The 72089-nt window shown below is 34.3% G+C and overlaps 2 protein-coding genes across 2 annotated transcripts; both read right to left on the reverse strand.

The window, feature by feature from the left end:
• Positions 1-626: 626 nt before the first annotated feature.
• On the reverse strand, positions 627-19930 carry LOC129220313 (programmed cell death protein 10-like). Its single transcript, XM_054854711.1, has 7 exons — positions 19715-19930; positions 19561-19614; positions 16702-16825; positions 11582-11708; positions 6461-6542; positions 2816-2898; positions 627-1742 (listed from the first exon to the last, which is right to left on the reverse strand). Exons 1-7 carry the CDS (start codon positions 19784-19786, stop codon positions 1658-1660), a joined length of 627 nt encoding a protein of 208 aa, XP_054710686.1. The 5' UTR covers positions 19787-19930; the 3' UTR covers positions 627-1657.
• A 5434-nt stretch (positions 19931-25364) lies between these two features.
• LOC129221471 (serine/threonine-protein kinase RIO2-like) lies at positions 25365-50944 on the reverse strand. The gene is made up of 10 exons (XM_054855951.1): positions 50797-50944; positions 50506-50647; positions 44584-44697; positions 42546-42600; positions 42350-42470; positions 39372-39460; positions 39099-39290; positions 31600-31692; positions 31446-31518; positions 25365-26095 (listed from the first exon to the last, which is right to left on the reverse strand). The coding sequence occupies exons 1-10, from the start codon at positions 50860-50862 to the stop codon at positions 25568-25570; spliced, it is 1473 nt and encodes a 490-aa protein (XP_054711926.1). The 5' UTR covers positions 50863-50944; the 3' UTR covers positions 25365-25567.
• Positions 50945-72089: the final 21145 nt, after the last annotated feature.

Here is a 72089-nt window from a genome sequence, read left to right on the forward strand (position 1 = left end):
CTTTTTTACTTGTATTTAAGGTTAATAATTATCACTTATATGAATTTTGATCCTAAGATTAAGGTGTGTCCAATTTCTCAAAAAAGTGCACTGGACTTAAAGTTTTAGACAGGTGGTCAACTTCATAGGTTTTACTGTAACTCATAAAATCAGACATGAACTTTCAAAGTATAGTTTATTTTATCACAGGTTGCCCCATACATTATGGTACATTAAAAAAAAACACCAGCACCTTGTACTGACATCTATGAACAGTGGCAGGAAAAACAAAGAGATTTTTCTCTATATGGATTTCTATATAGATAATATATATATACAGTGAAACCCCTCCTAACGGACACCCCTCAAAGGCGGACACCCCTCTTATGCGGACAATTTTTAATTCCCCAGTTCCAATGCAAATAACATTATTAAACCCCTGTTCTGCGGACACCTCTCTACTGCGGACAAAAAAATTTGTCCCGATAGTGTCCGTATTAGAGGGATTTTACTGTATATTGATATATATTTTTATGTACAAAGAACTTTAAAAATAGTTTCTTGCTTTGAAAAGTACTCATGCACTTATATTTTAACACGTTTGGAATGATTAATATTTGGGAGTCAAAAATGCATCTTTCCACTGATGCAGATTGATTACTCCTTCGTATTTTAACAGAATGCAGTGGAGGACAGTTGGAAATAAAAATTATATATACACAGTATCTTCAAGAAATAGTAAACAGTTAAAAAACTAAATCCCCTTCCATGCATTTTTATATTTGCTAAAAAAAAACATGATTAACAATGATGCCCATGAAAATTGCATTTGATTGACATGCACTTTCAGGCTCATAATCACAGGAATCAAAAACTTTAAAAATCATAAAAGCAAAGTTTCATGCATTAAATTGTCCAACTAAAAAACTTATGTTACAAAAAAAAAAAAAAATCATATATTTTTTAATTCTTACTTATAGGTATTAAATAATACAATCGAATATATGAATACTACTTTAACTTACTTTAGATCAAAACAAAATTTTACAAATGGCACACTGACATATAAAAAGGTTCTGATTTAATTATTTTTACAAAAATTAATATGACGTCAACTAATGCTAATTCTAAATAATATGCATGAAACAATCTTTTTTCACCTCAAAATAGTTGGAAGTGATTTTCAAAAAATAACATAGTACATGAGCTCCTTATCAGACTAACAACATAAAAGTAACAAATAGATGGATAAATGTAGTACAACTTAAGTCGGAGAAAAGTGAAAATAACAAGCACCGTTGTATTTCAAAGTAACAGCATTAAATTTTTTTCAGGAAAATTTGTACAATACATATTACACATAAATTCAATGGAATACAAACTATCTGAATGAATTAATAATGATTTTAAGCCAAATTCTCAAAATTCATGACAAAAAATTCTAAGCTCAAATGTAATGCTTACAACTTTTCATTTTAAATTTATGCGTAAGGTTTGGCTATTTTAAAATATAATACTCTTTTTTTTATGAAACCAACATTCAAATCATGATATTAAGTAGAGTTTACAAATCCTATAATTGAGAAACGAATCCCAAAATGCTCTGACGAATGAGGATATGCTTCTTTCATTATTCTAAAATATGTTATGCATTAATTTTAGAAAAGATCTCAGAATATCAGTCACATTTATGTTTAACAGTAATCATTATCAAATTTGTTTGATGAATTAGACAGATGGCACTGAGGAACACAGCCTGGGATCTAGAAATAGGAAGAAAAGATTTTAAATAACTTTTTTCCCTCAAATTAAAAGAACAATTACAATATGAAATGCATGAAACAATATTATGAAACTTAGAAATTATTTCTCATTTCAAAAACATAATGTTGCAGAGATCAAAGTGACATCTCAGAAAAATAGGGCATTTTTTGAAAAAAAAAAAAAAAAAAAAAAAAAAAAAAAAATATATATATATATATATATATATATATATATATATATATATATATATATATATATATATATATATATATATATATATTATATACATATACACAACATGAGATACATTTTAAGAACATATTTTAATCATAAATTCAAAGACATTGAAAAAATGAAAGAATAAATACTAAAGTGTACTGTAATGCCAGCGCAAAGCTGCTAGAAACAAAAACAGTACAAACATATTCATGAATAAACAATCTAAATAAAACTGAAGATGCAAAATGCAAGAACATAAAAATGAAAAAAGGTGAACCAGGGACCAATACTTTCTCAAGGGGAGGACCAGTCCCCAAGTTCACAAGGTCCTTTCTGTTTAGCAACTTAGGGACCAGTCCTCCCCTTGAGAAAGTGTCGGTCCCTGGTTCACCTTTTTTCATTTTTATGTTCTTGCGTTTTGCATCTTCAATTTTATTTAGATTGTTTATTCATGAATATATATATTTTAATGTAAACAGCCATCAATATTAATGCATATACAATGTTAAAAAAATTACCTTTTAATGTTACTTAAAATCCCAGAATCCTTTAATTTTTTGCCATTAAAATAAAATAAATTGAAGCATGTTTTACCAAATAAGAAAATATATATATCTCAGAGATGAATGCATAAATTTTACAGTACTCAGAATGCCAATTGATTCCCCGAGAAATAATCAATTTAATGTGAAAAGAAATTTTATTTTTTTAGAAAAGCAGTACTAGAACAGCATTCCAGCACCGAAGCACTCCCGTTTCATTTGTATCCTTTTATATCAGTCATTTGTGACACACATAAACAATGTTTTACAGCATTTAAAAAAATCATTTATAAATAAGTAATGTTACTTACTGTCCTTCTCTGAAGAAGTCTTTCAAAGTGTTGCTAAAACGTTTTGAATATTTGACAAACTCTCTTTTTCGCTGGTCTAATGCCTGAAACAAAATAAAATTATTCATGTAAATATAATGTGTTTAATTAATTATTATTTATGCATGTTTTAACCCAAATATAAATGCATGAATATAAAGTATGTTTACTGCAGAAACCAAATAATTTTGAATCCATGCTGTAAAAAAACCGATATGGAATCAATAGGTAATCAATCTGGTGATTAAAAATCTGACTACATTTTCCGTACATCATTTTAAAAATTTCCAATATCCCAATATTTTTTCATGAGAAAATGAAAAACAAAACATTAATTAATGCGGTTTATTGATAAAACGGAAACTTTTTGTTTACATACAGTGGCTCCCAAAAGTGTTCGTATCCTTTGAAATTTTTTACTAAAACGAAATTAACGCGAAACTGAATTTGAAAATGAAGTGCAATATTTTTTCACATCATTCCTATGTCATTCTAAATAAAACCCTGTAGTTTTTTCAAAATATTGACAGATCTTCTTTTTGAAATAGGTCAAAAAACGAAGAGACAGAGAAATAATACGCCACAAAAGTCATTGTACACTCAAATATTTTCAAATAAATTCCCGATTAAAATTATCATATGTCGTTTTTTTATTATTTCTGCATTGTGTTGACCCTTAAAAGTCATTTGGCTTTAATTTTTTGTTTATTTATTCCTTAATATTGTGCTTATTACTTTAAAATGGCTGGTACTCGTAAAAAACCACAAACATCATTCGAAAATTTGAATTTTTTCCTCACAGTTGTGGTAAATTGGTTTGAAATGTCTCTAAATCAGTTAATTTAATTAATTCTAAAGTAAAGTGCTTGATAAAATGCTTTAAAAAAAAGAATCAGACCGAAAACAAGGTAAGAAAAGGTCAACCGGCAAAGTTGACAAAGCGTGATCGGAGATTTACAGTTAAAAAAATTATGAAAAATACACATTTGAGTGCTGTAAGAGTTTCTTTAGAGTTAAATGAAAGTTTTTGCATTTAATTTTCACCAAAAATTGTGCGTAAAGTAGTCTGATTAGCTGGAATAAATGAGACCTCTTCCCGCAGAAATTTTCTTGGCCGTGCAAAAAACAGAAAGCTTATGCTTTTCGTCGCAAAACCAATGATAAATAAGCTCAAAACGCTTTGGAATTACGTCTTACTTAAAGATAAAAATGAATTCAACATTTTTGGTTAAATTGTTGTATAATAGTGAATAGAAGAAAAAAGTAGGAACTTAACCTTAAGAACTTAGTTGGACCAGTTAATCAGGACGGTGAAAGTGTTCTTGTGTGAGGGTGTATATCAGCACCACAACTTGATAGTTTGGAATTTTTTGATGAAATAATGAATCATGCTGTTCATTTAAATATTTTAAAAACTAATTTTAAACTCTTAACCAAAAATTTCGCTATCGGAAACAACTTTGTTTTTTTATCAAGATAACGAACGGCAAGAGGCTCAGTTTTCAACGTTTGCGTTTAGTGCCTCAAAAATTGTCCTAAAGTTTAGAAAATACCCCTTTAGTCTCCAGATTTGAACTTAATATAACATATTTAGAGATATCTAGAGGCTAGATTACGAAAATACGGCTTTGAAACGAAATTAGAGCTAGGAACAGTAAGACTCGAAGTGTGGTTAAACACTTACTCAAAAATTACGCAAAAAAAAAAAGAAAAAAAAGAATTAAAGCTATTCCCAGATGTTTAAAAGGTGTTGTTGATACTGCATGATATTATACTAAATAATAACTTAATAAAAAGTTAGATTATTCAATAATATATAGACATTTTTTAAAGTGTACAAAGACTTTTGTGAGATAAAATTTCCGTCACTTTTTGGTTTTTGATTTTTAAAAAATTAAGTTTTAATATTTTTTTTTAAATCATGTAGTTTTGTTGAAAATTCATCATAGATCTTATAATTAAATACCTATTCAGAAATATTAATTCTATCCAGTGGATGGGGTCCTATTTCATTGAAAAGTCGTAGATGTACAAACACTTTTGGGAGCCACTGTATATGCTTTCAGTTCAACCAATACTATACAGTGAATTTTATTCCTTAGTTCTGGACCTACTACCACTGGAAAAAAAATGCAGGCTTTGTTAACAGCTTTTTTAAATTGGGATAATTAGTAGTTTCTTTAAAAAGGAATTTTTTTTTACTGTGGGGGCTTGAAAGAATCTGAGGATTGGTCAAACTTTACCATGGATGCCTGTCTATCGGACCAGCAAATGAGAATTCCTTGACAACAGTATATTTTGCCGCTCAGTTTACAACAATGTTACACATTGTTTAAAATTTTTATATTTTCCCACATGCAATAATAATAATAATAAAAATAAAATAAAAACATTTCCTGCAGTTAAAGGGTTTTTTTAGTACCAGAGAACGTAATTGTTTAAAGTAACGTTTGACAGAAAAACTCTAAGTTAAAAGCCAAAAACCTTCAAATAAAATTTGTATTTTTGAAAGAAATGCTTATATCTCTGTGGGTATAAGAGATACTGTTACAAAAGTATAAAAATAAATTATACATAGTTCATTAATTTATTTCTGAAACTTTCACTTATTCTCAGCTATTTACAATGAAAGATGATCAACAACCTTTTGTTTTCTCAATTTCTTTCTGGTCCCCTACGTTTTGTATTTACTTATTTGTAAGGTTCCCCCCCCCCCCTTGAGTTCCTATTTGCATCATCAAACTTGACCAACAAATTTCCTTCATAACGTCTACTTAAAATTATTTTTCATTTATTCTTTAAAATTATTGAAAATATTCATTTTAACAATTCTATGTTAAAAGGTTTTTAACTACATTAGTAAAGATTTCAATATTCTATAGAGTTTTATCTTCAAACACACTGTAAAAATGGCATTGAAATCAAACGATGTATGATTGCTTATTCTTTTCCAGACAAGATAATTTTCTTTAGAATTTATTTCTTGTTAGAATTTAACAAAATATCAAGCATAGCTCCGAAAAGTACCTATACAATAAATTTTCCAAACAACCTTTTCTATAAAGCAATACATAAAAATTCTAACTTTTTTTTCTGTAGCATTTACTTTTATTAATGTCAAAACTCGTGAAACATTGAAGGCTTTAAATTTTTTACTTTTTGATAGTTTCTGTTAGTGTATATATAAAAAGAAAAAAAATTAGCACAACTAAACACTATCTGCTGGTATGAAGCTCAAAACAAAGTGTACAAGCAAATTTTTTCAGTAAGATGCCTTTTGCTTTCAATTATGTATCCATGAAAGCAAAACTCTTTTCACAATCTGTATATTTTGAAAATAATTATTGCTTGACATTAAGAAATATCAATTAAATGCACATATATTTTCAGCAATTGTAGTATAGTTGGAGCAAACCTAACCTGGCAGTATTGTGAAGGTTATGCAGATCCTAACAGCAACATTTCAACAGTGCCCACTCAGTTGCTACAATATTCACTGATTGTCACAACCAGTATAAAATAAAAGGTGGCAAAGCTTCTATATAATAGTTCCTGAAAAAAATTAAAAGCTAGCTCCCCTTTCAAATTTTTAATATTCAATCCAATTTTTGTTCAAAAATGACATACCTGCTTTGCAGTAGGTGAAGGAATATATCCTGAAACTTCATTGACAGCATCTAAAAGCTTCTTTATGGCACTTGCTATTTCTCTATTAGTAAGAAACAAAAATAAAACTATTAAAATAATTGTACATTTAACACATGAATGGGAAAAAAAAAATTTTTTTTTTGAAGATATTTCTTTACACAGATTATATATTATTCATAATTTTCAGGGAAACTTTCCATGGAAGATACATTCCACAACAAATTGGATATTTTGTCCAACCCGTGACAGCTAATTTATTCCATTAAGATTAAATTTAATAATTTAACACGAAATGAACAAAATATCATTCCTTAAGAAGTCAAAAGGGTATGCAGTTTCTTTAGCAAAAAATTTTGTTAATTACCTTATAGAATTGCTTTTTTTAATAAAATATATTAGCTGTCACATGCAGGAAAAAACGACAACTTTGTGAAATAAATCAATGCATTATTTCAACAATATATTTAACAACTACTTTTGATTACTTAGCAACTTCAGGGTTTTAACTCACTATCTGACCTAAAAATTCAACATTTGCATTTTTTAATTTTATGATTTAAGCAGTTCGTAAAACAGTTGACCTCAGTTAATTTTTTTATTGCAAATTTTAAGTAATACATTTCAAATAGTATTTTTAATTTTGGCACTTACAATCCTTTACTTAGGAGCCATTCATTAATTATGTAAGGGTCCCAAGGGGGGGGGGGAATCTTTACATTAGCCTTACTTGGGGGGGGGGGGGGGAGGCTCAGACCCATTCTTACGTAATATTTTCCAAGTAGATATTTCATATCAGAAATCTCCCGGTCAAGTCGTTTGGCAAGGATCGTATTTCATTTACTTTTGGAAGGTAAAACATATATTAGGATGAGTTTTTTTTACTTGCTTTTAAAAGGAATGAATAGTGTAAAATATAATAAAAGAATCGCACTCTGTATGGCATGTCTTATTTTTAATTAGTATCGCTTCAGATACAAAAATATTTATCGAAAAAATATGCAGTCTAGATTCCTTTTAGTAAATATTTCTTTAAATAAAAAGGTTTAAAAAAAAAGGGAATTTAATAACGATTCCAATGATGTAAGATTTGTTATTTTATTATTTTGAAAAACAAAATGGAATCTTTAAGATAGAGGGGCGGGGTTTGAAAAATCTTACTTACCCTTGCATGAGGGGAGGGGGGAGGGTCAAAAACTGCCAGAATCATCCTTACGCATGGGTGCAAGTTTGGTGATGTGTTCAAGACGGAAATCATTTTCAACTCCCCCCCCCCCCCCCCCCCGCCCGCATGCAGGCTTAAGGAAAAATTTATGTGTATTAATGTTGTAGATTTTAACAATGCCAGTTTTGGAATCTGTGTTTGATTTAAATTTTGAGCCTTTAAATTGTAATATTTAAGTGTTTTGACATCATAATTCCAAAAAATCTAAAATCTGGCAATGATTGGGGGGGGGGGCGGGTCTGGGGGACTCTCCTCAGAAATTTTTTGAAATTGAAGTTCAAAAAACGCAATGGTATGCCATTTCTGTAAAGTTTTGGGAAAGGAGGGGTTCAGGGACTCTTACATCAATTATTTCAAACTGTTAGTTTCAAAATAACAATATTGAGCAGCCTTCAAAAATATTAGAGAAAGGGGAGACGGTGCTCCAGGCCCTCCCAGAAACCAAAGATTTAAAAATGAAATTGTACTCCATCTTTCATAACGTTTATACACTTTTTGAATGCACTATGGAAGGGAAGGAGTTCAGGAACCCTCCTCCAGTCTTCAAACATATTTAGAAATTGAAGTTCCAGAAACGCAATTTTAGACGATGTTGGATAATGTTAGGGGTAAAAGCGTTGGCAGCGACGCACCATTAGTTTTTGCCGATCGTAAACATTTTTATTGTAGCAATAAAATCGCTTAGGACATAAGGTAGTTATTTTGCAACATAAATCAGTTCTGATCGGAATGTCTACATAAGGTAGAGCCAACAAACCAGAAATGAAGGAAAGGTGGGGGGGGGGGGGGGGAAGGGTATGGCCGACTAATGATATTCCCCCACTCAGTCTTCATTTGAAAAAGAATTCTTTCATAAGATAGCAGGTGGTAAAATTAGCAATAAAAAATCGCTTCAGTGAAGTAGATATATTTTTTAAACAAGGTATCCTTTCCAATATTCATTAATTAAAAAAAGAAATAGGGGAACTGAATCCTAACCCCAGGCAGGGTTCCCGAATCACATCCCTCTTCAGGCACTCAAATATAGCCTAAAGTAGCGCTTTAAATTTTCAGCATCAAAACATTTTCGGAAGAGAACTCCCGAAACCCTTCCTCTGAGTTCACCACAAATGTCCTAAATTTAAATTTTTAAGGCTTCAGTTTCTAAACTGTTTTGTAGGAATAGTACCCCTCTTACCTATAAACATGACTTATGACAGCCTAAAAGTTTTAATACTTTAATTTTGGAAACTTTTTGAAAGAACCTTCCTACACCCTTCCCCCTTAAGTCATCCAAAGATAATCTAAAACAAAGCTCTTAAAATTTCAGAAACGAAAATATTTCGGGCTGGGGTGCGGAATACCCCCCCCCCTCTCATTGTGTTTACTAAACTCAGTGTAAGTTTTTGTTTAAGATTTATTTTTCTATTGAGAGAGCAACTCCCATCCACACATCGCCAAAGACAACCCAAAGTTTTAAGACTATAATTTCGAAAATGTTTCGAGAAAGACCCCTGAATTCCCTAACTCTTAACTCACTCAAAAATAGTCAAAATAGCATTTCAATACTTCAGCATGGAGAAATTTTCGGGGAGAGGGACCCCCCTCCCAACTCCTTCCCCTAAGTTCATTAAATTTGACTTAAATTTGCTGTTTCAACTTTTCATCACCCAAAATTTAAGAATTTAAATTCTAAAACTTATTGAGAGAAAGCCTTCGAATTCCCTCTTCTTAAGTCTTTTAAAGATTACCTAAAATTGAGTTCTGAATACTTCAGCTTTGAATATTTTTTGGGAAAGGGGAACCCCGAACCCCAAGACGGTCTAAAGTTGCTCTTTTAAGACTCCAGTGTCGGAATTTTGCCTAAAGAGAGCCCCTTCCTCTTGACATTGCCAAAGACAGCCTAAAAGTTTTAAGATTTCAATTACAAACACTTTTCAAGAGAGGGTCCCAAATGCCGTTTCACTCAAGTCCATTTAATTATAGCCTCAAATAGTTTTTAATACATCAGCTACAAAACATTTTCATGTTAAAACACCAAAACCATCTCTCATAAATTCACCAAAGATTGCCTAAATTAATGTCTTTAAGACTCCAATTTTTGATTTTTTTTAAACCCTCCCCCTTCCCCCTTTTACATCATTAAAGACAGCCTAAAACTTTGACTTTTAAATTTTTAAGAGCTAGCAGAGGAGATGTATCAAACCACTCTTAGTTTCAAAAATGACTTTCAATACAGTTTTTTGATATTTTATACTGTAACCCTCGAGTAACACCTCCCCCCTCCCTCTTAAAATTGTCCAAAATATCAATGTTTTAAGACCTGGAATTTAGTGATTCCTAAAGTCTTTGTCAAGAATGCAGTAACGGTTGCTCATCGGTGTTTCCAACCAGCTTGAAATTTCCCCTCATTTATTTCCAAAATTCCCATTTTCATTGAAATCCCCGATAGTTTCCGTTTTACCTGGCTATGGTGGACGCCGTTTGCTGTGACCTAATTATTTCAACTCGTCAGCAATCACTCTCAATCGGTGATTCAGATTCAACTCTTAAGACATTTTAAGAGCGTACATCATTTTCATTTATGCGTGTAAAGTTTGAAAAAAAAAAACCGCAAATGAAAAAAACGAAAGAATAATCGAAAATAGCATGAGAAAAAGCTAAATTTTCAATTAGAGCCGATTATTTCGAAAAATCAAGAATAGCGAGCAACTCCTTGGTCTGCAATGCAGTGAATTGGAAATAAAGGAGCTGTACCTAAGAAAAGTCAAACGGCGCGAGTCGAAAAGCCATTCCTCCAAAAGAACGTTGCAAACAAAACAAGCCCATGGCGGAAAATTGAGAGAATGTCGATGTAAATTCGTTGTTATGGAACGGTCCAGTAATTAAAGCATATTTTCCAAACACTCAATTATTCTTTTTAAAGTAAAAACTGAAAGAAAGTCATCGAATTTCTTTCCGTCCCGACCTCCGTCTCGGAAATTTGTCCAAGACGGAAATCCGTCCTGAGACGGAAGGTCTTGCCCCCATGTCCTTACGTAATTAACGAATGGCCCCTTACATGCTTCAAATAAAACAGATACGAAGAGAATATAAGAAACCTTGAGTATAATTACAAATTACTAAAAATTAAAGCATTACTTCAAAGTCTGTATACTTAATTACAGTAATTACTTTGTAAAGTAGCTTTATACTTAAAAATTGTATATTATTAAATATTAAAGTGCAAAATTAGCACACAATCGTATCTATATTGGGGTAAATATAACCTGGCAGTATTGTGAAGGTTTCGCAGATGCTAATCCCAGCTTTTAGATGCTGCCAGGTTAGGTTTGCCCTATCTACAGTTTAAGCGAGAGCTGCAAACTGCTATGAAAAAATCGTAGTTTCTACGAATTACAGCTTTAACCTACGACGTTACGAAGCATGTTCATAAACTACGATTTTCTGGGTTTTTTTATTTACAATCACGAATGCAAAAAAATCCCGGTAAGTTCAGAAAATCAAAATTTTACACGACGTGTGCTGACGGCCTCTGCGCAACAAGCATTGCTCTTTGAAAGTTCCATGGTGTAAAGATGGATCAGATTTTAGATCGCAACGCTGATCCAGTCATTAAATCTTCGGCAAGAAAGCGAAAAAACTGCCAAAAATTCCATAAAGAATATAATTTTTTTTATTCCATATTAACAAATTTCAAGTATGGTACAGAAAATATTAAGTGTCATTGTTTTTGTTTTTTATACTGTTGACAATTCACCACTGTTTAAATCTGTGGTAGTGCCCCCCCCCCTCCACCACCGCAAAATGCTGCTACGATTTTGGATTTTCAAAAGTTGGCAGCTCTGATTTAAGATACATGACCCATTAAATTTTGACAAGATCTATTTTTTACTTACTTAATTGTTTCTAAAAATGTTTTTCTATCATTAATTTCATCTGGGATGCGGCTTAATATTCGCTTCAGCGATGAAGACTTTTTATTTAGCTCTTGAAAGGCATCTTCATGTCGAGTTGATTTATATTCTAAAAGGAAGAAACAAGAACAAAATCATTTTTAAGATTCTTAAACTGGACAAAAGTTTTACTCAGCATTATACTAGAGCCTTCATATTTATTTAATTTAAAACAACCGAGGACATATATATTAATGCAATTCATTAAAGTCCACTAAAAAGGATATTAATTGTGCCACATATATATTGTAGTCAGCCACAATTTTATCAATATCGCATCCCAACACATATATAAAAAAATGTCCAGTAATAAGATTTTCAAAGAATTCATTGCTGCTTAGCATGAGAAGCTTAAAACTTCTGCAGTGTACCTGCAAAACATGTTTTTTGCAATTCTATATTACTTATTTCTTCTACACGAAGATAACATTTTCTTTCTTTGCAGCAAAAGCTTAAAATTTTTTCAATTTCGTGATTGATGAGAATAACGTAAAAACAAAGACTGGATAGTATTTTGGAAAATAAATGAATCATATGGCTATAGAATATACCTCAAAACTCAAATTTTGAATTGGTAGCCAATGGCTACCAGAACCTCATAAAATGGTAGCCAAATCTCAAAAAATGATAGCCAAACTTAATTTAAATTATTTAATTTATTTATTCCATTTATTTATTTAGAATGTGTGTATATGTCATTGGCGTAGCAAAGAACTTTTCTTATAAAATAATAATTAAAATAAGTAAATAAAAAATATTTAAAAAAAATAATAAATAAAATAAAAAGCAAGCTAAAAAAGGAAAAGAGAGTTGAGGATTTTTTTTTTTTTTGGGGGGGGGGGGGGGAGAATTGAACTTGAGTGGGAACGGGCAACTCTGCCCAGATATTATTTAACACATCTTTTGCAAACTATAATCTGTATTAATTTCTTTAAACAAAACACATCACGATATTAAAATAAATAAAAAAAGAATATTATTATTGTTATTTTTTTTTTCAGCTTTCAAAACTTCTAGAAACACCACTGCTTTCAACCTAAAGATGAGTTAGTTCCTTGATAAAGAAAACAACAAAATACCTAAAACTTGAACAGAATTTTTAAAAAAAACCTGAAAAATTTGCGATTTTACAAAAATGTTTTTTTTTTTGCTTTTTTAAATGCATGCAAAATTTTTATAAAAATCGAAGCCTGAGTGTCAAAAAATGAATAAATAAAAGAAAGGCAAACAATATAAAACAAAACGAAAAAAAAATGAAATAAAAGATCCAGCAGAAGAAAAAAAGGGTTCCAGCTGGATTCTTTCCACCTTCTCCAGACACAAGGGCGCCATTTTTTTTATTTATGTGTTTTATAAATACGATCGTACTTCTCTTTATTTATTCTGGAACATATTTTCCTCTTTTTACTGGTGAAAATGGACAATCTACAATGCGGCGCCATTTTGAAAATTTACCGCGAAACTTAAAAATAACAATTTTTTAGGAGAAATTAAGTAAATAAACGGATATGTCCTCTCCTCCAGTAGGTTTTATATTTTAAAAAGAAAAAAAAAGGAAAAACAAACAATATAATTCAAACAAAAAAATCAAAAATCTTGCAAAAAAAAAATTTTTTTTTTTTAGCGATATCCTTTTTACCTTGTCTCCATGCATTTCGACTCGAAGATGCCATTTCTGTTTATTCATAGGTAAACCAAATGTACAAGATTAATTCTTTTCATTTATTTTGGAAAGGATATTTTCGTCTTAACTGGTAAAAATGAACAATCTAACAACGCGACGCCATTTTGAAACCGCGTAGTTTAAAAAACACCGCAAAACAAAGAACCAGCCATTTGCTAAGGAGAAATAAAGTTGAAAAATGAATTTAAGATCAAAAAAGCATAATTTACTAAATTGGTGTGTGAAATTTGTCTATTTTTACGATTGCGTGTAAAGAAAGCCGAGTTTTCAAAAGTTTTGTAACGAATTTGCCGTCGTGATTGCGATTTTTGTTTCCATTCAGAGCAAGCACAATTAGCCACAATTGCATATAAATATAATAATATTTAAAATACATTAAATAACTTGCATTTCTTCCTCCTTTCTCCTCCCCTATCCGATGGCCGAAAGTTTAGGGGACAAGAGGACAATACTCCCCCCCCTCATCCCCGGCGATCCGATAGCCGAACTTTTAGTGGACAAAAGAATTTGGGGAAAGGTCATATGTCAAGACTATAGGTCAGGGAAGGTTGCATTGGCGAATGGTAGCCACATTGGTGACTGAAGTGAAAATAATGGTCGCCAAAATTTGAAAATTGGTCGCATTTGGCGACTGGCGACCGCGAGTTTTGAGCTTTACTATAGAACAACTACAAGATGGATTTAAAAGCTGTGTCAAATCTGTACTTTTGGAATAAATAATTCTTGGAAATTAAAAAATATTCATAGAAAAAAAGCTAGGAAAATTTTCTTCTTTTAACAAATGACATGTTGTTAACAAATGATGAACATAAATGCTTAAGTTCACTCAAATAATTAATGGAAGTCAGTTTTCGTACAAAATAACAAATGAATTTCATCATCTTTAAATATGAATAATATATCATAATGGCTTGAATGCTTAGTTTGTTTTGTATTATTTGAAATTTAAATTTATTAAATTAAATAATTTTTCTTTCCTAAAACCTTTTTTTGAGTTTTGCATTTGCAAATTCTTATTTCATAAAACATTATTGCAGGAAGATTTCAACATTTTTTTTTGCAGAAAACATAATTTTCTGTAACAGAGACAGCATCTTTATTTTTTCTTTTGTCGCTGAAAAACATTATTTCAAGCCTTAATATGCACTGTTTGAAAACTCTTACTTAGAAGACTGACAGGTATACAATATGATTACCTATCAACTATACACATGGCTCAAAATCAACACTGGTCCGGTCACCTTATATCAGAAAAATATCCATCAGACCAACAGAATATAATTTTAGTGGTCCCTTTTTCCTTTTCAAAATTTAACAGCATAATATTTCAAAATTTTACATCTTTGTAAAATGTTTCAGTCTTTGCAAGAGAAGATAGGTTTAAAATTTCTAGAGCATTACAACATATTATTTTGGCCATCCTATAACCTCCACCCCCCCAGCGCAGACGATTTTGCTGCGTAAATTTCCTGCTTTATCTTTTTCTTCTCTCGTTGCTCAAACATGTCAACTAAAAACTGCTGATTGACTTCACTTTTCACGTTAAAATTTTGTTTCGCAAATAATTGTTCCTTACACAATGCAGAAATGGACCATTTAAATTGTGTTTGGAGCAGTAAAATTATCAATCACAATTTCATCAATGACAATTATTAAAAAAAAAGTTTGGAACTGATGTGATATACCCCACCCTTGGCGACTTTTTCCTGTTGGCGCCAAGAAAGCGTCGCCAAGAAAACGATGTATGACGACATACGTCATACATTGTTCTTCGCGATGCTTTTTTAGCGCCAACAGGAAAAAATCAGATAAAAAAACATGATCAAAGCACTTCAGAACACAATATATATAAAAACAACATAAAAGCACAACAAAAAACATCACAAATATATGCTTCAAAAATGTACAGGGCCGGGGTTTTTTGTAAACATATTAAAATACAATGAAATAAATTATTGTATTAATTACAAGTTGAAATTAATGCATTAATTTTTTTTTCATCATTTCTCCGGGATACGAGCCCTCGGTCTCATAGTACTTTCGTAATGAGACCTCGGCTCGCCGGCCCTGCCTCGGTCTCATTACGAAAGTACTATGAGACCTCTGGCTCGAAAGGACGTTATCCCTCCGACTGTTAATATACATTACAGTCGGAGTATGGTCACAGTTATGTATATTTTCATGGAGACACCCAAGGGTGGCGCCTTCCGTTCAGTGTACAATAATGACACAGTTTTAAGTGTGAAATATGCACCATTATTGTGCAGATTTATTAATAAAATTCAGCATTTTTAAGAGTACAACCGAAAGAACTTTCAATTGTTAACATAAAATTCAGTACATAAAGGAGGCACGTTAATAGAATGTCTAAATAATTCGTGGCATCCATAAGAATTAACTTTTAGAACAAAATAATCGTACTATTTCTGTAAAATTAATTTACATACAGTAAAAATAAAGTTAAAAACTACAAGAACCCCTCAAGGATTTGTAAAAACAAAGAATTTTGGAAGTGAGAGGTTTTTTTTGAATTCTAAAATAAAGAACTTACCTTTTTATATGGTATAAATATTCACACTCAGTCTAAAACAATACATCATATGACAATGGCATGTTACAGATACACACCACGTTGGAGTTAACTTTTAAATAACCTTCAAGTTTGAAGAAACTGGCATTTTCTAATGTTTTTACTTCAAAACACAACTACTGAATTTAAACTAACACAAAATAAGCATTCCTGTAAGGTATATTGCACGAAACAACACCACGTATCTCTCCTGCGTGAAACCCAAACAACCCAAGTAAACAAGTTTGAACAGATCTGTAAGATTGCCTTCGGGTTGCTAAACACAGGTTAGTTTGGCCAGGGATGCCATGCATAAAAAATTATCGCCTCATTGGCGAGACAAATATTTTAATTTTGTGCAAAAAAATCGAATGTCGCCAAATGGGGGGGTATATCACATCTGTACCAAAAGTTCTACCCCTGGCTATATCTATATACAGGTTTGCATATTTTACACTGGAGTCATAAAAATGATCTGATAACTCATTACTTTCTTGGTTACTTACATTTCAAACAAAAATTAAAAATACTCTTTGAGAGCAAAATATATTTATTTACAAAGATTAAATGTTAAATCATTTTAAAACAGGAAAACTGATCTTGGGAGATTTAATTGACTATGGAAAAAGTTATTTCAGGAAAGAGATTCAACGTGGTCGTTGCCGAAAATTTGACTGCACCAATACCAGCAGTCACACTTTACAAATTATACCAAGTGGAGAAAGGTAGCTTCTTTGCTTTGTACAATATTGCTTGATTTTATTAAGGAATTGTAATTAGGAAAGAGTTATAAAATGAACACCAATTTACCCTCACAATCAGGAACAGATCCTTGAAGCTTAAGGAGACTTTCAGCCATATTCACAGATAAATCTGCCTGTTTTACTAATCCCATAACCAAGTCGAACAAAAACCCAGGATGGTTATTTTCAACCTGAAAAAAAGAAAAAAAAAAAAAAAACTTAGCTGTAAAACATGTTGATGAAACAGAACTTATTCTTATTTAGGGGACATTCATTAATTACATTAGGATGGTTTTGGCAATTTTTAACCCCCTCCCTCCCCCTATGATACGTAAAATTTTTTAAACCCCTGCCTCCTATTCATTCTGCAAAATAATAAAATAACAGATCTTCCATCTCACTGGCATTGTTATTAAATTAAATATTTTTTGATTAAACATATTTGTGTAAAGAAATATTTACTTAAGAATTGGAAATAGGCTAAATGCTTTTTCGACATTTTTTTGTATATGATACAACCTAGTGATGTAAAATACCCGAGTATTTATTTTCAGGGGTAATTACCAAAAGTGGGTATTTACCCGGGTATTTATTTCAAAAATTTATATTCAACTAAAATACTTTTCTGTATGTATTCCACGATGTATGTATATAACCAACCATATACAAAACAATAAATTTTTGCCCAAAATTTCTTTTTGATCACATATTTAAAGAAGTATTGTGTAAAACAACTTAGCAATCTAATATGATATTCACATTAAATGTGTTGGATATGCCTAATCAATGTTGATTGCCAAATTTCAGATACAAAAAGCCATCCTACAAAAAGTAAAAACCTCAACTGATTACAAAAAAAAAAAAAAAAAAAAAAAAAAAAAGCAAACCAATTTTTTTAAGGTCCTAGTCTTTTATAACCCAGTAATATGTCCCTGCACAACATCAAAATGTTGCTCAATTTATTATTACTATTTATTTACCTATATCTTTTGCAGAAATTTCCTCCAAACCTAGTTCAAGTGTTCAGGCGTATTCTGCATCTCATATTATATATATATATATATATATATATATATATAATACACACGCACACACACATAATATACAAACACATTTAAAATTCAAAAATAGAAAGGAACAAACCAAAGATGTTCTGAAGAATGGACCTTGCGAACACAGTGACTGGTCTATCCCGTGATAACGTATCAGTCCTTAGTTTGCTTATTTCATTTTGAAATTTTGACTTTCACTTTTTGTTGTATTTCAAGCATATGTATTGAGTGGGAGAAAAAATAGAGATGTTCCAGCTGCTTTACAATGTTTTAATTTAAAGAACAAAACATTTTAATACTAAAAATAAATGCAGTACAACATAAATGTTAGCATAAAAATACTTAATCAATCCTTTTTCAGTAAAATGTGTTTGAAGATGTTTAAAATTTTTTTTAATTAATTCTAAAGGAAAGAAACTGCTGAGGTTTGTTTCAAAATGATAATGGGAGATTTCAAGAACTGATAATGGGAAAGAGAAAAATTAAAGATAGCACTTGCAGCAGGAAAGAATTTTGATACAGTCTCAAAAATCCTGTGTTACTGATGGAATAAGTCTTAAAATAAAATTCCAAAATAGTATTTTAAAGTGAAGAAAATTTGAGCCTAAAATAGTTCATTCTAAATTCTGACAGTTTTTTTGATAAGATTTCATTAAGCCTATAATCAAAAAAATATATATAATGTATTAATTTTTACAGTTTTGATCTTTCATTTTACTGTTTATGTTTAAAAAAGAAAATTATCACCTTTTGATACTACCTAAATTTTTTTTGCAAAATGCGCAATTACTAGGGGTCTTACCCAGCCTTCGAATACCAAAAAAAATATTAACTTTCCCACCCTACATCACTAATTGCGTGCATTAAAAATAGTTTAAATAAATTTTCATCACGAAGTACCGGGGAACAAATGCAAATGAGCAAGGCAACAGAAAATAATATTTTTGATTTTTTTTTTTTGCTTATTAATGTGAAAACTGTTTCTATATTTGTCTTGTTATCACTTAAACAGCAATAAAATAAATAACATCAAGTCTTAATAACTTCTCAGTTTTTTCTTCCAAACAGCCATGCTTCCTTTTTTTATTTTTCATTTTGGATATAACTAACCTAGATTGAGATTTTAAATCCTGAAGTTCATCATTGAATTGCTTATACTTCTCCAATTATTACATTGAAAAGAAAGATTCTTTGGTTCACAATATGTTTCATAATTTCATCAAGTCTTTCAATAAAAAATATTATAAACTGTGTAATACATATGTATGTATCAGTTTTACCAATTATTTCATATTTAGATTTAAAAAACAAATTCCCATTCACTTTTTGCATTTTTTGTAAAATACCCAGTTTTTGGGTATTTACCCAGGCCTTAGGTAAATACCCAGGTAAATACCCAAAAAATATTTACCTACCCACTGGGTATTTACCCGATCCACATCATTATAACAACACTAATCAAAAATAGCCGTACATGGTGCGACTCTTTAAATATATTTTACTAGTCATTCTTTGTAAAACAAATAAAAAACAGCTCCATCCTAATACATTTTTTACCTTCTAGACCCAAATGGAAAATATTAAGTAAGAATGGGCTTGACCCCCCCCCCCCCTTCGCCTAAAGCAAGGGTATGTAGAGAGTTTTCCAAAACCTCTCCCCCTTGGGCCCTTACGTAATTAATGAATGGCCCCTTACAATAATCAAAATTGAGAAACTCGCATCATCAACAATTTTACTTTCATGAGGATGGGGACCCTTTAAATGTCATAGAACATTCGCAATTGAGATAAAATACAAGAAATAAAATTGCAGCAAGCATTAATCAAGCAATTATATGCACAATTAATAAAACTTAAGAGATATTTCGCTTTACCTTGCTAACTGCAGACTTCAGAGTTTGTGCTGCTGCGATATCTTTTCTCTCGAGCTGAAAAAAAAACCGAAAAAAGAAAACAAGGGTATCAAATGAATTACATATAAAAAGCTTTCAAAAGAGAGTTATTGACCAATATTATGAAATAATTTACCTTATCCAAGATAGGACCAACAAGTATAGGCAGCACAAGTGCTGAAACAGGAGTGTCTTCTCCCATTTTCATGCTTATTTGGCGTAAAACCTTTGTTACAAAAAATAAACGGATTCTTCTAAGATCAAAGAAAACGGTTATTAAACATGGATTGCAGAGGAACTGTAATTACTTTTTGAAAAATATTTTACATGTCACGTATACAAACTTGTTGCTAACTTTTAATAAAATCAATTACGATAACGATATATATCGATAAAGAAATCTTAATTCGATACATAATTTATATTTTCTTAAAAAACGATTCGTTTTTAATATAGAGATGATGAAAAAATATACTTTACCTCTCTTCTGTTATCTTTTTAAAAAATATTTTGTTTTGAGTTCCAGAGGACTCGTATATTGTCCGAAATAAATTTAGGTTACATAGCGCCGCATAGTGGTTGTTTCGGTTTTAAAAATGACAGGAACTAGAGAAACTATCAAGATTATCATTTCCTCTACGTTCTCAGTAGATTGCAAATTATTTGTTTACATAGCTGTTTAGCTAGATAAGCTACCAAAAAAATACGCAGTTTGAAAAGTTTTTTTTCATAAAAACTATTTATCTTCAAATAATCTTCACGAAATCCTTCAGCGTGTTGAAAACTTCATCTAAAAATAACAAGTATAATAGTATTAACGTTCAGAACCGTCTCTTTTCTGCCTCAGCATCTATCGTTTAAACGGTTTGCAACTCATTTTGAAGTTAGAAGCGTACATAAGTCATTATTTATTGTTCTTATAGGTAACAATGGTTTGCATTCCGTGCATAGTTGCTCCTGTTTTGTTATTTATATGGTACAGGTTCATACAACCTATCGTTTTAAAATTTTGGAACCCTTGGGCACCTCAGAAAGCAGTAAAGACTTCTGCAAATGCGACTAACGGCATTGAAAAAGAGGTTAAGACTTCCTGTCCCTTTTCTCAGAAAGCTGAGGTACAGTTCATAAGCTTTTATTAATATCCAATTATCCATAATACTTAAAGTATTTTAATAACATATGATATAAATTAACTATCCATGTATTAGATGTTTGGCTATTGCATTATTTAATGTATTTTTGAGAGTTATGGTATATTCTCTTAAATGTATTTGTAAGAATGTAAATTTTGTACTCGCCTTTCTATACTTGCTGCAGCAAATAGATCAAGATCTGGTTCAAGACTAGATGAAAGACAAATTACAAAATTAAAGTGATATTAGGGGTGAGAAGATCAGTGAGTTGTGAAGATATTTATTTGTTAATTACTTCTGAATTTTGAAGAGTGTGTGCAAATACATAAGTAATTTACCCCTTTTTATGTGCAATACATCATTTATTGAAAAACAACTTTTTACGAATAATAAAGCTAAAAGTCTATGTCTCTATCTCTGGATGTTTGTTATGCGCATAGCGTCTAGACCGTTCGGCCAATTTTCATGACATTTGGCACAAAATTAGTCTGTTGCATCGGTGTGAGCACCACCTTGAAGCAATTTTTCAAAAATTCGATTTTGTTCTTTTTTTTTATTCCAGTTTTAAGCCCATTTTACCGAGCGAATTACCATACTGTGGACAAGCATATTACCATAGCATGGGCAAATAAATTAACATAGCAGATTGGCGAGAAATTCATCATCTATTATTTGTAAATATACAGGCGAACCAAATGACCTTTTAATTTTCTACTATGGGCAAAGCCATGCGGGTACCCCTACTATGCAATAAAACTTTTTAAAGTGCATGCATTCTACTACATAATTAGTTTTATTCATTGATTTCTATTCATAAAGTTCAGGCTTTAGTGGGCTTTCATTATTTCAGGTTGCAACACAGATAATGTCCAGAATTCCTTTCATTTTACAAATCACCGTTTTTTATTTAAAAATCTGTGGCTGTAAACCTGCATCTATTATACATACAACTTATATAATATCAATTTGATACTATTTTATAGCATCAACTGCTCAATTTTTAATCATATTCATTTGAAATTTGTTATTTATGCATAGCAACCGTTTTAATTATCAAGAGTTTTACTCTATCTTAAATATCCTCTCCTTCCAGGTGCGCTGCTAACTCGCTAACTTTAAAATTTTGAGAATCAAAATTCTCAATTTACCCACTAAAACTTTGTATTTTGGCGCATGAGTCGAATGAATAAATAAATAAATAAATAAATAAATAAATATATATATATATATATATATATATATAATTTTTTTAAAAGGAGCATGTTAATACCAAACCATTGTATAAAATATGGAAATATTTTGGGAAATCATAGTGACCTCTCATCAGGCTCAGTGGCTTTAATGGTCCCCCTTTTTAGACAGATAAGCTTTCTGTGTTTTGATGTATCATTCCAGCCTTAAATGTTTATTTTAGTTGTTTTTTTTTTCATTTTCAAATCTTTAAAAATTATTTCTTTGCTATTTAATTCTAGGAGCATTTAGATTTTTTTTTCTTCAATGTTTTTCAACTTTGCAAACAAATATATTATCACAATTTCTATCAAACTTCTCACAGTTACTTCAATTATTTACGTCTGTTTTACTTATTAATTATCATGTTTAGGCTTTAGCACAAGATTTTTTGGATGGCAACCGTATGATTTGATATTTATATATTTAGTTATCCTCTTGGTTTTTCATGAATATTTTAAGTGTTTTTTTTATTTAAAAAGAAGTAATTTATGTTCACTTCTAATATTTCAGAAATAAGACATTTGAAAAGAATAAATTCAAATGAATGAGGATAGGCATGGGTAAATTCAAAAAGCATGCATTCCTTGAGTCTCCAAACCAACCTGGTAAATTGAACCAACCAGTAAAATGAACCTTGGATATTTGACTGAAATTTTGCAACTAAGCAGACATTTTCTAATCAAGAATTCCAAACTACAGTGCCGGCAAAAAAAATCTTTACATTTGGTTGGCAATTAGAAACTTTACTTGCAAACTTCCTTTTATGATTTTACTTGGCATGCTCCCTAATGATTTGGCCGAGTGCTGAATAATCAGCCAGATTGTGGCTGAATATTCGGTATTCGACGAATTCATAAGAGAGCATGCCAAATAAAATCATGGCAACGAAAACTTATGCAAGTTTTTAATTCCCAGCCAAATGTAAAGATTTTTTTTACTGGCACTGAACAAACTATGCAGAATTTATTTTTATATTTTCATGAAAGTATCTCTTATACCCATGGAAATATGAGCATTTCTTTCAAAAATTTGATTTTTTAAAAAGGTTTTTGGCTCATAGCACTTGCAGTTTTCAGACAAATATTACCAAATTATCAAAATACAGTGAAGCACCATTTATACGTTTCTTAAATTGAACCCAACAGTCTAATACACATTAACCTATACCTATTATACATTTTTTCATTTGTACGCTTTTTTCACAGTCCCTTCAAAAACGTATAAACGGTGCTTCACTGTAATTGACAACATACAAGAGAAACAAAATAAAATTTAAAGCAATTGAATTTTCACTGCGCATGCGTGAAAGATATCAATTTATAACCTTCATAATCCCAAGCCCAGATAGATCCTATACCTCATGATAAAATTCCAGCTCGATATCTTAAAAATTCAATGAGCTGATTTGTACATCACATGACTTCCTTTTACTCCAATTACATTTTCCCATTACTGGAAATTTTAATGTGATGTCACCACCAGTGGCCCAGCTTTCCAAATCAACACATTTAATACCGTAAGATCCCAATACGTAAGGACATGTGTAATGTAAGCAACACTTACTAAAAGAGAAATCAGAGGAATAAAAAGAAGCTTTATTGAAAAAGTAGCATGGAGCGCAATGCGACTGAAGGCCGAAACATCCCTGTGATGGGTGTCCAGCAAGAAACATCTGGTCTTTAGTAGGGGATATGATCTCCCCCCGACTGCTAGGCAGGTTTCACAGCGTCTGTCCATGCTGAGAATGAGGGTGTCAATCCCATGTTGAGGCATTGCTGCCCATTCGTCTTGCAGCGCCAAGCGAAGCTCCCGAATCGTTACTGGTGGTAAAGTACGAGCTGCCAAGCATCTGCCTAGAAAATCCCATACATGCTCGATGGGATTGAGATCCGGAGATCGTGCCGGCCAATCCATACATTCAATATCCTCACTCTCTAAGAGCTGTTCGGCAGCTACTGTGCGATGACATGATGCATTGTCGTCCATGAAATGGAACTGCGGACCGATAGCGCCTCTAAAAAGACGCACATATGGAAAAAGAATCTCGTTACAAAAACAGGTCCTGTTGACTGAAACTGCGTCGAAGATGTGAAGGTCTGTGCAACTACCAAGCATGATGCCTCCCCAAACGAGAACGCCGCGACCTCCATACCTGTCCCTTTCAATGATGTTCGAGGGATGATTGCGGCTTCCCCGCTCTCTCCAGATGAGTATGCGATGAGAATCGCAACTCAGACTGAATCTGCTCTCATCTGTAAAGAGTATTCGTCCCCATTCATTGTCTCTACAATTCCGGTGTCCCCCACAGAGAACACCTTCTCCGATGTGCAGGCAATAGAGGTACACACCGTATAGGGCGTCGTGCAAACAGACCACCACCGTGCAGTCTTCTGGCCACGGTAAAACGCGATATCGGTCGTCCGGTCGCCTGTGTCTAGCAATTTCTCCCCGCTGTCTGACGCCTGTTTCTTCTGGCCTGTAAGACAATATACCGGTCATCTGTGGGAGTGGTTCCTTGTGGACGGCCACTACTGAACCCCCGGATAGCTGTTCCTGTAGTTTGAAATTGTCTCCAAAGTCGTGAAACGATGCTGTGAGCACAATTCCGAACTCTGCAGTCACACTGCGGCCTTCCTCCAACTTCCCAATGATTTGACCTCGGGTAAAAGCATCCAGATGTCGTCTAACAGATTGATTATTCGCCATTTCTCGCTGAGGCAGCAACTCGGTGTGATTTTAACTGCTATACGGCATGCAATCTCTTTGCCAGAAATACTGATCTTACACCAACAACATGCTTTATACTACTCAGACCTTCCCCCATTACGTCTGCCTGCATATTACGCATGTGCTATTGCACATCACCTTACTTAATTTCCCGATTGGTCTTTCTGTCCGCTCTGCCTCTTCGTTCAGCTGATATGCAAATTTTTTGACTTCAGCCTTAATTTTTGCACACCAGTGTAAGATATTCTACTGACAACAGTGCAACATGAAGAGCTGGATAATGTATGTGTTATGTCTCTAGGAAGAAAACTATTCAAATGTATCAAAAAAGATCATTTTAAAAAGTTTTGGCAAAAATATTTAAAATATTTTATTTACATTTTTACTACATCTGGTTCGGGTACATTATCTTTGTAAAATACAAAAATAATAGGCCTCAGAAGTTATATGGATATTGTAAGTAGTCTGGGATGTAATTTTATAAACGTGCAGGAGGTAACACCCCCCCCCCCCTGCACATTTGAATCCATTGGGAGACATGGAATCCTATTTTTTCAAATGTAAACCTTGAAGTGGCCACTACTGGTGTGTTTACCTTACTGTATGAATATTATTTTGTAAAACAATTCATTTTTTTTTCTTTCAGACTGAACAGTTAACCCAAAAAGATCCAGATGGAAAAAAAGTAGATTGAAATTTCCTGCTCCACCAGAGCTTGTTATTTTGAAAAATAACTTTACTTATTTAAACTTATAACTAGCTACCATTTACACTGAAAAATTTATATTTATGTAAATTTTATTTATCTTGAATATTTATGTATATTTTGGTTATTTATGTCCAAATAAAATAATCTTTTAACATTTAACAAATAATTTTATTTTCATAATATTTATTCACCATTCATTGAAAAAACAGTATGCTTTAATGTTTTCACTATTATCTCTACGCTGACGATTCACAGCACTTGCCTCACCTTTGACGGTTATTCTCTTTCTATCCATTTTTCTTTCTTTTTTGTTTTGTTCTTTCTTCAATCTAAGCTTTACTTCTTCTGGAGGTATTGTAGTTACAGACCGGATGCTTCGTGCAAGACTTTTTTTACCAATGACTGAAGAACTTTGTTTCACAGGATTGTGCTCCGAATTGACATCTGTTTCTAAAGAATGATTATACTCTTGTGCTGAAGCTAATTCACAGTTAACTGCAATTTTCTCTTCAGTCACAGAATGTTTCTCAGTTTCAAAATGATCATTTTCATCTTCAAGGTCAATAGACTGAACTGAATCTATCAAGTATCTTTCCAAAATGGATTTACTTTTTTCCTTCTCCTTTACTGCATCATTATTAGGTGATGTGTCAGTGTCATCTTCAGATTCTCCACTTTCATCAGATTTCTTTTCTACAGTCATTAATCGAACAGCCTACAATGAAGGTTTGAAAAGAAAAATGTTTAAAAAAGAACTTTTTATATGAACTGTATGTAAAAATCACTCTCTGCAAAATTACTTTACTGCTCAGAGAAAAGTCTTACCTACTTTTTTTTTTTTTTTTTTTTTTTTTTTTTTTTTTTTTTTAAGGTCTTACTTTCTCTTAAACTGGTATTCACCTTTCAAGAAGAAAAATTTGCATGAGCTATCATTAATGAAAATATAAATTGTATTGAGTTTAAACTCCTATTTTTTGAAAAAATTTTAAACATGAAGCTATTGCAGATAAAATGCTGTTCATTTGTTCAATAAATTTCCAACAACAAATGAATATTTTAAAATTTGACTTTTACTGGTACCCCCTTTGATTCATTGCATTTTCCCCCCTAAGATACATGAACGGTCATGGTTTCTTTGAAGAAAAGAAATTAGATGGTATTCTAGGCGAAATACAGTCAAACTCTTTTCTCTCGAGTCTTTTTTTAATGAGAACTCAAATTTAGCGAGGAAACCTAAACAATTTGGTTGGTGCAATGTTAAGTCTATGGGAGCAAAACTCGCTTAAAGCAAGCTATATTTTTGAATTTCATTAAATGTCCATTGATTTCTTCCTCAGAAAATATTACTCCTTTTTTTTGGAAAAATTCCATTCACGTTTTGAATTTAACCGATAGTTAGAGATAAATCATGAGAACAAGTGATGATATGGCCTTTTTTTTAATTTGTGGAGTAGAAGAGCATTTGAAAAGTATATATATTTGTTGAAGAAAATGTTATTATTTCCGAGAAATATTTCCAAGGATATTGTAGCTGAAAGTCAAGAGAGAGAGAAAAAAATGAAAGCAACCACCATAACAACAAATGTGAAGAATTTGAAGTTAGATAGTTCCAGACATGCTTGACTTCTAAAGTGCAGAAAAACTTATATTTTGAAGCCACAGATGCAAATGACGATGTTTTTCGGACCTCACATTCCTCGAGAATAAAATCAAGAAAGAGACAATAAGAAAGTTCAAATCAAATGTTCAACTTCTTTGGTACTGTACAAATATATATATATATAAACAAGAATGTAAGAATTTTTATGATTTTTTTTCATGAACCCTTTTTTACAAGTACTGGGTTATAACAAGCAAATATCGCATTCCCTTCGCACTCGTAATAAGCGAGTAATTCATTTTACTACCCCCCCCCAAAAAAAAAAGCCAATAGAATTTGTTTAGGTGGTTTTGTTTTAATGAACAAACATTTGCAAATAAGATCTATTTAATCTTCAGTTACGTTGAACAATTTTTTTAAATGAGGGACCTTGGGAAGTCAAGATGTTTGGCTTTTAAATTTTTTGCATTACACTAAATTTTTCTATTCTCATTTCTAAGATGTGATGTGAGACATCAATGGTTTGTTACTGATGTTGTATCTCTAGTTAGTAACAGTGGCAGTGAATGCATGCCATACTTTCTGGCATAAATAAAAGAGTTGAAAATTCTATTTAGGTTCGATATGCTAATGGGGCAAACGTGAATGGCAAAACATTGGTGTACAGTACAGACTCAAATTCTGAAAAGCAAATCAGAAATCCCTTTTTTACCCATGTGGAAGCCTTAGCTTGAATATAACTTTAGTGGACACTGCTATCATGAACTGATGCAGTTTTTTTTCATTAGCAGGTATATTTTATTTTCAGCATCCAGGCAACCATGAAATCTAAATGAGATATTAACTGGGAATGCAAAATAAAAACATAACAGCAGTTAAGATTTCAAAATTGGTAGCTCAAATGACAAGGTTGTTCAGCTCGGATTGGATCTCATGAGTTTTTCACAAGAAACTACATTTTCAATTTTTGAAAATTTCAAGTTTTAAGTAAAATAAATTACATTAAATTAGGTCTGGTGAGGTAAAGTGATCATAAATCAAATAAAGAGCTAATTCGAAATAAATGAAAGAATGAGGGTAAATTTTTTATTATTCTGAATTTAAAATTTTTAAACTGGCAGCATTTTATTTCATGAAAAAATTTGTTTTGTGGGCACATGAAACATTTTAAATTCTGAACAACTGTTTTAATTTCTTTTTAAAATTTTGTTTATTAAAATTTTTAGCAGATTAGTTGTGCAGGCAGCTTCCTGGATGTTTCTAGAACACGTCTGCATAAACAACTTAGCTAGATTCATTTTATAAAATATTTTAGCATAACTATTGATTGAATTAAAGCAAGATTGTAATTCTATAATATTTGAAAAACAATCATAGAATATCTTTTCTGCAACCACAGCTTTCAATTTATTCTAGTAGAGTAATTTATGCTACCCCCCTTCTCCGCTCCAAAAAAAATCATCTGGTGAATATGAGTAAAAAATAGAAATTTAGAACTAGATGTATTTTGCATACATTGAATAAAAAGGCAAAGCTTGATCATTTTTTCCCTTTTGTTTTGTAATTAAATAATATGTTTTTGGAACTCTATTTGAATGTAATATATTTTAATGTAATTTAGGTAGTTTAGACATTATTCAGAAACTATCTTTAATATATCCCTAAAGAAATAAAACATCCCAAATCCAGGAGTGAAATATGATTAAAATTCCCAGGGAACCAACTTTTGACCATAGTTGAGCATCAAAAATTCAAAAGAACTAGGTTGTTGTTCACTTTGTCCAGCTTAAAAATTAAAAAAAAAAAAGATTTAAGCACAACTTATGTTTTACACTAATTTCTAACTCTAGTAATATTTCTTAAATTCTCATTCTTTCTACATGGGTCAGAATGCACCCACAAGACTTTAAAAAATCATTTTAAAATAAAGAACAAAAAAATCATACATGCAAAAATTTCAGTCATTTACTAAGCTTAGAAGCAATTTATACGTTATGGCGTGAATTTGTTTTACCTTTTTCATCTGCCATTAAACAGTGACTGCAGCACCCCCTATAGTTTGTTGAAGTTGGGAAAAACTTACACTCCAAATAACAAACTGTTATTTTAACAAAAACGATTGTTTTTCAATTGCTATACTAATATTCTAAACCAACAAATTAATAAAATTTCCACATTAAGTTTTATTGTTTATTTCTAATGCTTTAATTTTATAAAGTATTTACCTAATTCTAGAAAGTTGTGCTTTAATTCATCTGAGTCAGAAAGTTTCAAGCAACATTGAAATTAAGAAATGTGTGACCAACAAATCTTGTTTTGAAAGATGTCTGAACAAGAAAAAAAAAAGAATACATAGAATTTTTCTACAACTACATTTTTTATTTATTGTATAGATCCCATTCTACTGGATTTTTACTTGTATACAAGGCCGTCTCCAGAGGGGGGGCTGACGGCCCCCCCCCCAAAAACCCGAATTGTTTTGTACCGTAAACAGAAGGTTTTTTTTTTTTTTTTTTTTTTAAATTCCTAATGTCAGAAAAGGAAAATAACAAAGTTTTTTTTTAAATTCTTAATTTTGCTACTATTCAAAATTTATAATATTTTACAGAAATACAGAAAAAGCAGTTCTAGTTCTCATTAGCTGCAAGGCACACTTGAAATTTAGACTTTTAATTAGGACTTCCTGCTCTCTTTCCCAATTCAATTCAGGGCAGTCCAGGGTTAAAGCAGGCCCTTTGTCAGTTCGGTAGACTTTTCAAGTCTACCGAACTGACTTCTGTGCACTTCCTCCTCCAGGGGCCTGCACAGAAAGTTTGGGGTTGTCACAAATGCTTTTTGTGGGCCCCCTCCATATTGTTTTCCCATATTTTCAACCCTAGGTTTAAAAATATTGGGCCCCATTTAAGCTCGGACCCGGGCCAACAGGTGTTCCTTCTCCCCTCTGTGCACGACCCTGCCCTCCTCCCCCTAAAACTCTTATAAAACTTACACTGTACTGATTTCGAGCCGGGGACTCCCCAAAGGCTGGGCCCCTAGTTTCCGATTAGGCGAGTATCTTGTTACCAAGATGTGCCAAATTCAGCTCCTTGATACATCCAGAGTAAAAAATGCAAAAATCACGATTTTCGCGTTTTTGTAGCATAATTTTCAAGATCATTTTTGTGACTGATATGTTTCTTGTCTTGCATTTATTTAATGCCGAATTCAGTATCATGGAAGTTCTTTTGTTATTGCTTTTTTTTTTCCTTACTTCTACTGCATATACTGTTAATACCTTAAGTATGAGAAAAAAAAATAACACTTACTCTACTCTCATTTTCTGCACTACTTGTGACTGAAAAAAAAAGTTTGTTTCGAGAAATATTTCGTTGCATTTTTTTTAAACTTAAAACGGGTGTGTCTTATAAAGTTATAATCATTTTGTAAGACTGTGCAATCAACTTTTGAAAAGTGTAAATAAAGAGCTTCAAATAATTTCACCTGTTCGAGAGTCTTTGAAAATTATTTAAGTTTTTGAAATTCCTTGAAAAGTTCTTCAATTTTGTATCTCATCAAGAAAATAAAGTATGAATTGTCAAAATGGCCGGAATATTACTCTTCTGTTCTTATTTTCTGAATGTCTACACCATTTCTTTTAAACTATTTTGTACAATTTTCATACTGTAGGGCATTTAATGAAAAAAAAAATGGGGATAGGGGGAGTGATCAAAAACAAACTTCACTAAAAGCCGATATGAGCAGATGACTAAGTGCTTCTCTTTTCTCCTCTCTGTCTATTAAGTTCCATGATTTGTCGAGCAAGCAATTTTTATTTTGTTTGATCTTGATTTGCAAAAGAATGTATAACTTTTAAAAGACTTTGTTTGCCTAGTTTTTTTCATATTTTTGTAATCTCAATTACCTAATATAAGGCCTCAAAATACAGATTTTTTTTTTCGAAAATTTCTCGGGGGGACCCCCTGAAATTATGGATGTTCTACATCCGACTTAAAGGGACACTCTCCTATTATCCTTAACACTACAAGGTGAATAAGAAAAATAAAAAGAAATTAAAATAACGTCCAAACAGTGGAATCATTAAAAATCGAGACAAAAAGTCTTCTATGTTAACTTTTTTATGTGTTTGTTGTGTCTATATATACTATATGTGTGTGTGTGTTAGGGCAATGTACTAATCCGGGCCCCTCCCAAAAAAAATTTCTGGATACAGCCTTGCTTGTATATATAGAAAGTGGGTGTCAAAGTTCTCTTCACAAAATTGGCGGTCTGTAAGCCTAAAACAGTTGGGAACTGCCACCGTTAAGAATTCTTCAGACTGCCCTGTAACCGTCACAACAGATTGTTTCTCAATTGGTGACTTTTGAAGTGCCCAAATTAAAAAGTAACCAATAGTGGAAAAAATGACCCGAACTGCATTATTTTAACACGATTTGTTTTTTCAGTTTAATAAGTTAAAAGGTAATACCTCCTCTAATTCTTGTTGCACTTCTTTTGCAAATCCACTAGCAGATGTAACCAAATCTAGAGTATCTTCTCGTCTGTCATACAAAATAAATTATTAAATAAATGATGCACATAAGGGAGACAAAATGAAAACATGTAAAGAAAAAAAAACTTACTCAATGTCTTTAAATGTAGGGTACAATTCACTTTCATAGTCAAACCTTTTCTTGAAGAACTCTCGAATGCACATAACGTCTCTTTCGAAGTACCTAGTAAAATAATAGCTTTTGTGTCAAAAAGTCGCATTCAAAAAAGTTTAAAACATGTACGGTACATTTACACAGAAAATATTTTTGGTAGCATCAAAGTTAAGATTCAAAAGTTTTTGAAAATGTCTAGCATCAACAATCAGAACTTGGTAAAAGTCATAGTTTTTTAATGGTAGATTTGTTGTCATAAAGATGTGACACTTAAAAGGGCTTTAAATTTCTTACTTCTGGTATAAAACATTTTTTTAAATTTATTAATTAGTCACAAGTCATTTCTTTAGGATGATGCTCTTTTGAACACTAATCAATATTTTTAACTGTAAACAATTAATTTCATAAATTTTATTATCAACTATCATAGAGAAGAATGTCCTGTGTTAAGTCAACTATGAAGGGCTATAAACAAGGCACCTTGCCTTCATTTATCTTTTATTATATTGTCTTTTTCTTATTTCATCATATAATTTTTATCAAAATCAATAGCATTACCAAGAGATCCAGAAATAATCTCTTCTAAATGCCATTTCTATGAACAGAATTACAGTTGAACTCGGTTAATATGAAATGCTAATGTGAAACATGGGTGGATCCAGGGAAGGGGCCATGGCCCCCACCGAGAAAATTTCAAGAACAGTTAAAATCCCCTTTTTTTGAGCAAAAATGCAAAACATTTTCCTCATAATGTATACAAAATCTAACAATAAGGAAAACAATGAAAGGGGGCCATAGCAACCTTGAGAAAGTTTCAAAAACTGTTAACCTTTTTTAGAGCAAAAAAAAAATCCTTATTATCCCTCGAAGTCCCCTAACAAGAATATAAAAACAACGCCAGAGAGCCATAAAACCACACTCTGGAAGTTTCAAGTATAGTTTTTTAAACCCTCTTTCCTAGCTTAAATTGAAAAAAAAAAACTTCATTGTAATTCATGTGAATTCGAACAAGAATTGAAACAATGCCAGAGGGAGGGCATGGCCACCCCACAAAATTTTCAAGAATATCAAGTTGGGTTCATTTAGCATAATTGGCTCATCTTGTTAGATGTGTCTACTTTTCCCATGGGAGAAAGAAAAGGGATAAGTGTTAGTAAGTGTCCGATAAAAAGTTATACATTTAATAATTGTGCATTAAGTTAAAGTTTGATTTAAGTTTTAACCTGGCTGCCATGTAATTATTATTCATTCCCGTTTTAATATGGGACCCTCCAAACCACTCCTCTTCCCCTTGTTAATATTACCAAAGATCGTCTACAAACCACATTTTAAAAGATAACTTGTATATTTTCCAGGAGAGGGTCCCGTACCTCTAATTTTTGCCAACATCGTTCAAGATTGGCCTAAATTTTGTTTTAAGCGCTTTGTTTCAAAATGTTTCCAGGGTTTCCTCCCTTGCTGATTTCATTGAAAGTCTCCAAGAATTATGTTTCTGGAGCTTCAATTCTGAAAAATTGCTGGTCCTCTAAAAGTTACTCATAAATCATGGATTGCCTACATTTGCAATTTAAAGAGTTCAATTTTGAAAGAATTTTGGGAGTGGACCTCAGAATCTCTTCAAACCTTAACCTTACCAAAGATTGTCTAGAATACGTTTTTAAGTCTATAAATCAGTAAAATTTCTTGGGATGGGCCTTTTAATCTCTCCTCCCCTTAACATAAAAATCATCTAAAACAGCCATTTTAGAACTACAATTTCGGGGGGAGCGCTCCAAACCTTTTCTCCCTACTATTACCAAAGATTTCTCCTCCACGTATCATCACAAAAAGATCGTATTAAACTGGGTTTTTGGCTCTACATTGGCAAAACAAATCCACCGGAGAAACCCTGAACCTCACTCTTCTTAACATTATTGGAGATAATGTTTGTGTTTTTAAGGTTTCAATTTTAAAAAATGGGCGGGGGGGGGGGGGGGCACCCAAGCCCTTAATATTACGAAAGACAGTTAAAATGCATTTCTAAGATTACAAATCAGAAAATTTTTTGTTAGATGGGCCCTCAAATCTCTCCTCTCTCTAACATCATCAAAGATCGTCTAAAACTGCATTCTTAGAGCTACTATTTCGAAAAAAAAAGGGGAGCGCCATCGGACCTCTTCACCCCTAACATTACCAAAGATTGTCTAAAATTTATTAAAGACTACAAATTCGAAAATTTTGCGGGGGAGAAACCCCCAGGCCTCCTTTACTTCGGAGTTAATATTATACTTACGGTTGGTTCATATGAACTGCCTCTTAAATCAGAAATCCTATACAATCGCATCAGAACATGGAACTGATTACAGAAATACCACTTTGAGGCAACGATATATGCATACGTTTGTTAAAAGAGGAAAATTATTGAGAAGGTTACGGCCTTTAGATTAAATTTGCGTGGCCTAGTGAAAATGCCTCAAAAAATGTTCTAATTAAGGGTGGGCTATATTGATATTTGTAAAATTCAAAAATGCTCCAAAGCATCGTATTTTTCCAAATGGCCCCCTCCAAGAATTCTGTCTGGATCTGCCCCTGATGTGAAAAGTAAAATTGTGAAAAAAAAAATAAATAAAATAAAATGCATATCTGTATTTAAAAAAGTTTTTCTACTATTTTATTATTATGAATACTTGTAATCTAACTGAGAAAGATTCAACTTCCTTCTAAAAGAACATTTTCTGGAAAAAATATTTTTCATACAAGGGCTATTCAGAAAGTAAGGAACCTTTTGGAATTAAAAAATAAAACTAAGCTCAAGATTTTTTTTAATACATGCATCTGAAAGAACAACTAAAATTGTACTATTCTACAGAGTCACCATATAAATTGAGGCACAGCTGTGGACAAGCGTTGAAATATTTCCCCGTACAGTTCTGCAGCCTCCGATCTTAGTCACTCTGATGCGCACCCGAAGCTCCTCCTCATCATCGTCAAAATGCTAAGTTGCTAATCAGTTCCTCTTTCCTGTGGCGCACGCAAAGCTTCAGTAATGAGGGTACCACTATAAGACCAGGGATCCTGGGGGTTTAGATAACTACCGAAAAAGTGATGCTACGCAGGGCCTTGGCGAGGTCAAAAATTATATGAGTGTATGAAATCAGTGGCATTTGAATTTATTCAAAAAGCATCTTAAATATAGAGAGAAAATTTAGCTTCTGGTTTAAAATGGAGTCAAAACTAAATGGTTAAATAGAGTCAAAACTAGATCTAAATATTAGAAATATAAACCTAATTGCAAGCATGAGATCCGATCAAACATAAAGGGGTGGGGGGAAGGGGTCCTCTGAGTATTTTTTGAAATTGCAGTCTTACAATTGCATTTTAGACTATCTTTGGCATTATTAGGGGGAGGTTCAGAGACGTTCCCTCCGTCCATTTTTTGCAACTTTTGAAAATGCAGCTGTTATTTCCGATTGTGATGAGAAGTGGGCGTTTTAAGGGGCTCTCCCCTAGAAATTGCTTGAAATTGCAGCTCTAACAATAATGCAATTTCAGATGATTTTCAATGGTGTTGAAAAAAGAAATTCCTGGTCTCTCCTTCAGAAACTTTTTTAAAAAATTGATTGAAGAACTTAAAATGAAGTTTAAGGATATCTTCAACAATGTTGCAGAGAGGGGATGTTCTTTTGAAACATTTCCGAAGTTAACTTTTAAAAGGCAGTTTTAAGACTATCTTTTTTAATGTTAGTGGGCAGAAGCATTTGCGGACCCTTCCTCTTTTCTCGGTATTTTCCGAAATTTAAATTCCAGAAATGCAACTGTAGATGATCTTCAATGATGTCCATGGGCGTATTTATGGGGGGTCAGAGGGGACTTTATGTAGTAACAACAAATCTTCCAAAAATGAAAAAAAAATCATTATTTTTTCGTTTTTGAATAGTTCAGAAGAGCATGGGTGGATTTATGGGGGGGGGGGGCAAAGGGGACAATGCCCCCCAGTTTTGGGAGGAGTTTATATAGTAACAACTTATCTTCCAAAATCTTATAACAAAAAAAAATCATGATTTTTTCTTTTTTTAATAGGAAATTAAAGTTTATTTTTTCTTTTAAACTTAAAATAGGCGTTTCTTACAAAGTTTGAACAATACTGTACAACTGTATAATCTACTACTCAACTTCAGAGACTGGAAAGTGCAAATTATTGATAGGTTCTAAAATCCCTGAAAAGAATTGGCGCAGTATAGCCTAGAAGGGCTCTTGAGCCAAAAACCCAATCTAACCAACCAAACCTTGAAAATAATTAGACAAGTCTTTGGAACTCCTAAGCAAAGTGTGCTTCGATTTTATTTCTTATCAAGTGTATAAATTAAGAATTGTTCAAATGGGTAGTATGTTAGTCTCTTGATACCTATTCTCTAAATCTGTGCACCATTTCTTTTAAAGTATTAACTTGCATCACAAAGCACTTTTAAAGCGTAAAACTTTAAAAAAAATTTATTTGCCTATTATTTCCAATTAACCCTTATAAGACTTCAAAATGCAGAATTTTATATCCATTTTAGATAATTTCCTCCGGGGGAGTAACCCCCGGGCCCCCCTAAAATTGGAGATATTCTATATCCCACTTAAAAGGGAGCACTGCGTCACTCTCTTAATACCAGCCCCTTCTCTTTTAAGGTCAATTTAAAAAGGACAGCATGATTACACACAGTAATGAAAACGACACATAAAAAAGTAAAGAATGGCCTTACACATCACAGAAAACAGACAAAAACATGGGAGGGGGAGGGCACTTAAAAATGTTGCTCCAAAAAAAAAAAAATCCTGCCCCCCCCCCCCCAGAACTCAGTCCTAAATCTACCTATGATGATGTCATCAGGGAATTTGGGTGCACTTCCCCAGAGAATTTTTTAAAATTGAATCTCTAAAACAGAAATCCTACACATTTAATAATGATATTAAGTTGAGGAGTGGTTCAGGGGTTTCCGGAAAATTTTACAGATTGATGTCTGAAAAACGAAGCTTTAGACAATCATTAAGGATGAACAGGACAGGGTGCGTTTCTCAGGGATTTGAGTTTTCAAGTGGGAGTGTTGTTCTTGAAGTTTTTTGGAATTGCCTTAATTTCCAGCCCGATACTTTTATTTGTTTGAAATTCGAGCGTTTGCAGTCTCAGTAAAAATACTTTTAGCATTTTAGATTGACACAGGATTGGCTCTCCCCAACGGCAAGGCTGCTACAAGAAGATAATCTGTAATTTGCCAAGATAATTTCAAAAAATTATCATGAGTTTAAAATTGAATACTTTAATGATATTTTTCGAAGAGTAGCCACAATCGAGCTGAAGGAAAAAAGAGATTCGTAATGCCTTCGTCAAAAAAGAATTTCGTATACACGGTGCATTTCCAGGATCACTGCAGTGGCGTATCTGGGAGGGGTTAGTTATGGTTTTCCGCACCGGATCATCTCTTTTTGGAAAAGGGGGTGGAACTTTCTAAGGGATAATAATATTTTGTGCAAATTAAAAGAGGAGCAAACTCCTCCCAGAAATATTACAAACGATCGACTAAACCTGTTTTTTTTTAAAGCGACAACTTTAAAATTTTTCAGGAGAAGCGTTTCCCCCACTTTCGCCAAAATCATTTAAGAGCGTCTTAAACTTAGGCTTCAATTTCATAAATACTCCGAGTGAAGGTCCCCAAAAACTCCTCCCCTAACAAAGGTTTGCCAAAATAACATTTTTGGAGAATCAATTTCAGAGAGAATTGTATCTCTCCTCCCTCTAACATGACATGAAATCGTCTAAAACTGCGTTTTTAGAAATTCAATTGCAAAATTTGCCAGGGGAGGGAACTCAAACCTCTCCTCCTAATATGAAAGCTCGTCTAAAACCACGTTTTTTTCACTATTATTTCAAAGGTTTTCTAGGGCAGAAATCTCCCGATCCCCCTACTTCAGCAGAAATATATTACATATGATTAGGTTCTAATGTTTCATAATAAATTGCAATGCTATTTTCATTTATAATCTTCTATGAAACGGTTTGAGCTGAGAGCACCATTCTTAAAAGTTCACCAGAGACGCTAGACCCCATAGGTGCGCCACTGAGCACCATAAATTTTTACACAAGCATCTTCATTTTTTTTATGAAACGCATGATCCTTTGATATATTTACTAAACCTTAAAATGTTATGAATTTCATTCGTGTAAAAGGGGGTAAAAAACCATTTGAAGGGTATCAATAAGAGCTCCCAATCAACTTTTGAACCTAACTTGACTTTGCGAAACATAAGTTTTTCTTCTCTGCAGCACTGTTTCATGAAAACATTTTTTTTCATAACTGATATGTAACCAGGCCCGATGAGAGGCCATATCAGCCTGGTCAGAAACTGGGGGCCAGGCCTTGGAGGAGGGGGGACACTGACACAAAAAAAAAGGAAGAAAAAGAAAGAAAAGAGGGGAAAAACTAAGAATAAGCAAAAACGCAAAAATAAAGTAAAATTTAACTTTGGTATTTACTGTTGTGGCACTAAAAATCGAGTTAAGCAGTTTTGGCTTTTTTGTTTCTTCTTTTCTCTTTTTTATCCCTTTTCTTCTTCTTTTTTCCCTCTTTTTTTTTAGGGGAGCGGGGGAGCCCGGCGAAAAAACTGACAAGGGGCCTGCCTTGGCTCTCTGTGGCCCTGAATGTTACATAACTGAAGTGGGTATAGTTGAAGAAGAAATGATGAAGGCTGGGTGCATGACATATAAGCAGGAGAAGCTTCTTTGTCAGACAGTCGCAGCCACCTCAATCTCATTTCAGCCGCCTGCACATTATAGCAAAACATTATAGTGCCCTGGTCTATTAACTTATTTCTATTTCATTTTATTTATTTATTTATTAAGCTCATGGGCATACTGTGGTACCCCTGTGCGCACGCCTCTGCCTCTTTCTTGGAAACAAGTGAAAACCACTAGACGCAAGATTGGGACTATAGGGTGGATAAGGGAAAGCCGTTCATTATTAACCTCTCTTCAATCTGAACGTCAATTCAGCCATCTTTAAACTGAATGCAACATTTCTGAACAGAACTTTTATTCATTACGTTGTTTCCGTACACACCATACACTTGCTGATAAATTTCCATGAGTTTTAAGTTTTTCCTAACGAAAACCGAAGCACACCACACGTCATGGGATTTTCAATTTTATAGCATATTTCAAAATTTGAATATTGAAAAAACGGACAGTGTAGAGATGTTCCTGTTGTGATGGCTAGATGCCGAGCATGCAGGCACCAATATATACCTGACCAGTGCGCTCCAGGCACCATGAGATGGAAACATTCTTTACTTTCTGAATAGCCCTTGTATTTAGCTGTTTTAGGCGCATTAAAACTTATCATTCACATATCTTGGCATAAAACACCTACTGCCTTTTTTAAATGTAACAAATGTGACAAAGAATGTTTTCTTTCGTACTTTACTGATAGATCAGAAAAGAAAAAAAATGTTCAAACCATTCTGCATTAGGATGAGATGTGGACACCATTTGTGGAAAATCAATTAGTGTTGGGTTATCATCTTCATCAAGTATTAGATTGAACTCATTAAAATCACTATGTATAAGTCCATGGTTGGCAAGCTTGACAATGAGATTCATCAGTTCTTCATACAACAAAGGGACATCTTTTACAGAATGAACTTGACACCTACAAAAATAATTATTATTTCTTTAAAATGTCAAGAAAATATTAAAAATAAAAAATGAATGTAAAATATTTAATACTTACAAAGGGTAGCCTTTGATGACTTCCATAACAACACAATGCCTATTGAAATCGATGGGCTTTGGCACAGGAAAACCGCGGGTGTGCAAAGCCTATTAAGACAATAAAAATTAATAAAGTCAAAATAAATAAATGTTTTAATTTCTGCAAACATAACCAAAATTTTCACAATGGGATAAAGATCTTTGAAAAAGGGGAAAATGCAACAAATAAGAGAAAATTCTAGCTTAATGCTAAAATAAGACATGCTAAAAAAAGTTATCTTAGATAAAATCTTTGGTTTTGTACTTCATTTGTAAAATTTATTAGGTTGCATGAAAAATACTGAATAAAGAAATTTCATACAACCTCTTGTTATTTTCAGTGTAATTCAGTTTTTAATTTAAAAATGATTCTTAATATTATTCAAAAAATTGTTTGTCATCATTTTTCATTTAACTCTTACATATGCATCAAATTCCTATATGTTAGGATGCAAAAATTTTTCTAAGCAAAAGCTGAAAAGTTTGAAAAGATATTTTTCGAAATTCATACTTAATAATCCACATAAAGACATTTTAATACAGTAGTAGTTGTAGTAGTGATTTTGATTATTTTTGCTAGACTTATTATTCTTGTTTCAGTCTCAGAAAGAGCCTTTTCAATCACTAAGAGGTTTTACGAGTGCTGTTCCAGACAATTATGATGAGTTAAATGAGTCTTTCAGTTATTTTATCCTTCCGTAGCAGTCCTGAATTTGACTTCATCTTTATTTTCAGTCTGATGACTGTCCTAGTACGATATTTCTGAAAGTGGTAGGACAATAAGATTTGAATCACAATCAATGGATTTTACAAAACAGAAATCATCAATATTCAGAGCGGGGCGTGCACAGAAATTTTGGGGCACGTCATAAATGGCTTTATCCGCCCCCTCCATATTGTTTACCCCTATGTTTCACGCCTAGTTTTAAAAATATTGCCCCCCTCCCTTCAGGCTTGGGCCAGCAGGTGTCCCTTCTCACCCCCCCCCCCCCTCGTGATTCCCCCTGATTCAAGATAGGGGATATGAAATGCAGTGTCTCTTAACTTAATATTTTTTAGTGGCCAGGATGGAAAGAGCTTATGAGAAATTGTTTAAAGTATGTTTCTGTAATTAAAAGAAATTTAACTTGTAAGTTATCACAGAAAAATGAGCAAAATAATGTAAGAATCATTTCGGTAAAGACATTTAAAGCAGAAATGCGATAAATGAAGAAACGTGATACAGTGAAACCTCCCTTAACGGACACTCCCGAATAACGGACACCTCTAATTAACGGACATTTTTGCAAGTCCCAGTACCTCAATATAGGCCATTCCATGTAATTCACTCTGAATAACGGACACTCCGAATAACGAGCAGTTATTTCACAAAAAATTTCTCTTGCGATCGTAGCACTTCCATTTTTTTTTTCTTTTCACAGAATATCATAGTAACTGCTTGCCTTACAAAGATTTTCATCCTCCACAACTAATATTCCCCCCTCCCCTTCCCCCATCATTTACTTATCACTGTTTCTCGGAATTAAAAGGGTAACTATTCAAGAGTTAAGATAAAAAAGAGGAAACTGGGCGCTTTTTCTAGCTGGGGCTCTCAGAAGACGCAATTGACCGGTGCCGGTAGTAGTCGGCTTTATGGCGCCGTGGTTTCGTTGGATTGTTTAATTTATTTTAGACATGAAAAAGATTTGCCCATATTCAAGGTCATATTGCCAACTGTCAATCATGCAATAAGTGATACTCGAGATAAAATAAATAAATAAACCATAAAAAAGTGTGTGTGGGGGAGGGGGGTTGCTCCGCCGAATCGCCGCCGTTGGTAATGCAAAAAAGAGATGTCAAACTGTTTTAACTGATTATTTTAATTGATTTAATGCTTTTTAAGACAAGTGTGTGCTGTCAGTATACCTTTATTAAAAAAAAACAGATTAATTACACTTGACGTAAAATGTAGTAAACCTTTCGTAATTGTTTCGATTGTGTTCTACAAAGGGAACAACAGCCCATTTTTAAAAAGTTAAATTGAGTAGTTCCTCCTAACAGCGGACACCTCCCAATAACGGACAAAACTTCTGGTCCCTTGACTGTCCGCTATTCGGAGGTTTCACTGTACCAGGCAGGAAAAACACTGATGGCATTGAAGATAATCAAGAACGAGAAAAGATTTTAAATTTGGGAAAACATTAAATGCAGGAGAAGTAAAGTTGAGGCTCTCTCTCTGCTGTAATTTTCCCTCTTTCTTAGTGATAGGTTTTGGAAATTTTTTCTTAACTAGAAAATCGCCCATCAAGGTATGACGGGTGAAAATTGCCCCTCCCTTTGAATGAAGCAATTGCCTGTTTAGTGATATTTTGATAGTTGAAATTTTAACCCTAACTCCAGTGGATTAACCCTAAACTCCAGTAGATAGCATTCATTGTTGACCACTTTTGTTTCTTTATTCTCCTAAAATGACAGTCTCACCAGTAAAGCAGTTAAGTTACTGGATCCAGGTTAGCCCTGTCAAAATAAATCATTTCCCTGCATGTCAAACATTACCAAAAAATATTATCAAATTATCATGCTGTGTTGCGACATAACTTAACTGCTTTACTGGATCCAGGTTAGCCCTGTCAAAATAAAGCATTTCCCTGCATGTCAAACATTACCAAAAAATATTATCAAATTATCATGCTGTGGCGCGAGTTTCATTGCTGTTGATGTCAGCATTACTCGACCAGTGAATTCGCTATCATACATATGAGGATATTGCTCCATCAGATCAACAGTAGGATATCTTACTAATGCTCAAGGAATTAGATGTCTTACTGTTGCTCTGAGGCGACAATATTTCCTTCATCTGTCATCAATATAATCATTAAAAGTTTTAAGTTATTTTCCAATTTTTGGGTTTTCATAGACATAATAATAATTAATGCTAAGCATTTTTCTCAAAAAAAATTTAGAAATTTTTCTTCTTACATCCATAAATGCAAATTCTTTCACTGCAGCTAGTCTTGATAAATATAACCAAGAAGCACTATTTCTGTGCTTGTGGTAATCTCTTTTTTCTTTTATTTTTCTGAATGAAGTTCTTCCTAGTCTATAGCAGAAAAAAAAAATTATTAATTTCATACCTTAAAGAATGAGGGTAAAGATCTACAAAACTGCTATTTACCTGTGAATTTTCAAAATCATTTCTTTTCCATCTTTATCAGCAACAATAAATATATCTAAAAAAAAAAGGAATTGGCAGAAAAAATTTAAACTGATTATTTTTGATTGAATAGAGAGTGAAAGAGAAACATGAACACTACTACACAAAAAACATAAAAATTAAATTTCTGAAAAAAGCAGCGTTTCACAAAATCAAAAAATAACAAAATGCACTTCTTATTTCAAAAGGTCTCTTTCTAGAGTGCCAATGCACAAAAATGCAGTATGCTGAAAGTTAGAACTAATAGTTGTGCCAACCGAGTGATGTAGTGGTTAGACACTGGTCTCTTTCGCCCAAAGGCTCAGGTTCGGTCCTGGCTCTCGCCAATGGATTTTCAAGACGCAGAAAATCGACAAAGGTCATGTTGTATGATTATGCGGCAGGTAAAAGATCCCTTGAGTACTCATTTGGTATGGAGTATCTCTTGGCAAAATTAAATTCCTAGTGCTGTTTCACATCAAATAGAGTCCAGGTGCCTCCATCTAGTGGGGAAACTGAACGTCAAAATTCTCGTGGCAATGGCAAATGGCATCCCACCGATAGTGGTGCCATGTGAAAGAGTGGTTGCTTTGCTGGGGGATCGCACTAGGTTTGTAAAAGGCACTGCGTCTACCGCAGCCACATTAGAAAAAAAAGGAACCAATAGTTGTAATAATCTAAACATTTTATAATGCTTACAATTAAAATAAAAAAGCTACAGCCATTTTAGATTTTTTTTTTTTTTTAATGCAGCAATCAATAAAATGTTCAGAGCTGGGCTTTCCACAAACAGCCCCGTTTCATGGACCACTGTTTAGTGTGGACCCCTACCATTAGATGGTGTGGATGCTTGCAGTTTGTAGTTAAGTGAAGTGCAATAAAATTAACCATCACTAGAGGGAAACATCAATGCTTAACAATGGGTGGGTATTTTGCAGCAAGTTACCACCCTAAGCCAGAGCTAAGGCTGAAATACATAAAATACACCGCCAGCTCAGTCATTCCATCCCAGGATTGCAGTTTCGTGCTTTTTAGCACTCATCAGTGTGGAATAGGAAGTAACTTAGCTGGAGACAGAAAACCTCAGTTTGTTTGGCTCTCTTGGCTCCATCAGAGGTTTTCCGCTTCCAGCTCAGTTACTTCCTATTCCAGGTTGTTGAGTGCTAAAAAGCACAAAACTGCAGTCTTCGGGTGGAATGACTGAGCTGGAGTTGCATTTTATGTAATGGGTGGGTAGTTTTCAATGCTTACCGTTATGTACAAATTCTAGAGTACAAAAATCAAATTGAATAGACAGCAATCAATGGGATAAAAATTCAAAATTGAAATCATGCAAGAGGGAGGTTGTTTTAACTGGCACATTAGGTTTAACTTTTGATTGCTGAAGCTGAATACCCAGAAACTCATCTAAACAGCTTTGGTATTTAGTTTTGATCCCTATATAGGTAGAAAATCCAGAATTGCATTTGTACGGTGTAGCAAATGAATGAACGCGCTTTGCTTTCCTAATGACTGATTAGTATATTTTGTTTTCTAGACAAAGCGAAAAAAATTGGGTAAACAGAAACTGACAAAAGTTATAAAACTTAGGAGCCAGGAAAATAATTTAGGCGTCTGACAAACTACGTCTCAGATTTTGTAGGAAAATTCAGTGAAACATGATTTCTGAAATAGAAATGTTCCGAAAGAACAAGTCGCCAAGGTTCTTTTCAGATTCAGTTTTATGAAATTTTATAACAAACGATTTTCAAATTACACAATTGTTTGCCTTTTTAAAAATTTAAAATAAGAAGCAAGAACCTAAAATAGCACAAATTGCAAATTACTGCAGACCTGTGTTTCAGGGTTACGATGAACCCTATTCTCAATGCAAAATAAGTGAGCTTATGTATTAAGACATCAGACAAAAGCGGCTTAGGCTTTTGTCCGCATACAACTAACAATTTTTGATTAATAGGTTAAAAAATCATCCAAAGGAAAAAAAAAGGACAGAGTAATAATTGATTTTTTTCTTTCTCACCTGATTCTTTACCAGTCCCTACTTGATTTCCAACTGAAGCAATAACATCCGCTGAAGCTAAAGCTCTAAGAGCTAAATAATCATATCCACGATTGGTTAGTCGATAACCATCATCTAGAATTTAAAGAAATTAAAATATTTTTCAAAAGATAAAACACTATCCAATTTCAAAAGATTATAAGTTAGTTCAAAAATGAGATGCTTAATACTCATTTAAGAAAATATTAAATGTAATAAACTTAAAGGGAAAATCACTTAAAAAAAAACACTTTCTGTAAAATGTATCATCTTTAACCTTTATACCTACATATAAACCCTATTGAATTTATTTCTGACAAATTCAAGCCTTTGCAATCAAGGAGCGTCGTTTTGAATCATTTAAAATGCATATGTATTTTCTCTATTCGAATTTTTATGTTTTTCAGTTGATTGCACCATGTTACTTTAAGCTTCCCATGATTTGGTGTATATTTCTGATTATCTTTTCACACATTTTATTTCCACTAAATATAAATTCTTTACAAACAGAACAATAATAAATTGAAACCCTTAAAAAATATACCATAATAATACATAAATTAGTCATTAAAAAATATTTCTGCAATAAGGAATGAGCACAATTGTAATATTAAATGAAACATACATACAAAAATGTTAATATCTTCATTTATAAATAGTACAGTGAAACCTCTTTGAGCGGCCACCCTTAATTAGCGGCCAGTTTTGCACGGCACAAAATTTTTGACCAATGTGCACAATGTTAACTCAATCCGTCAGAGCGGCCACTCAAATCCTTCTCAGCGACAGGGTTGTCACCCATCCGGGGTTCTAAATAGACTGGTGACTACTATTCTATTTTGCTTTTTAATTTTATTAACCCTTAGATTTTCCTTTGGAGAACGGTCACGTGTTTTCTATGTTTAGGTTTTTGTGACAGGAGAGGGGGGGGGGGGGGTTCACATTTTGAGAACTGTCCCCCCATTTTTGTGCCTTTTAGACGCTATTTTGCATTTAGATGATGATGTTCCTGATATTATTTGTAACAAACAAAAAATCATGATTTTGACACAGCAATCTTTGGAGAACATTGAGGACATCATTGCTAATACAGAAGCCATAGTTGATGACTCAATTCGGGATTCGTTTTTATCAAGTTAAAAACAAACTTGAAGAAAAACTTGTTTCTATAAAGCTAGAAAATTGTAAGCAAACACAAATTGAATCACTTTTTCCTAAAAGTAGAAATCATGAATAAAAGCATTTTCTTTTCTTCGTTTTCTCAAAAAATAATTTTAAAGAGTTGAATTGTATCATTTGTAGTACAGATCAAATTCAATGATCAAAACCCTTAAAAGCGGCCACCTCCTCTGAGTGGCCAAGTTTTAACAGAACGGGAAGGTGGCCACTCAGAGAGGTTTTACTGTAATAAATAAAACCTTTAATGAGCAGTGTAAGACAATGCCTTTTTGAATTGCCTGTAAACTTCAACTAAACACCCTAATAGTGTTTTTTGTGTGTGTGGGAGGGGGGCACAATACAAGATGTAAAAGATTTATAGCTTATAACAGGAAAAAAATAATAAAATCATCATCATAGAATTACTTTAAGTTCAAAAAATCATGTGGCTTTAGTTGGCGTTGAATGACACATAACGTTACTGCATGCTTATGTTAGATGACGAAAATAACTTTTCTTAAACACAATTCAGTTACCTCATGCACTAAGAACAATACATTTCTGCAAAAGACTAAGGTCAATGTCCCTAAATGTGATGACCCCTAAATGCGACAATGCACTTTTACCTAAAGTCTTGGAATAAAAATTGCACTCAAAAGCGATGTAATGAAACATACGTATTTAGGGAACGAAACCCGAAAATCTCCATCGCATTTGAAGCATTCCTTCAAGGGAATTCCCCATAGCACTTTGCATCACCCATAATCCAGTTGCCCCAACATTCCCTAAATGCGACGCGCTGTCCGCGACAAAGCGATCTTCTTGCTTGTTTATCTTTCAAGGTCAAATAAAATACACACACAGCACGACCTTGAACACATCTCTCATCTCAAGGAAGTAGAAAGGGGAGGAAAATTATCTGTTCGAATTAGGGACGTTCGAAAATATTCGTTGCATTTTGGCATCGTTTCACCGTTGGACTGTTTGGCACTCTAAATAGTGACAAATTGGATCATCTTAATGTGGAGTTGCGGAAAAGCTTTTATCTGACCATACAAACGATAAGTGAATGTTTTTGTGCCTTTATTTTAATTATTTATTCTATACAGTGTGTTAAAAAGAAAAAAAAAGGAGTAATTGAGGATCTTTTGAACCACGTGGTGAATTTGTCACGTGAAAATCAATTTAGCAAATTTTTCTTGTTTAACACTTTCTGCAAAAATAATGTTTAAAATTAGGCAAATGTGTGCACTTTTGAAAAAAAAAATATAATAAATTTAACGTAATAATGGCATGCTAGTTAACAAAAACAAAAAAAAATTACTGAAAAAAACATTTGTTGTTAGGCTAACGTATTTTAAGCTCAAAAAATGCTTTTGCAGAATTGGAAAAATGAATAAATAAATTTAACTTTTTAAAACTAAGTTAAGAAGTTTGTTTGTAAATTTAATGTAGTTAGTGGTGAACTACTTTACTGGAATTAACCTTCAATTTTGGTTTTGCATTATGGTTTAACTAGTTTCTTGGGATACTTAAATTATAACCAATATAAATGAATCAGTGGTGCTCCCACCCCTCCTAAGAGCGATGGCGCTCCCCCCTCAAAAGTTATTGCCCTAAAAACAAGAGCCCCTCCCTCAAAAGACAAAAATATCTTCTAAAACACCCTCTAAACAATTTCAATGGCACAGCATGAACCCTTCCCCAAAAAAATAATCATCTATTTTTTCATAGTATTTACAGGGGTGCCCCCTCCCCTTAAACAAAAAAACAGCCCCAAAATATTTTTGTGTCAAAAATATAGGGGTGCCCCCCAAGAGCAAGGGTGCACCCCCCTAAATTTTGTGAAGAGGCCCCCCTTAAAAATGAGAAAAATACCCCTTAAAACACCCCCTAAACATTTTGATGGCAGTCTGTGCCATGACTCCCCCCCCCCTAGATGGGCACCCCTGAAAAATGTCTCCTGCCCCCTGACTGTTTTCCTGCACTCAAAAGATAATGAGATGAGCAGGTGGGCATTTTTTACCATTCAAAAATCAAAGTAAAAACTTAGAAACATGATCAAGAACCCACTCTATTTCAGGAACAGCACTTTACTTTATCCTTGGCATTGAGGAAAGAAGGGGGGGACGCCAAAGTTGATGGCTTAGCTCAAGCCAAAAATGATTTCTTTTATACTCCTAAGTAGTGTGACTTTTAATGTAAGAAAATGGGGAAAATACAGAAGTGCCTTCATCTATTTGTTCCACTCGGTAAAAAAAGGGGGATTTTAATTTATATAAAAAAGGAAGAATTTTTAGCTGATAGAATTTCACTAATACTGATTCCCCCCCCCCTCATATTCTTCCAGGTAACAATGCATAAAGCATCTTCATCAAAATCCTACACAGTGGAGGAGCTAAAATAAGCTGTAGAAGATGTCAAATGTGGCAGACTTACTTCATGGCAGCACTGTCACAGGTAAACCAAAATTTTAGTTCTCATAATGAGTATCAGGGATGATTGTGTTCTGGCTAATGGTAGATTTTCTAAATTTCAGATTTGAAAAGCAGAAAAAAAAAACTTTATTTTTTGAATTCTCCATTTTTTAAATTAAAGTTCTCCTTAAAAAGCACTTGCTTATTTATGCTGAATGGTTATGTCATACCTCATTCTATTTCACTGACTTAATCTTTCTAAGATAGTAAAATATAAAATGGAGCAACTGATGAAAGCAAACATTTTTTTTCTGAAAATTTTTTTAATCACTTTCGATTTAAAGATTTCTATAAATAGATCAAAAACAACTATTTACTTAATGACTCTCATATGAGAAAATGTTACTTTTTTCTTTTTCTCTGTAGGAAACAGAGGACATAATTACAAAATGTTTGCAAGTCATGAACAAATGGGGATTTGCCCTAAGTAAGGAGCACTTGTGTGATGCAGTGCAGCAGTTTGTGCTTCAAAATAAACTATCAACACCATTTTAGGATGGACGTCCTGGGTGGAAATGGATTCGTGCGTTTATGACAAGAAATAACCTAAAACTTAAAGTTGGGCAGAACATGGAAGCAGCCAGGTTCAAACAACATAGGGACCCTTTTGTGATTTATGAATTTTATGACCTATTGGAAGAATACTTCACAGCTGCCGGTGTATGGAACAAGCCAGAGGCTATATGCAATTTGGACGAAACTTCAGTTTGTTTCGACTCAAACAGAACTAAAGTAATTGCTCCAATAGAAGAAAACGCCAAGCGTCAGATTTTTGGATCTGGTAAAGAATCAACTACAGTGTTGGCATGTGTTTTTGCATCAGGAAACATTCTTCCTCCGCACATTTTGTTTGCAGATAAGTCAGTACAGCAGGCATGGCTTGATGCAGATTTAGAAAAATATCCTCGTACATCTGTGGATATTACAGAAACAGGGTGGATGACAAAAGATGCTTTTTTTAGGTGGTTTAAGAATGTTTATATAGTTGAACTGACAATTCGTCCTTGTATTTCAATTTTAGATGGACACATCAGTCTCTATGGATGTAGTGACTAAAGCAGTGGAAGAAAACATCATTATTTTAAAACTACCTCCCCATACCACTCACATTTTGCAAACAATAGATGTTGCTTTTTTCAGATCTTTTAAAGCATCCTGGGAAACTAATGTCTCCCACTATATACGCTCCAGCCATGGTAAACCAATGGGCAAATCTCGTTTTATAACTGAAATGGGGAAAGTATGGGGCACACTGTCCCCAAACACATGTAAAGCCGGATTTAAGAACACAGGCATCTTTCCTCTGAACAGAATGACAATTCCCATTTCCCAATTTGATCCCACCGCTTTGAAGCAATATAAGAAATGTCAATCAGAAAAAAACGAAGCAAATTATTCAAAGTGGCTCCACATTTGCTCCAACTGTGATTGAAAAGAACCTTGGGAATCCATCTATTGAAGAACTTAGCCTTGAAGTCCTCTCAGAAGAAGACATTAATATAGGCCAGCTTTCTAGCAACATGACAATAATGTTCGGACTGGCTACTATGTAATAGTAGAATATGAGGAGGAATTCTTCCCTGGAATTGTCACCAGTGTAGTTGGTGAGGAAGCAAAAGTTAGCAAGCACTATGACTATGAGCGGTCTGAATAGTTGGAAGTGGCCAGAACGATGTGATAAAGTCTTCTATGAACTTAACAAAATAAAAGAAGCAATCCCACCCACTCAATTGTTAAATTCATGAATGGACTACAGTGTTCCAGAGATAATTAAATACCATAAGTTTAATTAATGAAAATTTGTTAAATAAAGGGCATTTTAGTTGCAAATAATTTGTCTTGGTATGCTAGAATTGTTTACATTATGTACAGGCTTAAAAATATGATAATGTAGCTTTAAAAAAAAGTAATTGCAAGTAATAGTAAAGCCTAAACAACATTGTCACATTTAGGCATATTGAATGTCTCATTTAGGTTTTAACTATCCTAAATGTGACAAAACTAACCTAAATGTGATAATGATGTTTTTTTTTTCTTATAGTAGCCAGAAATTCAATTTGCTCAAAACAAATTAGTTTAAAAGTAAAAGAATAGTTATTTTCAGTTTTTTTCTACTTACCCACCAAAAAATAAAAAATGTGGTTGAATAGTCCCTAAGTATAACAAACTTATGGGGCATTGCGTCTCATTTAGGCACATTGATCTTATTACGTGTTTTGATAAAAGATCGAAATAGTGTTAAAAAAATACAAGCTAAGATGACACTTACAGCGTCTTCCTCTTTCATAAACTGCTAATCTACCTCTTGTCAATTCCATCAATCGCTTATGACAACCTCCATGTTTAAGGTTTGCAATAGATGCAACTAAAGGACCTGGGACCAATTCATGATTCTTCATTCCCATTTCAATCTTTAAAAAAAAGAGAGAATCATTACTAAGACGAAGAATAAACAATCAATAAAATAATTATAGATAAAACTACTTTAAAGTGTTGCATTAGGTGTCGGAATTAATAAAGTGAATTAACTTAATTTACAATGATTAAATATCATTCTTACTGCAGTTAACGCACGAAAATCTTCTCGCGACAAATAGCGAAGTGTAACAACACTCAATTTACCCATTTTTTAGGGTAATATACTACTTTTTCCTGTAAGAAACCCAAACAGAATTCTCAAAAAACACAAACACATGTCAACAACAGGAAGAAAGGTAGGCTGCAGTTAAGTATGGTATTTTGACAGATTTCTGAGCGGAAAAGAAACTGAAGGGAGGACAAAGTTGTAGAGTCTAGAGTCCCTAGGGACTTTATCTTCACCACCCTTGTCACATATGCTGTCTCTCTGCGCCTTGTATGCTGTCTCGCTTAGTCTCTCTGCGCCTTGTATGCTGTCTCGCTTAGTCTCGCTGTGCCCCGTATGCTGTTTCTTAGGCTAGAAAACTATCTTGAAGAATAACAGAAATAATTAAAGAATGAAATTTAATTCTCGAGTTTAAAGTGAAAATAATACAAATAAATAAATAGATAAAACACCTTGCAAACGTGGTGATTTCATACTGTCATGTCAATGTATCCTGACATTTTCCTGTCATATCAATACGTATGCAATATTACAAAAGCAAGATCATCTAGCCTAGACCTTGATTTCCTGCTGTCATGACAACATCTTGATATTATCCTGTCATATCAATACGTATGCAAAATTACAAAAGCAAGATCATCTTGCCTAGACCTTGATTTCATGCTGCCATGACAACATCTTGATATTATCCTGTCATATCAATACGTATGCAATATTACAAAAGCAGCCTACCTTGATATTTTCCTGATATTATGCTGCATACACCTTGTCAGTCAATATTGTAGCAGCCTGCTGACAGCATAAATGGAGTAACATAACATTGAGGCAGCATTAATGCAAGATGATTTTTCTTGCATGTCAACCTTTATGCAATACTGAGGCAAGATATTTTGCTTACTGGGTTTGAACCCATTCCAACAAAAAAATATCTTTCCTGAGATAAGGAGACCAAATCTGAACAGCATACTCCAAATGAGGCTTACCAAACTCCTATATAACGACACAAAAACCTTCTTCGATTTGTTTGAAATAGATCTATTGATAAGCCCAAGCATTCTGTTGGCTTTGTTACTCGCAATGCTGCACTGTTGACTAAACTTGAAATCCTGATTTATTAAGATACCCAGATCAATAACCTTTTCTGCCTGATTAATAACCGAAACCTGTAAATAATAACTTCTATGCTTATTTCCATGACCTAAGTGCAGCACTTGACATTTCCCTTCATTAGCAGCCATACTCTACCTATTCGCCCTATTAAGTAATACGATCCAAATCCTCTTGAAGCTGTTTTACTTGTTCCTCATTCTCTACAATCCTCATAACTTTTACATCATCAGCAAATCAATTAATGTTTCCAGAAATATTTTCATCAACGTCATTCATAAAAATGATAAACAGAAGAGGCCCTAAATCTGATACCTGAGGAACCCTGCTTAAAACATCACTCCATTTAGAATTATTTCCTCTTACAACTACGTTTTGTTTCTTTCCAGTCAGCCAATTCCTAACCCAAAGTAAGGTTTTTCCTATTATTCCTATATTAGCTAGTTTGCTGAGAAGAGCAACATGCGGTACCTTACCAAAAGCTTTTTGAAAATTAATGTAAACAACATCCACACACTTTTTGCTATCTAAAGCCAAGGTAACCTTGTCGTAGAAATGCAATAAATTAGTAGTACAGGATTTACCTTTCCTGAAACCATACTGCAAACCAGGGCTGTGGAGTCGGAGTCGAAGAGTCGGAGTCGGGCAGATTTTGGGGTTAAGGAGTCGGAGTCGGAGTCTTAGATTTTCTTGAAATAGATCTATTGATAAACTCAAGCATTCTGTTGGCTTTGTTACTTGCAGTGGTGAACTGTTGACTAAACTTGAATATAGCCCTATATTTCACGCCTAGTTTTAAAAATATTGGGCCCCCTTCAGGCTTGGGCCCGAGCCAACATGCCCCCCCCTGTGCCCCCCCCCTGCTTCTACTGGGTACAGATTATAGTTTGACATCTTTTTCTGGAACTGACAATTTATACTGGGCTATGACTTCAACAACGGAAGTTCAGGCTGAGTATGACTTCTGTAGAGACTAGAATGTCGATACGAGACATATTTCACAGAACAGGTGTAAAGTCAGCAACGCCTTGCCTCTCGATTGCTGCAACTACTGCGCATTAATCATCAGTTTAAAGAGGCTCTGACAGAAGAATGGAAAAGAATACCGAAAACCTCCTAAAGATAGAACAGACTAAATATTCTTGCATTCATTATTGCGAGAGTTATTGTTTTTACTTCCTTTTTTTTACATAGCAGAGGAAGTATTGTAACGGCGAAAAAAAAATGTCCATTGAATTTCAGTCTAAATTTCCATTTTACTCACACCCGAACGAATGCTGAGCCGTGTTTTTGGCCCATACGCACGTGCATATGTACCTATGAACGTATGAAATGTCGAAATGATTATCTTGGCTGGCCTTGAATTAATTATCACCTCTATTTTTGTCAAGCTGAGAAACGGGTATATAAATATAGGCTTTAACATTAATTTCGGGCTCGGACTCTACTGCTGTGGCACGCCATGCTCCCCCCCATGTGGGAGCCCATTTACATAGTTAACTTTCTAGTGATTTATTTATACTAATATTTATGATAGAATCCCAATAGCTTATTAATATTTTTAAAAAAAGTTGGTGGAAAATTGGATCCTCGCCATGGTCGCTAGCAGGAACTTTTCCAGAGCGAGGGTAGAATTTAAAAATGAAAACCGAATAAATTCTTTATTTACTAACTGTTTTTTTCATACAATTGTCATCAAGAAGCAATTTATAGTTTAAAATACCGAAAACTTGAGGACTAGGGGGAGGGCTGACAAATTTGAGAGATGGCCAATTATATGAAGTATTGAAACCGGACATTTGATAAACAGATTCAATGTTGTAAAACCTTTTTTTTTAATTTTTTCAATTTTTTTTATTTATGAAACAGAGGGCCCTTGTTAAAACAACAATATTTTGCAAATCTGCGTAAATGAAATTTTTTTGAAAATATATATTTTTAAATTATCAAATTACATTTTTTTCCTCTTGTGGCGCAACGGTGAGACAGCTTTCATATTTGAATCCTTGCCCTGCAATAGAAAACGAATAGACGAAGTAGTCGTGACACGTTAGTGGAATTTCATAAAGTTGCTTGTTTGTTCCTTTTATTTGTTTCTGTTCGAGTTAGATCGATCAGTTAAGCATCAGGCTCGTGGCTGAAGGGTAGCGAGTTCGATACCAGCCGTTCGAAAACCTCTGTGTACGCTAATGGTGATTGCTGCAATTAAATCCGTCATGGTCACAAAGTCCTCCAAGTTTCCATTCCATTACCTCTGGGGATGCTGAACCAGGAAATGTTCGGATTCTGGTTTGGATCAAAAATTATCGAAATACATATAGCTGGTTCTTCCACCCATTGTGAGCTGAGTCGGACTTCCACCTCAGTGGTGTTCTTTGAATGGAAACCATACAAATTTCCATCTCAAAACGGGTAGCGTTGTCTACTCGAAAGAAATGAAAAAGGGTCCAATCTTTCGACGGAACTCATATTATTTCTAAAAAGGAAGCGAAAAAATAGTGATAGGTAAATTTCAAGTAGAATTATCCAGAGAAAATGACTGATTTTGAGTGACATAATTTGAATCAGAAAATTACAGTTGATTCTCTATTTAACGACTTACAAGGGACCTCGAAATTTCGCTCTTAACCAGTATGCGTTCTTAAATATAAAGCTTCTAAATCTATGGAACATCCTTGAAAAGTCGTCTTGAAATAGAGAAAGTCATTAAATAGAGCGTCGTTAAACAAAGAATCAACTTTATTATGTTTAAGGTAAAAATATTTCGCTTTTCGCTTTTCTTAAAGTAAAGCAATTTACATAATACTTAATGTATAATAATAAATGTTTTGCTATGAGACATGGTATTATATGAGATGAGGTTTAGGAAATCTGAGCATAAAATGTCATAAATTCAACAGATTAGTATTAAAATAGGAAAAAGTATTGTATTCTTAGGACACAAATTCGAAGTACAAGTGACAATCATCTTTAGAGTTTAAAAAAGTTATTATTTTTCTTTTCAGAGAGAAAAGTATCAAATATTGAAACAGAAAGCAAAAAATCAGTATACGTTGTTACTTGAAGTAATTTTCCAAGCATAGCTGAAAAGCTTTAAAAATTCAAACACATAAAGCACAAACTAAATAATTTGAAAAATTACAATAAGAAAAATAAGTTCAGAAATGCAAAAATCGTTTTTAGCTTACTTTCCCAGTAAAAGTCAGAAAAAGAAAAAAAAAAGCATGAAAGAAGGCTCAATGCATCTTAAAAATATCGCGAAAAACAAAAAAATGTCAAAAATAATTAAAATAATAAATAAATATCGAAAAATTAAAAATTGGAAAGTAGGGTATTGAGATGGGGGAAAATGTCTGTCGGTCTGTCTGTCGGTCCGTCGGTCTGTCTGTCCCCCCCCCCCCTAATAACTTTTGAATGAATAGTCCGATTCGAAAAAACTTTTTTTTGCTCGAAAGATCTCAGCGAGGACACTTCATTCCCATATTTTACTTTTTGATTTGAACTATTTTTTGTTCAATTTTGAACAGTTCAAAAAAACTTAACATTAGCGTCTACGGGGAAAATCAAGGCAATTCCGAACTATGAGGCGAATTTGCTTCAAACAAACTTTGTAGGAAAAAGCTTTTGATGAAAACCTTGTATGTAAAATAATTTCTTGATTTGAACAATTTTCCGTTCAATTTTGAAGTTCAAATCCTTTAACAATAGCGCCTACAGGGAAACTGAAAGTCAATGTAGATTCTGTACTTAAAGGCGGATTTTCTTCAAACAAATTTTGTTGGAAATAACTCTTGACGTCAAACTCCAGAGTTTGACTCCGAGAATTTAGAGACACTTGACTCCGACTCCGACTCCTGTGCCCGACAATTAATCGGACTCCGACTTCCCGACTTCGACTCTGACTTCGTAGCTTTGGCAAAAATTTATACACGGAGGACAAATGACTGACTCCGATTCTTAAATATTCGACTCCAACTCCTTTATCTCAAAATGAGATTGACTCCGACTCCGACTCCACAGCTATGGTTTTAACTGTGAAATAATTATTGTTGATATGATTTGTTTTTATTTTTACGCTAAAGTTTCAATTTATGTACTCAGTTTTTGGCGAATAAACTCGAAGTTATTTATGTTTCTACATAAAGATATGCGCAGACGATTTTTTTTTTTTTTTTTTGACAATGAAAAATTATTTCTTTAAGTTGACATTTTATTGTTTTTTTGTTTTTTTTTTTGTTTTGGTAAGTGCATTAATTCATTTAAAAAAATGTTTTTGGCAACAGGGGAAAAAGACGATTTTTTTAATATGTATCTATTTTAATGAGCTTATTAATTTTAATTATTATTTTTTCGTTTTGAAAGCTATTAAAGTTTTTTTTAATGGAAAGAAGTTGCTTTGTTTAAAAGTTGCTGCTATTTTATTTGTTTGGTTTTTTTTTCTTTTCTTTTTTTTACGCATCTAATTTTTTTAGATGAGTGAGGAATATATTTTATTCCTAGAAATCAGCTTAAAGTATTTTAAAAATATGTTTGAAAAAATTTGCGACTTTAGCTATTTTTGAGAATATTGATCAGGTACTAGAAAGTAGTATGGGTATACGGGAAAGTAGGCTCGTCTAGTTCTAGACAGAACTTCTTGTTAATAGTATGTATAGTAAAATTACGCTCTACTGGTTGTTCAAGATTTTTTTGCTACTCAATTTTTGTATTTAACCTGTGAGTGCGAAAGGAAATATTGAACATGGGCGGATTTATGGGGGGGCAGAGGGGGGCAATGCCCCCCCAGTTTTGGGAGGACTTTATGTAGTAACAACACATCTTCCAAAAATGTTTAAAAATAAATTATTTTTTCTTTTTTGAATAGTTCAGAAGGGCACAGGTGGATTTAAAGAGGGAGGGGGGAGCATAGGGGCAATGCCCCCCAGTTTTGGAAGGACTTTATATAGTAGCACATCTTCCAAAATCTTAAAACAAAAAAATCATGACGTTTTCTTTTTTGAATAGTTCAATGAAAATTAAGAGAAAAGCGAATGTCCTTTTCTGATGGGTGAAAAGAAAAGGAAAAACGAACATTAAATACAAATAGTACAGCTGTCACTGGGGTGCTGAAAATGTGTCTAAATTCACTATTTTGGACTACAGAGAGAGAGAGAGAGAGACAGAAAATAAATACTGTCGCAAACTGAATAAATTTCAGTTATCTGAGTGTTCTGATTAAATGAATCTTTTTACTTAGAGGGAGAGTACAATTTGACATACTTTATAAGTACTGTTTAAAAAGTAAGGTAAGTCATAATCATCTAAGTCTAAGTGAGTCAGTCCTTGTCATTATTGACATCTAAATAATTGAGTCATCAAAAGCTTTGGAAAAATTTACTGATATTTTATAGAAGTGTATAAAAACCTAACAAAGATTTATAAAACCCTAAAAATCCTTTAACCGTAAAAACTGACGAATTTTCGTTAAAAATTACAAAAAATCAAACAAAAATCTGCAGGTAAGTGTGAATTACAAACAGGGCCGAATTTGCCTATAAGATACACAAGCTATTTCTTAGGGCCCCCTGCTTTGAAGTGGGTCCATAACTCCCAAAAAAAATTCATGATTCGTACCTTAAAAAATGGAAATTGCTTAAAAAAACTAATTTCATTTTTAAGTGCTTAAAAACCTTGAATATTTGGAAACGTGTGGCTACAAACCTTAAATTTTAAAATTTCTAACAAATGACAGAGGGGGAGGAATGCCAAAATATGTCAAATTCAGCTCCTTGCCACATACTGTATTAAAAATGTAAAAATCATGGTTCTCACGTTTGTAACATATTGTAACGGATTCGGTGCGACTTCCACTTTCTTGAAATGAAAACACAGTTCTTGATAAAAACACAGGAAATTTATTTACACTATGTACAGGAAAGATCGTCAACAACTGCTAAATTATTCATCAGCAATAAAGCAATTATCACACAACACCGTAAACTCAACGTTTACACACGTATTTACTTCCAAATACGAAAACAACACAGCGAAATGCCTCGCTATAAACAGAGCAAAATGCTATCAGTTCGAAATATCAATCGAAACTAACTGTTTATTCATCGCTAACGGCTTAAATACACCGAAAAGAAATTTCTCAAATATTCCACACGCTTCTGTAAAGTAGTAGACCGTTATCAATGAAAAGAAAGAAAATAGGGGTCGTATACTTTAGCCGAATGAAAAAGGGGTTGTATATTCATTACGGGAAACTATTTACAGGTTACGTTCCTACAATAATTACTATTTACAGAATTTGTAACATTGCCCCCTTCCTAAGGACTGCACGTCCCGGGCAGTACAATCCCCAGAAAGGGTGCCAAACTTCTATCACAAGTTTACAAATATACACATTAATTAATAACTAACAGATACAGAAAACACAATAATAACAAGAAATATTACTAAACATTAAAAGCAAAAATTATCTACAACTTTTATGTTATCAACCATGGTTGTTTACGTAATACTCATGAACTATGGCCATAGTATGGGGCTAACCGATCATAATGTACAACCCTAGGTTTTGCATTAGGTGATTTTTGGATCCTCACTACGACGTCATTTAGTCGGTTAACGACTTTGTAGGGTCCATCCCAATGCGACTGCAATTTGGGTGCAAGACCTTTCCGTCGGATGGGATTCCATAACCAAACCTTGTCGCCTTCGTTGAATTCATGTCCAGTAGACCTTGTGTCGTATCTGGTCTTCATCTTCTCCGCCGCGATGTTGATTCGCTCTCGTGCGAAGTTATGAACGTCTTCCAACCGGGCCTGGAGATCCTGGATGTACTCCTCAGGCGATGAAGGAGCATCCGGAGGACGACCGAAGACGAGATCACAAGGTAGCCGAAGCTCTCGTCCGAAGAGCATCTGAGATGGGGCAAATCCGGTAGTCTCGTGGACAGCACTGCGGTAGGCCAGCAGGAACAAAGGTAGCTTCTTGTCCCAATCCTGTTGATTTCTGGATACCATAAGTGAGAGATTATTCAGGATTGTGCGGTTAAATCTCTCCACCATGCCGTCCGATTGTGGGTGTAGTGGTGTTGTCCTAGTTTTCTCAATTCCGAAAATTTGACATAGGCAGAGATGAAATTCCTCCCTTGATCGGAATGAATCTGCAAAGGTGTTCCGTATCTCGAGATCCAATGTTGGACTAGAGTCTCTGCTACGGTAGTAGCCTCTTGATCTGGAATGGGATATGCTTCCGGCCATTTGGTGAAGTAGTCGATGGAAACAAGAATGTATTTGTTCCCATAGGCAGTTCTTGGAAGAGGACCCAGGATGTCGATCCCAATTCGTTCGAAAGGAGCTCCAACGTTGTACAGATGTAGCTTCCCTCTGCTTCTCTTCTTCGGTCCTTTACGAGCAGCACAGGCGTCACAAGAATGGCACCACTTCTCCACGTCATCCTTCGCCTTGCTCCAGAAGAAGCGCTCCCGAACTTTATTGAGGGTTTTCAAGACACCAAAATGTCCTCCAGTCGCACTACTATGTATTTCTTTCAGAACATCTGAAATCCTTGATCGGGGAAGTAGTAACTGCCACCTAGATGTTTTGCCGTCGTCAGATTCCCATTTCCGGTGTAGCACGCCGTTCCGTAAATGGAGTGAGTTCCATAAAGCCCAGTATCTTTTTGTTGCAGGACTGAAGATAGAAACGTCCTGCCAGCTAGGGCGTCGACTGTCACTTTCCATGAACTCCAAAATTGGTTTTATGTCGGGGTCTTCAAGTTGATCTTTTCGAACTTGGTCGTCACTCCATGGATCAGGTTCTGATGATATTGGAGTCACTGTCACCTGATAGGCGGTAGAGCTAGTCGTTCCATACTGTTTCTCGATTCGGGAACAATAGTGGCAGTTCTCAGGACAGGGTCTCCTTGATAAAGCGTCAGCATTACCGTGAGATAACCCTTTTCGATGCTTGATTTCCATGTCATATTCCTGGAGCCGCTGTATCCATCTGGCTATCTGGCCTTCCGGATTTTTGAAGTTCAAAAGCCAAGTTAATGAGGCATGATCTGTCCGAAGCAGAAATTTTCGGCCGTAGAGGTAATGATGGAAGTGTTCTACAGCTTTCACTATGGCCAGTAACTCCTTTCTGGTGACGCAGTAATTTCGCTCCGACTTTGATAAGCATTTGCTCCAGTAAGCGATGGCATGTTCATTTCCGTCAATTTCTTGGGATAAAACAGCTCCGATGCCCTCGTTGCTCGCATCAGTGTCCAGGATGAAGGATTTTTCAGGCTGAGGATAGGCGAGGATAGGCGTTGATGTTAAAGCCTCCTTCAGTCGTAGAAATGCATCTTCGCATTCTTTGGACCATTCAAACTTTTGCTTGCTCTCCGTCAGCTTATGCAAAGGTTGTGCAATGTTGGAAAAACCCTTTACAAACTTCCTGTAGTACGTGCAGAGCCCCAGGAAACTTCGCAGCTGATGGATGTCTTCGGGACGACTCCAACTCTTGACTGCAGATACCTTTTCTGGATCGGTTTGTACACCTTCAGAAGAGATGATGTGACCAAGGTAGTTCACTTCCCGGCGGAACAAATTACATTTGAACGGGCTTAACTTCAGATTGGCTTCCTTAAGCTTTTGCAGCACCTTCTTAAGATTTGCCAGATGTTCTTCGAAACTGCGTCCCACGATGATGATATCGTCTAAGTAGACCAGACAGGATTCGTAAGAAAGTCCTCTTAACACTGTCTCCATAAGACGCTCGAACGTAGCTGGTGCATTGCAGAGGCCGAAGGGCATCACTTTAAACTGCCACAAGCCTTGTCCAGTTGTAAATGCTGTCTTTTCTCGGTCATCAGGGTGTATCTCAACCTGCCAGTAGCCGCTCTTCAAGTCCAGGGTCGAAAACCACTTGTGTCCGGAAAGAGTGTCCAAGGTGTCGTCTATCCGTGGAAGAGGGTAACTGTCTTTCTTGGTGATTTCATTCAGCCGTCGGTAATCGACACAAAATCTGGTGGAGCCATCTTTCTTTCGGACTAAGACGATGGGAGAAGCCCAGGGACTGGATGAAGGTTCGATTACATCATTCTCCTTCATCTCTTTCAGGAGGGTCTCAACCTCTTCCTTCTTGGCGAACGGTAGTCGTCTTGGATGCTGTTTAATAGGGAGGTGTTCTCCAGTGTAAATCCTATGCTGCGTTAAATTCGTACGGCCAACATCCTCCGATGTAGATGAAAACAGATGCTTGAAATCGTCCACCAATTGTTCCGCAGCAGTTCTTTGATCTTTCGACAATGGCGCACTCCCAATTAACTTCGATTTCAAGGACTCAGAAGACACAGTCTCGGGGGAATTGATTCTTCTAATGATGCAGTTTACTGGAGTACAAGTTGCCAACACTTCACCTTTCCGGATATTCCTTGGCCTTTCACTCACGTTGACGACTCGCACAGGAATTACATCTTTAGAAAGGTCCACAAGCGTAGATGCTACCAGCACTCCTTTTGGGTTATTGCTTAAGTTGGGGGATTCAATGAGTCCAAATCGAAAACTATTGCTTTCTTCAAGGGAGCCAGGTATTAATGATTCGGACCTTGAGGGAATCGATAAATCTGTTTGGGCTATTATTTGATGAGCGGATTTTACATCACTTTCTGCGGGGAAAACGGCTATGTCTTCTCTCATCGAGTGCAGCTCATTAATCTTGAAGTCGAGGTTGAAGTCATACTTCTTTAAAAAGTCCAATCCGAGAATGAAGGGGTCCGTGATAGCAGCAACGAATGCCGTATGATGGTAAGTGGCATTTCCAAACACAATTTCTAAGTTTACTTTACCTTCAATCTCGATCTTGTCACCTGTCACAGTTTGGAGGGTAACGCAGGGCGGCGTCCATAGAATGTTGAGTCCAAATTGACGAGCCACATCTGTTCTCATGATCGTAACATTGGCTCCAGTGTCAACAATCAGTCTGCAGGGGTTCCCATTTACATGTGCGTAAATGAAAAGTCCATCACTGCCACTACTAGAAGAGGAAATCTGCAGAGCTTTAGTGGTGGTGATTTCCTTCCCTCGCGTAGCTTGGCGAGCCGGACAACTCCTTCGCAGGTGTCCTTCACTACCGCATTTCCAGCACTTCTGCTCTTGTTTCTTTTGGGCTGTTACGCTGCTCAAATGTCTTGTCAAGTCACCGAGTTGTCTCTCAAGTTCAGCGAGGTGGGACGACCTGGAATCAGACTCATCAGCTTCCTGAGTCCGGATTAGATGGCGATCCACACGGGTTGCTTCTTGGGCGGCCTCGTATCTCATCGCATACACAACGGCAGAATTCAGGTCTTTGACATCCGCCATCCGTAGAGCTTTCTGGATTTCCGGATCTCGAACCCCGTCAATGTAGTAGTTGAGTGCCAGGTTGTCTCGAACATCCGCAGGGCAGTCGTAAAAAGCAAGATGAGACAGTCTCTCGATGTCTCTCGCAAGCTCTTGCAGGGTTTCCCCGGTTTTCTGGAAACGGGACTTCAACTGGAGTCGGCTGAAATCTTTCTGGCACTTCTCACCGAAGCGAAGCTCCAACGCAGATGTGAGGGCGGCGAAATCCAGGCGCTGGCTGTCCGGAAGGGTCTGGAGAATGTCCGCTGCGTCACCTCTCAGGGATGCTGCAAGATGACAGGCCTTGGTAGCAGAGTCCCATCCGTTCGCTTCCGCCACTATCATGAATTGAGTTTTGTAAACCTGCCACGAAGTTTTCCCATCAAATGTGGCAAGTTTAATGGACGGTCGAGCAACAGATGTGGGAGCGCCAAACTGTACAGAGCTGCTTTCCGCGGTCGCCAATCTACTTTCCACGTCCTTAATTATTTCTTCCTTAAATGAAGTCAATTTCTTGTCTTCTTCTTCCAACTTATTTTCCATATTGGCGATGCGCTCTTCCACAGTATCAAATTTTTCTTCCAGAGCATCGACTTTATCTCCCATGTCGGTTAGTTGATTCTCCATCATGGTTTTCATCGACGTTAGGTCACTTTTCATTTCATCGTGACTTGTAGTAATTTTAGCAGTTAAATCACTATTTAACAGTTCTTAGTTAGTCGTTAATTCATTTTTTAATTGTTCTTGATTTGCAGTAAAACTTGCAGTCAAGTCACTTTTCAATTGGTTTTGATTAGCCGCCATATCATTTTTCACAGAGTCGATTGCATCAAGCAGTTGTTTTAATTGTTCATCCATTGCGCGAGTAATCACCATAAAAATAAAGTCCAAATTTAAAAAGTCTTTATGACAAAATGTCCAAAGTCACACTTACTGCAAGAAAGTCCTGAAGTAGCCCCACGTTGGGCGCCAAATTGTAACGGATTCGGTGCGACTTCCACTTTCTTGAAATGAAAACACAGTTCTTGATAAAAACACAGGAAATTTATTTACACTATGTACAGGAAAGATCGTCAACAACTGCTAAATTATTCATCAGCAATAAAGCAATTATCACACAACACCGTAAACTCAACGTTTACACACGTATTTACTTCCAAATACGAAAACAACACAGCGAAATGCCTCGCTATAAACAGAGCAAAATGCTATCAGTTCGAAATATCAATCGAAACTGACTGTTTATCCATCGCTAACGGCTTAAATACACCGAAAAGAAATTTCTCAAATATTCCACACGCTTCTGTAAAGTAGTAGACCGTTATCAATGAAAAGAAAGAAAATAGGGGTCGTATACTTTAGCCGAATGAAAAAGGGGTTGTATATTCATTACGGGAAACTATTTACAGGTTACGTTCCTACAATAATTACTATTTACAGAATTTGTAACAATATTATTTGAAATAAATTTTTGTGACTCACATGTTTCATATCTTGCTATTTATCCAATCCCGAATGAAGTATTTTGAAAATTTTTTTGTATTGATTGCTTTTATCTTACTTCTTGTGCATATTGTCTATCTGTTTAGCACGGAAAAAAAATACACACTACTTCTATTTCTTTTCGTTTTCTGCCCCACTTGCAACTGAAGAAAAGTTGTTGTCATGAGAAATCTATGGTTTCTTTTTTCTTTTAAATTTAAAATAGCTATTTCTTACAAGGTTAGAACAGGACTGTAAAATTTACAATCAAGTACTATAAAATATCAGAGACTGAAAAGTACAAATGAAGTGCGTTAAATAAATTGTAATTGTTCTAGAGTCCTTGAAAATAATTAGATAAGTCTTTGAAAATCCGAAGCAAAGTGGGCTCCAATTACTTGTACTGCATATTGTTAATCTGTTTAGCCAGGAAAAAAAAATGACACATTACCTCTATTACTTTTCATTTTCTGCATTACTTATAATTAAAAAAAGGTTGTTGTAATGAGAAATTTAAAGTTTATTTTTTCTTTCAAACTTGAAATGACTGTCTTTTACAAAGTTTGAACAATAATGTACAACTGCATAATCTAGTTATCAATTTCTATGTCTATCCAATTAACCTTAAAAGGCTTCAAATGCAGAATTTTATATCCATTTTACAAAATTTCCTCCGGGGAAGAAACCCCCGGCCCCCTAAAATTGGAGATATTCTATTTCCCACTTAAAAGGGAGCCCTGCGTCACTCTCTTGATATTAGCTCCCTCTCTTAAGATCAATTCAAAAATGACAGCATGAAAACACACACTAATGAAAACGACACACAAAAAAGTAAGGCATGGACTTATGCATCACAGGAAACAGACAAAAACATGGAAGTGGGGGGCGGGGGGGGGGGGCAATAAAAATGTTGCTCAAAAAAAAAAAATCCTGCCCCCCCCCCCCAGGAACTCTGTCCTAAATCCGCCTATGATATTGAACAAATTTCCTCACAGTTAAGAGTAATTAGAAAAGTACCAGACATGTGATTATAGAAAATATATGTAATTACGATAACTTGAAGTACAAAGGGCAATATTCCAGATTTAAAAATAGCTCTTATTTTCTTATGTTTAATAGAGAAAGAAACCATGTACGCTGAGCATGGCTAAAACATTTGAAAACATGCGAAAGGTTAATAGTGCGTGGCTAGGTGAAAGAAAAAAAAAACATTAATTTTGTCGCTTAATTTGACATGATAGTGTTTTATGGCTGCTTTCAACAAATTTTTGAATTCCATATTCTTTGACTTAAAACCCCTCACCTTCAGTACATAGTTTATCGCAAATCACGCACAAGTCAGTCATGTTTTTCCCAAATAGTTCACGCTCGTAATCACTGATTGAGATATATAGTGCCATGTATCACAGCGAAGTATTTACTATTGTACATTAAGTATTATATAAATTGGTTAAATTTTAAAAAATGATTTATTTCAAGAAAAGCGATCTGGGAAACTTCTGTACCTTGAACACAATACTAATTTTCTAATTCAAATTATGTCACTCAAAATCAGTCAATTTTTTTTTTTTTTTTTTTTGAATAATTCTACTTGAAATTAAATTATCACTATTTTTGCGCTTCCTTTTTAGAAACAAAATGAGTTCTGTATAAAGATTGGATCCCTTTTCATTTCTTTGTTACATAATAATAAGATAAATTATTTTCAGCAACATCTATTAAGTCAACTTGATCACGTAGCTGTGTAGCTGCTTCCGTATAGGTAAGAAAGCCCCGCTGTGGAAAATTTTTCTTGTCGGAGATCTAAAGTAAAAATTGTTCCTGTATCAAGATGGTCAGAGGAGAAAGGTTATTTTATCATTGAAAGAAGTGATTTTAATTTGTTTTTAAATTCGTGTTTTATACTATTGTGAAACGATGTGCATAAAAAAAAAACCCGTGATAACGTTTGATCGATGGTTGAATTTAATGATGCGTTGATAAGTAAATTAGCCAATAACTAATTAATCGGTTGTTTATAATTAGCCGATTAATAATGATGATGATATTTAATACAGTCGCCGCTCGATATAACGACCTTCTCCGTTCCACAGAAAAAGGTCTTTGTAACGAGTGGTCGCTATAAGGGATAGAATTTTTTAAAAATACACATGCATCATTAATGTTCCGTAGCTCCATTAAAATTGGCAACTTTCAAAGATTTTAATTAAATGTTTAAATTATTTTCATTTTTATCTTTAAAAAAGATAATTGTTTTATCTTCACATTATTTTTATCATTGAAAAAATTATGAGTGTAAAATATTACAACAAAATATTAAAAAGACTTTAAAGTAGAAAAATTTAAAAAAAAATTATTTCATACTTACAGATAAGTTATTTTCTCATGAAAAAATCAGAAATAGTTGTTTGCTTTTTTAACACATGGGATTTTTGCAGAACATAGTTTTCCATTTCAGTAAGAGATGTTAAATAATGTTCTGTATTTTCTTGCCTTTCAAAAAAACATTTTAAAGTCTCTATAGCACTAGAAACATTTTTTATAGTAGGAGCGTTGGTTACAATTTCATTTTCTTCTTCATCTGATGATGATACAGCAATTTCTTCCTGTCTACAATATCGAGAAATTAATTCATCTTCTGTCAAATGTTCGACACATTCTAAGTCATCATCTATTTTAGCGTAATCCTTAAAGTTTAACGTCTCATCCAATTGCATTTTGTTAGAAATTTCTTGCAACATTTCCTCTTCTTCATCGAAATTTTCATTTTCGATTGCTTGAACAACCATTTCAGCAGTAGATTTTATTTCCTCGGGTTTTTTAAAACCAGCATGATGAAAGCAATTCGTGATGGTTTTGTCTGAGACGCCATTCCATGCTGCTTTAGACATATGCAAAGCTGCGAGGACATCCACTTTGTACTCCTCACCTTCGTCGAGTGCAGAAACAATCCTTCGCAGCAGTAACTTTCTGTAATTGCGTTTAAAGGACATGATGACACCTTGGTCTAGAGGCTGAAGAACAGACGTGGCATTAGGCGGAAAATATTCCACAGTAATTGATTTTAACCCCTTCAGTTTGGGATGAGCCGAACAGTTATCAATCACGAGAATAATTTTCCTACCCTGAATTGTCATTTGCTTATCCAAGCAACGTAGCCATTCCTCAAAAATAACAGATGTCATCCACGATTTGTTGTTGTTTTTATAAGTGACAGGCAAGGTTTTGATTCCTTTAAAACACCTCGGCTTTTTTGATTTTCCTATCGCTAAGAGTGGGAGTTTCTCGGTACCAGACATATTTGAGCATAAAAGAAGTGTTAGTCTCTGTTTTGCTTCTTTCCCTCCACTTGCCGTTTCGTTTTTCAAAACAAAAGATTTATCAGGTTTCATCATAAAGAACAGGCCAGTCTCATCTGCGTTAAAAATATCTTCCGGGGCATAATTTTCGATGATTTCTTTCAGCTTTTCTTCTTTCCACCTGCTCACTGCTTCTTTATTCACTGAACCACTTTCGCCACAAAGCTTCCGTAATGAAAGACCATGCCTGATTTTAAATTTCTGTAACCATCCATCCGAAGCTTTGAATGCAGTTTCGTCAATGTCCATTTTTTGAGCAAAACTTAGAGCTTTTGACTTTAACAAATTTCCATCTATTGGAACATTTTTTAATCGCATTATTTTTAGCCATTCATATAATCCTTCTTCAAGCTTCTGAAATTTCCCTTCGCGGGACCTATTTCTGGATGATTTGACTCCTATTTCTTCTTTTTTCAAAATTGAATCCCGGCTCTTAATGATGCCAAATAGGGTGCTTTTGGGAATTTTGAAAGCCCTTGCAATTTCACATTTTTTCAGCGCTTTTTTATCTACTTCTCTTAAGATTTCAATTTTAGTCTCTAGACTTATCGCTTTGCGTACATTTGAAGCTGCCATCTCATTCAATTGCGAAGAAATACGTAGTGCTTGGTCAGTTGGTAGCTAAAGAATCTACCAAAGTCTTTTCACTTCTTCCCCCACCAGAGGATGACTAATACAAGACACATGACCTAGAACCTGTCCAGGTTCAGATTGAAGAGCAGGTTATTTGTCCACGAACCTCTTATCACATTTCTGGAAGCAGAACATCTGAGCTGACAAGACATCTGCACTGACATCAAGGCTCCAAGGTTCCTCTTATTTCAGAGAATCGACCCTTAAAATCCATGCAGTTCAAACACCAAACTACCATACCAATACATTTGTCAACCCCTTTTTCTAAGGTATCCGGAAATTTCATGTTTCCTTTCCCTCTATTCTTTCCGTGCTGTGGCGTGAGTGGGAATTCCCCTCCCACCTGTCAAGTCAGACTGAACACTGAAGACTCCATGCAGCTTGTCTCTAAACAATAATCAAGGTCATTTCAGGTTGCAAAAATGTTCTACTAAGAAAAATACCGGAAATAGTTTTCGCTGAATTCGGTCGCTATATTGGATTAAAGCAATACAAACGGTCTTTATACCGAAAGCAAATTAACATAGAGTTTATAGGGGTAAAGTTGGGACTTTTACCACTGGTCGTTATAATGGAATGGTCTTTATAATGTGTGGTCGTTATAACGAGCGTCGACTGTACAAATTTATCCATAAGGGTAGACCGGGGCACGTTTACGCATGGGGCACGTTTACGCAGAGCCCTTTTTTCAAAAGAAAATTATAACTGGAGAGCCAGCAGTCATAATAGATTGATGTTGCCCTCTAACACATATTCTCACAAGTTTTTGAGCATCAGTTGAGCTTCGGTCTAGCTTACAGAAATAATAATCTGTTTTTAAACAAGTTGAGTAAGTTTTCTGCTGAACGTTTTGATACTTATTATAGATAAATAATACTTAGTTAAGAAAGAACAAATATATAAAAATTAGCAGAATTTTATCCTTTTTTGAGAATTGTATTTGTTTGAATTGAAATGTTATGAAAATTCTTTTCACGTTAAAAATGAATCCAAACTTGGCGACGGAGCAAGTTTACGCGTTGTCGTCGGACGAAATGGGAAGATTGGGCGCCGGGCATACTGGGTGCCGTGGACATTGGAGGCAATGAGCTTGGCGCCCAAAATGCTCGGCGCCCAATGGTCCCGGCGCCCATTCTTCCAAGATCGGACGTCGGAGCACCTTTACGCACGTTTTTGCGGTGTCTTACTTCTAAACGTGTCCTGACGTTTTTTTCGTTCCGAACTGTCTGAAACCTTTTTAGTATTTTCAGGCTATTTTGTTTTGAAAACCACCATTTATTTTTTTTATTTTAGTTACAAATTCGTATCTTATATGTTGCAATCATGTAGTGCTGGTCTTCATGCCCATTCAGCTTTTATTTTATACACTAATCAATATGAAATAAATTTGTTTTATTTTAACGATGGTAAGACATTATGTTCATAACACTAACAGAGCCACGTTAGGTGTCAAAATGAATATGCGTAAACGTGCCCCGTGTCCGGGGCAAATATACGCAACCGACTTGAACTCTTTTTTTTTTTTTTTTTTTTTTTAACGGCTAAAAACATAAGCTGAGCAACAATTGAATATACCAATATTGACTCCATTGGTACTGCCATGTAACTTCGTAAAATCAACATGTCTAAAATTTCCTAAGTTAAAACTTGAAAATTAGAAAATTAGAAAATTCATTGAAAAAAAATCGCGTAAACGTGCCCCGGTATACCCCCTATTTTGCTATAGCTTTATTGTACAAACTTGCGCATTTGGTTTGCGGTGAAAACAAAGCACAAAAAGGACATCAGACTCCAACATTTCACTATAGTGGGGATGGGGTACGTGTTTCTTCAAACATCCACCAAAACTTAACTTTTGTAGACACTCCCGTTTAACTTCTCACGGCAGCATAAATGTCGTAGTTAAACAGCCTTAATATGTGAATACGAGCGGACGGATGTAATCGACCTAAGCCCCCATCATCCCGAAGTGCTAAAATACAATGGCTTGGAAAGAACCACTGCATTTTTCTATACCACAACAACAAGATCTTCTACGTTTTCAACAAATCCCGTTTGTTCTCGCTTTTATACGAGGGAGACTTCAAACAAAACTTATGAGTCGTTGATTCGAAAAAAAGTTCAACATGGTAATCCCCAGTGTGTAATGGACGCTGTCATTAGACTCCCGGTGCAGAAGAACATGCAACGAGTGAGGCTCTCGGAGGGACTTAAAAATAGCAAACCGCCGGCGTTATTTACTCAACTATACTGGAAATGTATTTATGAAATGAAGAAACGAGAAACCACGCACTCACCCCCATTTCAGAATTGCCCAAGGTCGGCGCGCACATATACGACTTGGGTAAAAGGGTAACGGCTATGTTAACCTACTTTTCGAGATAAGATTCGCCATTTCGACGGAGAGATACAAGATTGAAAAGGTTCGGGCCGAAAAAATATGACGTGAATTCATTTTTATTCTGCACCTTGTTATCTGTACTTTTAAACTGTAAATACTGCTTTAAACTGTCGGGATAGCTTTCGCTTGACGCTAAGTGGCACATCGCTCATTGCGAGGATAGTCTTTTCCAACTTAGTTTCTAATTAAATACTTTATATTCTTCTCGCAGAAAATTGTATCCACCACATTAATGCTAAGAATTCAGGTCAAAATTTTCGCAGAGGGCAAGAGGAGACAGTACAGCCAGGGCCCCTGCTGTTTAGAGGGCTCCCAAACTCTGTTATAAAACGCAGTTTTTGTGCTGTGTTTGTTTATTTCTACAATTTGGTGTGAATTGGTTTCCACATATGAACCTATCAGCCACATCTCACGCTGCTATTTATTGTTGAAGATTGAAAATTTTATTTCTTTACTCATAATACACTGTTATATTCTCTAAGTATTTCATCTCGGTCTGTTCCAGAGAACACATTTGTGTATCTTGCTCCTCGTTTTTAAAAACTTATCACAAAATATCATGGTTATGATCCAGCGCGCCCAAAACGTTGCCTCAAAAAGTAAGTTTGCGCAAAACCATAGTTGTTTCGGAGTATCTTGTAGGATTTCTCTTAAAAATGTGTACAAAATTAATGGGTAAATATAGCTAGCTGTTCATGCGAGAGAAGAAGGAGCGAATGTTGAGAGAATGCAATGCACCAAAAAGTTTTGGAAGTGACCGAAAATTTAGGATCCTTTGTTTTAAGAATGGTGTTATCTTAATAAAATCATTCAACCTTTAAAAGTAATGAAAATATGACTATTCTCCGTCGGTAATTTCTGAGATAATAGCTAGGTATGCACACACATTAAAAAAAAAATTTCCTCAAAACAACAACGTGTCACCCCAACTTCGTGTAAAAGGTATTTTTCTTTCAAATAAATATTTTTCTCTATGAGCACACTTCTTTTTTTTTAGCTCTAGTTAGTTCTACAATGATTTTAAACAGGGAAAGCCACTTTGGGCCAAAGTAACCCAAACGCAAGGGTAAAATTGGCCCAAATGAAAAACAATAATAAGGAGTAACAATACTTGGAAATCAACTGATCACTATTCAAAAATTAAATTAAGAGATTTCTAGGTGTGTAAAATAAGTTTCCAAAGCTTGGAAATATGAATAGTTGTAAAATTATTGAGAAAAGAAGGAGAAAAGTTCCAAAATCTGGGCCAAAGTAGCCCGCGTTTACGGTATCTCGACATTTCGCTACAAAATCGATTGTTTCAAACATCCGTTGGTTTCATCGTAATAACTGGTAATGTCTGCCGGACGTCCCCAGACAGTATTCAGACAATGCCACCTAAAAGTTCATTGTTGCCTTTCAAATCTTGGCATATTCCTATATGATGTGCTTCGAATGAATGCTTTTACTCATTAGCCATAGTACACTTATCCCAAATTTTAATTGCACTCTTTTGCAACACTACAGCCATTCCGCGTTTTTTTCTTTAATGTTGCACATTGCGCTTTGTTTGTTATGAATATGTAATATGCAACTTTAAAGCTGAATGTGCTGTTCGTCTATCATCTAAAAAAGTAGCAACAATGCCTGACGGTGCAATTGTCACTGCAATTTTCTGTTGCGACCGTATCTTTACAAGAATTAATGATATTAAAAATGTCTTGGAAAAAAAAAGAAATATTTTCTGCTTAAATTCAGCAATCTTCCTGAAACGAATCTGGAATCTTTCTGAAGAATTCGGTAGTCTTCTTGGTTAAAGCCAGTTATGTGTCTGGCACCTTCAGAGAAGCCTAATGTAGGTTTAATATAATTGCTTGGGAACTTTCTGCTTTTCCGAGAAAGCTCTCAAAGCATGAATGGCATCATTGCCAAAGCGAAGATAGACTCTCAA

The sequence above is a fragment of the Uloborus diversus genome, chromosome 4 (genome assembly GCF_026930045.1).
Source record: "Uloborus diversus isolate 005 chromosome 4, Udiv.v.3.1, whole genome shotgun sequence".
NCBI lineage: Eukaryota > Metazoa > Arthropoda > Arachnida > Araneae > Uloboridae > Uloborus > Uloborus diversus.

Coding starts and splice junctions, on each gene's coding strand:
- LOC129221471 (XM_054855951.1), bottom strand. CDS start 50,862: ATGGGTAAATTGAGTGTTGTTACACTTCGCTATTTGTCGCGAGAAGAT. Junction 42,601..44,583: donor AGGGACTGGTAAAGAATCAG/GTGAGAAAGAAA, acceptor TTTTTTTTTTAG/ATATATTTATTGTTGCTGAT. Junction 26,096..31,445: donor TGCAACAAGAATTAGAGGAG/GTATTACCTTTT, acceptor CCTTCATTGTAG/GCTGTTCGATTAATGACTGT.
- LOC129220313 (XM_054854711.1), bottom strand. CDS start 19,786: ATGAAAATGGGAGAAGACACTCCTGTTTCAGCACTTGTGCTGCCTATA. Junction 16,826..19,560: donor TGAAGTCTGCAGTTAGCAAG/GTAAAGCGAAAT, acceptor TCTTTTTTTCAG/GTTGAAAATAACCATCCTGG. Junction 6,543..11,581: donor ACATTTTTAGAAACAATTAA/GTAAGTAAAAAA, acceptor TCTTACTAATAG/AGAAATAGCAAGTGCCATAA.